The 72,089-nt window shown below is 38.2% G+C and overlaps 1 protein-coding gene, 6 non-coding genes and 1 pseudogene across 7 annotated transcripts; 5 read left to right on the forward strand and 3 right to left on the reverse strand.

Moving 5' to 3' along the window:
- Positions 1-3,417: 3,417 nt before the first annotated feature.
- Positions 3,418-3,525, forward strand: TRNAL-CAA (transfer RNA leucine (anticodon CAA)). Its single transcript has 2 exons — positions 3,418-3,455; positions 3,480-3,525. It is a non-coding gene; the product is annotated as a tRNA-Leu (tRNA).
- Positions 3,526-18,201: 14,676 nt separating this feature from the next.
- On the forward strand, positions 18,202-18,723 carry LOC128594291 (40S ribosomal protein S19-like). The gene has a single exon (XM_053602973.1). It carries the CDS (start codon positions 18,232-18,234, stop codon positions 18,667-18,669), a length of 438 nt encoding a protein of 145 aa, XP_053458948.1. The 5' UTR covers positions 18,202-18,231; the 3' UTR covers positions 18,670-18,723.
- A 6,291-nt stretch (positions 18,724-25,014) lies between these two features.
- On the reverse strand, positions 25,015-25,107 carry LOC128595105 (uncharacterized; annotated as a pseudogene).
- Positions 25,108-37,058: 11,951 nt separating this feature from the next.
- TRNAS-AGA (transfer RNA serine (anticodon AGA)) lies at positions 37,059-37,140 on the forward strand. Its single transcript has one exon. It is a non-coding gene; the product is annotated as a tRNA-Ser (tRNA).
- Positions 37,141-41,734: 4,594 nt separating this feature from the next.
- Positions 41,735-41,806, forward strand: TRNAQ-CUG (transfer RNA glutamine (anticodon CUG)). The gene has a single exon. It is a non-coding gene; the product is annotated as a tRNA-Gln (tRNA).
- Positions 41,807-44,121: 2,315 nt separating this feature from the next.
- On the reverse strand, positions 44,122-44,203 carry TRNAS-AGA (transfer RNA serine (anticodon AGA)). Its single transcript has one exon. It is a non-coding gene; the product is annotated as a tRNA-Ser (tRNA).
- Positions 44,204-54,060: 9,857 nt separating this feature from the next.
- Positions 54,061-54,132, reverse strand: TRNAQ-CUG (transfer RNA glutamine (anticodon CUG)). The gene has a single exon. It is a non-coding gene; the product is annotated as a tRNA-Gln (tRNA).
- Positions 54,133-71,247: 17,115 nt separating this feature from the next.
- Positions 71,248-71,329, forward strand: TRNAS-UGA (transfer RNA serine (anticodon UGA)). Its single transcript has one exon. It is a non-coding gene; the product is annotated as a tRNA-Ser (tRNA).
- The last annotated feature ends 760 nt before the right edge of the window (positions 71,330-72,089 follow it).

The following is a 72,089-nucleotide window of genomic DNA, read 5'->3' on the forward strand; positions in this document are numbered from 1 at the left end:
GATTCTTGTTGCCCTGCCCACTGCAGGATTTCTGAGGTCCAGTTAAAGGTGGGAAAAGTCCCACAACTTTTCAGGTACAGGGTTTCTCTGATAGAAATCTCTTTGTCCCTCTTCTCCTGGGGGCACATGACGTAGTAGAAATGAGAGAAACAGTGATAGAGTACATGCAATTTGGCTCTGCCGCCATTATTTGGTGGGTGAAAACCTTGTCTTTTTGTCCAGCTAAAGTCTTACAAAAAATCTATAGACCTCTATCTACAAAAAAAGCATAGAAGCCCATTTCAAGGTTTTTTATAGATTGTCTAAATCCCAGGTTAAGGAGAATAGCTTTGTTACAAAAGTGGATGACTAACACAATTTCAAAATGTATATGTATTTTTTTTCTTCAAGGTGGGCAAAAATTCTGTGTACTAAGATATCTAAGATCTGAAGAATTTAGAGATCAAAGAGTCAAATACCATTGATCTTAGAATTATATGCTACTAGGACCCTTTCAAACTGTACCCCATCCTCTAAAATGAGATAATTCTTCCACACTAGGCAAGAGAATTTAAAAATGGCATACTTCCAAATAACTTAATTGCAAGTTATTTGTGTCACTTTAATAGCTTCCCCTCCCCCCATTCCCTAGATTCTAAATTTCCTTATAGAGATCAAAAAGTGATGCAGTTAATCTTAGGAGGTTATAATTAAGTAAAGCTAGATTGGGCATTAAACTGGATAAAGACAATGAGTTCTTGGATAAAGTTCAGATCCACTTTCTGCATGTGGCCAAAGTTAAAACTAACCCTGCCATCTGAACAGGGACTTGAACCCTAGGTCCTCAGATTAAATGCCTGATGCTCTGCTGACTGAACTACCCAGGTTGTGGCCAGATACTCTCATTCATCTTACATTTAATTTAGATATATAATTTAGATCACCAAAAGAAGCCTGCTTCTTTTGGTGATCTAAATTATATAATCCCATGGCTTCAGGGATTACCAGGGTCTCTCCATAGTATTTTTTACCCAAGTTATTTAATCTCAAAGCAGATTGCTTAACCTCCACACTACTGCCATCAAACAGCCCACTAAGGTGCACAATTACAGACAGAAAGAAGATTAATCCTAGGGTCTATTATTGCTAAAGGCAATTAATTGGTCTGGGCAGAGTGACCCTCAGAGACAGCATTTGCAGACTCCTGTAATGAAAGCTATAACTTTGACACATGGAAGGGAAATAAAGTACTATTGTCCTCTTTGATGTTTTCCCCACACTTTCAGAAATGGAATGTCTAGGTTCTTCAGAGCTAGGGAGAAATAAAAGTACAGATCCTCCTCCAATTTTCTGCTTTATATTTTGTCTTGGAGTCCAACAATGAAATTTTTGTTTCACATCCCCCACAAGTCATTTGATTGGCTGCATTTGGGATCTGCTCCAGGCACCTCTAAGTCTTCATATGAGTGTCAACAAACCATATTATAGATTAGGGACATTCCTGGTTGAAATAAAAAAGTAGGTCATTTTCTAAACGGAACCATTTCTTTTAAATGAAGATTCATTGTAGAAATACTAAGCTTGCTGATAGTCCTACTCAAAACTAATCTGGATATCTCAAATTACATTCCATCATTTATACCTTGTGATAGTTCTTTTAAAGCCTGCCTCCAGTTGTGTTGTACTTAAAAAAAATGCTCTTCTATGAGCATATTAAATATTACTTTACTGGTAAGAATTTCCACTTTGATTTTATATTACTAATCTGTTCATTTTGGCTTGTGATATTGTTGAGTACACAGGTGACAAACTGTGAGCTGATGTTATATGATGGTCTTGAATAGTGTAGAAGCCAGTCTACTGATTCATAAATATGCTTCTTGCCCATGGATCACACATCTTCACTCTTCCCTTCGGAGAAAGCTATTGGCTCATCTTTCCCATGTGATGCTTCTTATGCCCTGCACTGTGGCCAAACCAGCATCATCTAGTCCAAACTATGATGCCTCTGCCTGGATTACCACAATGTTCTTCTGAGAATCGAGCCTGAATTCAGTTCCACTTAAACGTGACTCAAGGTTTTCATTCTTTCCACTTCTCTAAATGGTATCATAGTATGCGAGGTGCTATAGTGAGATTAAAAATATATACATATGCATCTGTGAGTGTATGTATATACATATCTTCTCAAGAGGCTGAGGCAGGAAGATTGCTTGATCCCAGCAGTTCCAGGTTGTAGTGGGAAATCATTGTGCCATTGAATAGCCACTGTGCCCTAGCCTGGGCAATATAGTGAGACCTCATGTCTTAAAAAAATTACAAACAAGTTAACAACAACAACAACAAAACCAACTCCCCACTGGCCATTATTCATTCACAAAGTAGCTTACACTCCTGCAATAGCTGACTTACAATTGGCCTCTATAATGCTGGAAGCCCTCCCTTAGAATATGGAAGCAAGGACAGCTGTAAACTGGCAGATAAAAGCCTCTCACTTTTACCACTGAGAGGAGTGAGGGAGAAAGAGGGTACTGTTTATTACTTGATAATGGCCACCAATCCTTTTTGCTTATATCTTTGTTATCATATATCACATCCCTTCGCGTGAGCTCCAGCGCTTTCATTTAGAATAGGTAGGATGAAACACAAGTTCTGAATTGATTGTGAAAACCGAAGAGCAGTAAAGTTGAATTTTAATGGAAGTTGGAGATTGCCACTAGGGCGCATAGTTAAGGCAGCCACAGAGCCGGGAGAACAGAGAGCCTGCTCCAATTCACAGCTCCCCTCCTCCCTCTGACCCGCCAGCCCCACCTAAGTCAGCATGAAGAAATGAGTGGGTGAAAGAGAATGACGGAGATAAAAACCAGTGGATGAAGAAAGTGCTGGAAGAAGATCGGCGTAGAAACACCCGTAAGAGTATGTAATCAACCCTACCCCGACACTTCGAAGGACAATTAGAACAGAGGTGATTAAGGTCTTTTCACTGGCTCTCTCCTTTCCTGTGTTACTTTTTCAAGTTTAACGGTGAGAAGGACACAGCTTAAGCACCGCAGGAAGCTAGCTGCAGTGCCTCTGCAGCCAGCGCTAACGAAACCTGAGTCCTTTTCAAAGATTTGCGAAATTCACACGCCACTGGGGCTGACTTGGACGTGGGGCTGGCAGGTCGGTGGGAGGAAGGAAGCTTGTTGCACCGGGTGAAGGGGAAGTGTGGACGCGAGCAGGCTCTCCGTACTTCGGGTTCTGGGGCAGTGGGGGGTCCCTTAGCTACGTGCCATGGTGCGCCTCAAGCTTCCATCAAAATTCAACTTTATTCCCCTTTGGTTTTCGCGGTCACTTCAGAACTTGTGTTTTGTTTCAGCCTGCATATTTTGAATGAAAGCGCGGGAACGTATTGGCTGTTTGTTACAGTAGGTGATTACAGCCCGTCCTATCTTGTGTGTCAGAATGGCCGAGTGGTCTAAGGCGCCAGACTCAAGCACTGTCCTTCCCTTCCTTGGGGTTTCTGGTCTCCTGATGGAGGCGTGGGTTCGAATCCCACTTCTGACATGCTTTGGTTTTGTGTTTTCCAGGTTCAAAATATGGAACTTCTCTAATTAGTCCAATCTTTTCTTTGGCAGCATCACGAAATCTTGTCCTTCTCCCCTTTCATCATTAGTATGTTACCCATCTTTCCGCTTTTCCTGAGACTAGTGTGGTTAAAAAGATCTTCCCCTTTTTCTTCCTTCTTCACGCTCCTCCTTTCAATAAAAATCACTCAAGTATGAATTTCTACATGGAATAATAGTAATGTCTAAGTCTTCAAATATAGTCGTTAAAATCTAGACAAGGAGGGGGCTATAAATTCCTGTTTTCAGTCTTTTAACTGTCCTGTGAGGTAAGTGGCTGGCCTTTGGCGTCTCCTTCCACATTTCTGCAGTTCCTTCTTTCTCCATTGCTCTCACCTGATCTTTTTCTTCACCTGCTGGCCTTCCTCTTTCCTTCCTCACATACTTCTCCCTATCACTTTTCTCTGCTGATCTAAGGCTTTATAGAGTAAAATGAAGAGATTGGATGTGATATATTCATTGGCATAAGATGACAGAGATGTGAGAGGCAGAAGGATCAGAGCAGTGGTTCTCAACCAGTTGTGATTTTGTCAATGTATGGAGACATTCGTGGTTGCTACAGGAGGGAAGGGTGTTACTTGCTTCTAGTGAGTAGTTGTCAGGGACGCTATTAAACATCCCTCAATGCATTGGACAGCCCCTGCAACTAAGAATTATCTGTCCTAAAATGTCAATAGACCTGGGATTGAAAAACGTGGTGGCTCACATCTGTAATCCTATCACTCTGGGAGATGGAGGCGGGTGGATTGCCTGAGCTCAGGAGTTGTCAAACCAGCCTGAGCATGAGGGAAACTCCATCTCTACTAAAAATAAATAAATAAAAAAAAAACTAGCTGCGTGTTGTGGCAGGCACCTGTAGTCCCTGCTACTCTGGAGGCTGACGCAAGAGCATTGCTCAAGTCCAAGAGTTTGAGGTTGCTGTGAGCTATGATGCCAAGGCACCTTACCAGGCGAACAGTGAGACTGTCTCAAAAAAAAAAAAAGAAAGAGAGAGAGAAAAGAAAAAGACAAAGCCTGGATTAGTAGGAATCTCTCTCCTTATTTTATAGTCATGTATTAATTTCCTTTTGCTCTTATAACGAACTTGCACAAACTTGGTGGTTACATTTATTTGTTTACCATCGGAAGTCTAAGATCAAGCCAGGTTTTGCTCCTTTAGAGCCTTCAGAAGAGAATCTGTTTTGTTTTTTTTTTTGCCTTTTCCAGCTTCTAGAGGCCACCTCCATTCCTTGATTCAAGGTTCAGTTCTACATTTTCAAAGCACATCACCCAAAGCTCTGGTTCCATCATCACATCATCTTTTTCTCTCTCGTTGACTATCTTGCTTCCCTATTATAAGGACTCTTGCAATTATATTTGGCCCAATAGGATAATCCAGGATAATAATCCTAGCTGAAGATCTCAAATTTAATTACTTTATAAAGTCTCTTTTGCCAAGTAAGGTAACATATACATAGCCTCCTGGAATTAGCATGTGGACATCTTTTGGGAGGCCACATGTGTTTTTTTGCCATGATTAGGTTGAAAGTTTTTTAATCATTGGTCACTCTTTATGCCAGCATTTTTTAACCCTCTTTATCAGCTTTCAGAGACTTTTCTATGGAAGACAATATAAATATTATAAGCAACAATTTGCAATCAAGTGTTTAAAGTGCCCATTTTGTTTGTGGGTAATGATCTGATACTATTGTTTAGTTTGCTTGAATTTGCCTGCTTAATTAAATTTATTTGTTCCTCAGGTAGAACACCCAAAATAGTACTTTAAAACGATTTAGAGAAGTAAAACCATGAAGTCTTTACTTCAAATATATGAGTTTGCATTCAGACCCCTGCAAATGAACTCCTAAAATAGGTGAGATTTTCTTGTTTTCAGTAGCTGAAAACTCCTCAAACTCCTGGGCTTAAGCGATTCTCTTGCCTCAGCTTCCCAAGTTGCTGGGACTACAGTTACCTGCCACAGTAGTTTTTGGTTGTAGTTGTCAATGTTGTATGGCAGGCCCAGACAGGGTTCCAACCTGCCAGCTCTGGTGTATGTGCCTGGCACCATAACCACTGTGCTATTGGGTGCAGAGCCAATATTTGCCATTCTTAAAGAATACTTTTTATCGGGTGGTGCCTGTGGCTCAAAGGAGTAGGGCCAGAGGTGGTGGGTTCAAACCCAGCCCCGGCCAAAAAAACTGCAAAAAAAAAGAATACTTTTTATTTTAGTTATTAAAGATCCTACCATATCACTCCATACTTTTTACAGTATTACTTCATATCCTCCAATTTTCAGTTATGTCATCTCTATATTATCATAGCATTTACCATTTCTATTTTCTCTGTTTACTTTTATCTTTCTCATTGTTGTGGTGATCTTCAGTTTATTAAATCCAGTGCCCTGTGCGAAATTCTTTTGTTGGAATGTCCCCAGTCATTTTGTTTGTTTGATTGCTTTCCTAGACTATTGAAACAACTGTAGTTGTTTCTTTAAGGAAGGTCTGTGTGTGAGCAATACATCCTGACCTCTTGCATTTTAAAGTGGTTTATCCAGAATATTTTACTTAAAATACAGCTTACCTGAATATGTACAGTTCCTTGCTCCTAATATTTCCTTCAGTGTGTTGCAGGTGTTTCTTTGCTGTCTCTGGCATTGAATGCTATTGTAGAGAAATAAGATGCCATGGTTTTCCTTCTCCTACTGTTGACTTGATCTTTTTATCTTGAAAGTTAAAAGACTTGACTAGAAATTATCCCAGTGCTGACCATTCTGTATCAATTTTCTCTGGTACACTTTGTGATCTTTCAATAGATATATTCAAGTCTTCTTTTGTATTATGACTATTTTCTCATATAATAATGAAGACTCTGTACTCTATTTAATGATTTGTGCTTTGGAGGGGAGAATTTCACTTATGCATATTTTTTTTACCACCCTTGCCTATATTCTATATCAGCAGTTGGCAAAAGTTTTGTTCTTTTTTTTACTTGAGACAAAGTCTTGCTCTGTCACCCTGGCTAGTGATCATAGCTCACTGCAACCTCAAACTCTTGGGCTCAAGTTACCCTCCTGGTTCACCCTCTTGGGAAGTTGGGACTACAAGTACACAGCACCATACCCAGCTAATTTTTCTTTCTTTCTTTCTTTTCGCAAGGAGGCTTCTACTCTGGCTCAGGCTGGTCCTGAACTCCTGACCTCCAGCAATCTTTCCACCTTGGCTTCGTAGACTGCCAGGATTATAAGCATGAGCAACTGCATCTAGTGGCAAATTTTTTGTGTAAAGATACAGATAATAAATCTTTTAAGCTTTGCAGACCATATGGTCTCTTAGCTCTGGTGTTGAGCAGGGTAGTATAAAAACATCCACATATAATAGTAAATGAATGAGCATGGCTGTGTTCTATTAAAACTTTATTTAAATAAAGCTTAATTTGAGTTTTGAACTGAAAATTTAATTTTATATAATTTTCATGTGTTACAAAATTTATTCTTAAAAAAATTTTTTTTTTTTGAGACTAAGTTGCCCTGGGTAGAGTGCCCTGGCGTCATAGCAAACAGCAACCTCTAACTCTTGGGCTCAAGCAATTCTCTTGCCTCATCTCCGAGTAGCTGGGACTATAGGCACCTGCCACAGCACTCGCTATTTTTACAGATGGGGTCTTGCTCTGGCTCAGGGTGGTCTCAAACTCATGAGCTCAGGTGATCTGCCCACCTCGGCCTCCCAAAGTGCTGGGATTATAGGCATGAGCCACCACACTGTGGCTAAAATTTATTCTTCTTCTGATTTTATTGACCATTTAAAAATGCAAAAACCGTTCTTAGCTGGAGATCACAGAAGAACAGGTGGTGGGCTGGACTTGGCCCAGAGCTGTGAATAAAAACCTCCTACCCTGTATCTATGATGATAATAATATGTTTATATATATTTTGAGACAGAGTCTCACTATGTCATCCTCGGTAGAGTGCTATGGCATCACAGCTCACAGCAACCTCAAATTCTTGAGCTTAAGTGATTCTCTTGCCTCAGCCTCCCTAGTAGCTGGGACTATAGGTGCCCGCCACAAAGTCCAGCTATTTTTTTTGTTGCAGTTGTCATTGTTGTTTAGCAGGCCCAGGCTGGGTGTATGTGGCTGGCACCCTACCCACTGAGCTACGGGCACTGCCCTATAATTATTTTTATAATTGATTTGATCACTTTCTTTTTTCCAATTTTCATCTCTGTTCTCACTATCCATTTATATGCTATCAATGATATCAATTTCCCCTTGTGCTTTTTGTAATTTTAACTTTCAGTTCTGAAATATCTTTGTCTTTTGGCACTACTTTATGAATTTTGTCATTTTCTGTTTCACAGCCTTCATTTTCCTTCCAATGAAATATTTATTTCTGGCAATATATTCCCCGAATCCTTGTATTTCTGTTTTGTGCTTTTTCTCCATAGCTATTATTGCTTCATTGTAATTTTTATAAATCCATGATGAAATGATAAATTGTTATTCTTTGTAGCTATATTTTTGGGGAAACCTGTATATAAGAATGTCAAGTTTCAATTTTTGTATTTGCATTTGTTGCAGCTATCTGTGGACACTAGCATACTTCATTTTCTGTTCAAATCTAAATGAGGTGATTTTCCTGAACTAGTAGAATAGATCCCTCTGGAAAGAGCAGAGGAGGGAGGTTAACTTTACAGGTTTCTGATGTTAGAATCCCTATTATGTCTCTGATTGGCACCTCTGCAGTCATGCTTCTCTTGGCTCTCAGAACTTAGTCCAGGTCTGCAGACATTTTACTCACAGCTCTGAAATACTCAAGATTTCTTTTCATGGACTAACGTGAAGAATGGTATTGCCTTGATGTTTCAAAACAAAGTATCACAGGTGGTGCCTGTGGGTCAGTGAGTAGGGCGCCGGCCCCATATGCTGAGGGTGGCGGGTAAACCCAGCCCCGGCCAAACTGCAAAAAAGCAAAGTATCAATCCAAACACTGAGCTTTTTAAATTTATTTATTTTTTATTATTAAATCATAGCTGTGTATATTAATGCAATCATGGGGCACCATACACTGGTTTTATACCATTTGACATATTTTCATCACACTGGTTAACATAGCCTTCCTGGCATTTTCTTAGTTATTGTGTTAAGACATTTATATTCTACATTTAGTTAGTTTCACATGTACCCTTGTAAGATGCACCTTAGGTGGGGTCCTACCAATTACCCTCCCTCCACCCATACTCTACCCTCCCCTCCACTTTCCCCTCCCCTCCCCCTTCCCCATATTCCAATATTCTTAGGTTATAATTGGGTTATAGCTTTCATATGAAAGCTATAAATTAGTTTCATAGTAGGGCTGAGTACATTGGATACTTTTTCTTCCATTCTTGAGATACTTTACTAAGAAGAATATGTTCCAGCTCCATCCATGTAAACATGAAAGAGGTAAAGTCTCCATGTTTCTTTAAGGCTGTATAATATTCCATGGTGTACATATACCACAATTTATTAATCCATTTGTGGATCGATGGGCACTTGGGCTTCTTCCATGACTTAGCAATTATGAATAGGGCTGCAATAAACATTCTGGTACAAATATCTTTGTTATAATGTGATTTTTGGTCTTCTGGGCATATACCTAGTAGAGGAATTGTAGGATCGAATGGCAGGTTGGTCTATTTTTAGATCTCTACGTGTTCTCCACGCATCTTTCCAAAAGGAACCTAATAGTTTGCATTCCCACCAACAGTGTAGAAGTGTTCCCCTTTCTCCACATCTACACCAACATCTCTGGTCTTGGGATTTTGTGAGATGGGCTAATCTTACTAGAGTTAGATGATATCTCAAAGTAGTTTTGATTTGCATTTCTCTGATGATTAAGGATGATGAGCATTTTTTCATATGTCTGTAGGCCGTGTGCCTGTCTTCTTCAGAGAAGTTTCTCTTCAAGTTCCTTGCCCACCCTGAGATGGGATCACTTGTTCTTTTCTTGCTAATATGTTTGAATTCTCTGTGGATTCTGGTTATTAAACCTTTGTCAGAGACATAACCTGCAAATATCTTCTCCCATTCTGAGGGCTCAAACACAGCACTTTTTAAGCTTTCCTACCCGCCTTGAGCCATGACATTGTCTTGTATAATCTCAGTTCCATTTGCAGAGATTTCAGCTCAGATTTGGGTCTCTCCTTCTAGAAGAGAGTAGCAACTGAATATTTCTGAGCCCTGCTCCCTTTGGGATTGCTCTCATTTCTTGTTCCCTTCTGGAGCCTGGTCCTAACTCTATTTTGAACTCTTGTTTGGCTTTTTCAGACAGTATTTTATATTTTTAGAGTTGCAGGGTTTTAATGTGTTGTAAATTCACTATTTTGTTGTTGTGAAAAAGTACTTTGTGCTCTTTAAGATATTCTGCTGAGGTATCTGAAAAAAATTCAAAGTAAGCCACTGACCTACACTTTCCAGCAATATCACCTTTGGGTTGGAACAAGCCAAGCTGGGCTCCTGCTCTGCCCCTGGTTTCAGGCAGCCCAGTGTTTTGGAGGACCTTTCTCGAAATTCCGAGTCTGAGACTCTCCAGCCTTTAGGATGGCCTTACAATGTGGTGACTGGATCCGAAAAAGTGGCCTGGTGAATGGGTCACTCCATTTGAACAGCATGGTATTTCTTACATAATATCGTGAGAAAACTGGCCATCAAAATGGTGCTGACTCTCTAATTTGGGGTGATTCACTCACATCGCACATGATTTGGGTCTCTGTGCTACGGGTAGGCTACTGCCAGTCCTTGGGCTTCAACCACAGTACGGATCCGGCAGCGGCTTTCACCCATCCGCGCTCTCATCTAGAGGCCCCTCCGGTCCGCCCCTGAAAGCAGCGCATGTGGTAGCAGGTGTGCTTTATCGTGTACGCTATCCGCACACCTGCCACTGTTCCCCAAAGTGGTCTCGCCGTCTTCTCGGCTTGGTCCACACCAAACGTCTGGGTGTCCCCAGAGGGGCAACACCTGTATCCTCCGAGGACTATCTTAACCGTTGTTTCATGTCAACCGGTCCTTATGGTTGGTGATCCCATCTTCCCTCCCATTAAAGTAGTGACCTTATTCTAGACAAGGCGTGACTGGGACAGCTTTTCTAACTCCAACTACAAGATCTCTGCCCTCTAGTGGTGATGTGTGGAATGCACCATGCACTGCAATCAATAACTGAAAGAAATATTTTAAGAATGTTAAAACATTGTTCTTCATTTCTGCATTCAAATTCTGACAAGAGATGAGTATAACTCAACCTGAAAATGAATTATTGTTCACATTTTCCTGCATATTCTAGGTAAGACTTGAATTAGCAGTTTTCATTACCAAAGCATGGTAATAATCTTTCAGAGAGTCAAGGTAAACTGGTATTTATTGGTGACGGATTGGTGCAGCAGGAGGTCACTTCTCTTATCAAGGCACCCCCTCTCTACAAAGTTCTCTCCTTCTGGGATGGAGTAATTGAACTCTCCCTGTGTCTCTGCTGATACATGTAATGCTCCTACTGTAACTTGTCCTGGAGAACTATCTCTGATGGTTTTTCTTTACCTTGTACGCATCTTTGTAAGTAGTCCTTATATTAAAAATAAAATGAGTACTTTCTGAATGTCCTACTAGAAGTTCCTCTAACGTGCATGTAGTAGTTTAAAAGGTTTGGTATCACTAGAAAACTTTCTGTGAAAAACATAAGCCTCACTGCCCCCTAATCTGTTGCATGACCGGGAAAGAACAGCAGCTTTGCCGTGGGTATAAACTCGCTCCTATAATTATTAAGGACAATCAAGAAACAGACTACACAGTATGGGATGGCATGTAGCGAAGTTCTTTATTCAGGGATTTGATTTTATACACTTCCGGTCATGTACACACTTAATCTATCATCTGTTAGTTTCACCATTACCTCATTTTACCTATCTGAAATTAACTTGTAAAGAAATATCCTGTTACCACATCAACACAATCATTTCTGCAGTAAACATTCTCTTCTAGACACTGACTAAACTCTGGGGCAGGTATCTAAATAAAGATCACAAAGAAGAAAGCAGTCACAGGGGAACAGAGTTAATGGAAGAGTACCTTCAAGCGTTCACTCAGTTTACTTAGTATGAAGTAACTATTGTGTCTTTCCTCAGGGCAGAGCACCTATAGACCTTTGACAATATGTTTTTAACATATGTCAACCCTCTGGCCTGTATCTCTGAGGAAGGGTGGTATGCCCTTTGGCCTCAGGCTTCACGGAGTGAACAACTTCAGAGAATTGGCTTGTGGAATTTTAACTCCAGGCAAGCTAACTCTGTGTGTGTCCCAGGGGGGTCCAGGTCCCTTAAGCCTCTGGAAGAATAGCAAGCCATTTTAAACTCACACTGAGTTCACTTTGTGTGCTTGATGTAGGATATGTTTATTTCTAAATATTATCCTACATTTCCCCTTTCTGTTTTCTGATGTATATTATTCATATCCATCATCATTAAAGCAAACACTTGCATGTAAGGTTCATTTTCTCTTTGGGCATGCTTCATTTTCTTACCAATTAAATACAAAATGAATCCAATAATTAAAAATAATGCTAATGATCCTACTGAACTTCCTATAAGTCCCTGTATTTTTGGAATAGGATTCATTTGTTCAATTCCATCAGCTATGCCTTGTAAAATCTGATCTCCATCTATTTTTTGTAACTTATTTTAAAAAGTGGAATATACCTCATATTGTAAATTTACAATTTCCTTAGTCAAATTATCATGGTTTAACAAATGCTTTTTAACATTCTTCCAAGGAAATTTACTCTCATTATATTTAACAGGGGTTATACAAAAAGTAGTTACATTTCAATCACATTTTAACTTCAATTGTTTCTTTAAGCTAACTCATCCTCCAACATAACAAGTTCTTATGCCAGCTACAAAATTATGTGTTCTGATTCCTTGAGTCAAAGCCACCCCAGAGGTGGCAGCAGAAGCTGTCACTGCAATAATTCCCAGAATGGCAGCAATCAAAAGTCCAATAAATCTCTTGGTTCTTTTCAAGACTCCATCAGCCAGAAGTTGAAGGAGTGTCAGGGCAGCAGATTCTTGCCACGGCCTGGTTAAATTCACTGGCATCCACACACCTGTCCTGGCTCTCAACAAATATAGCTGTTCCTTTTGAGGATCAAAATTTAGAGAACTATTAATACAAGTAAACAGTTGACACAGAGGACAAAACAATTCTCCTGTTTTTTCATTCCACTTTATGTTGCCCTTAAGCCACACAAAGGGTAATTGAACGCAAGCTTGAATGTATCTTTCATCATGGACAGTAAATTCCATACCATAAGTATGGGGTGTGGTGGTCTGATGATAAAACAATCCACCAGTCCAACCTTTCATAGGTTTTAGGGCTGCTGCTACTTTCCACAAATGATTTTGTTTAGGAAAGCCATAAATTCCAGTTGCGGGGGGTGCAAACCCAACATCTGTCCAACTCATAGGTGTCATCATATTAATATTAATTTTATTTTTATTTATAGGATAGGTAGCCTCATCTCTTGGTAACTCAATGTTAATAGGTCTTTTATTACTGTCAAGTAAAGTTGCCTTTGGACTCTAGTCCATTATAGCACCTTTAGAAGTATTAGTTAAGAAAAGTTTGATCTTCTTTACATCAAGTCCAATGCACCCATTCCTTTTGTAACGTAAAACTGTGCTCCTTACAAGAAGGAGCTTCCACATCTATAGGAGTAAAACTCGGGATAAAATGAGATAATTAGCACTTAGCATAAACATCTCACATTTGATGTCATTCCTAGAAGCTGGCTGGTCATAATGACTTAGCTAGTACTGTACAGTCATATGTGAACACTGATATTGTTGACCAAAATAAATAGGAGGGCCGGTGACCCCAGAAGTATAATTAACAAGCTTCATTCTCTCTTTTTCAGGTTTAAATAGTTATAAATTCTACCTTGGGCAGCAGGAGTTTGCTGTCTTTATCCTTAATAGATCTACATTCATTAGTACAATGTTTGTCTTTTCTGCAGCCGTGGCAGAGGCCAGGTGCTTGCAGCTTGGTATTCTGAGTTGCGGCAGCTGGAGCACTTTCAGTTTTAGCTTTGTAACATTCAGAATGCAGATGCCTCATTTTTCCACAATTAAAACATTTTGCTTTCTTTTTAGTCCCATTAAGTGCCTCTGCCAAGGCTGCAGCATTAAGCTTTGCCTGAAATGTTCCAGAGCCAATATCCCGACAAGTGCGGAGATATTGTTCAATGGAAACATTGTCCTGATTTTTGACAGGTGTCAGGGCCAACTTACAATCTGAATTGTCATTCTCAAATGCTAATTGTAATAAAAGCATCTGTCTGGCCTGTTCTCCAGGAACAGACCTTTCAATAGCTGTCTGAAGTCTAGCTACAAATTCAGAATATGGTTCATTGTTTGCTTGCATGATTCTTGTAAAAAACTGTTTAACCCCGTCTTTTTCCTCTAGTTCAGGCGTCCTCAAACTTTTTTAACAGGGGGCCAATTCACTGTGTCCCTCAGACCATTGGAGGGCCAGACTATAGTTAAAAAAAACAAACTATGAACAAATTCCTATGCACACTGCACATAGCTTATTTTGAAGTAAAAAACAAAATGGGAACAAATACAATTCACACCCCTGCATGTGGCCTGCAGGCCGTAGTTTGAGGACCCCTGGTCTTGTCTTTGCCAAGCTCTAATACAAACATCTTTAATCTGCATTAATAAGTCTTGTGTTAATTGCAGCTGTTGGTGAATGTCAGCCTCAGGGCCAGTACCCATTAAAGAGTTAACTGGAGTTCCCCGAGCTTGGTTTTGCAAAGTTGCCTCTTCCAGCCACCAAGCCTTGAATTGTAAAAATTGACCAGGGCTCAAGGTAGTATGAGCTAAAGTTTCCCAGTCAGCAGGAATAAAAATATGATTTGTGCAATATGAATTTAAAATGCCAATCACAAAAGGAGAAGTAGGTCCATAAGCATAAACGGCATCTTTCATTGTTCTTAAAAATTTTACTTCTATAGGAGCATGTTGAGTGGCTCCTAATTGACCATTCTCTTGAATTTCCCTGAAAACAGGATATGCTTATATAACAGGCTCTTTATTATTACCCAATTCTGAAATTTGAACTGAGTTCTCATTAGATATAGCCAATTCAGAAACATCTAAAGGAAAGTGATACTGTGCAATGAAGTGAGTATTTGGGGAATTAGGCCACACAGGATAGATTCCTGGTGGAGCATTTCGATGTAAGGGGCCTTCTCTCCAGACCATAGGACCTGCTGGTGCAGAAGGAGTTAAAGGCTTGTAAGGTGGAAGCACATCTTTACAAGAACCTGCTTTACAGCTTGCTCTACAGGAGAGTATTTCAGCCCCCTTCTTTACTAAGAAGGCAATTCTTTGATTCATTGTTTGAAATTTTTCAGCAATAACTTTTTTAAGATGTTCAAACTCAGACTCTTTTTGAGCTGATTCATCAGCCATTTCCACTAATTCTGGACAGCTCTCCGCATCACTCTCTATACTAATTAAGTCACCCACATATTCCTTAGTAGGCTTAATTGGCCTATTAGGCTCGGGTTCAGAATGGGATTCTGGCCTATCATATTCATGTTCTGGTTCTCTGGAAGTTTCTGAAGCCTGTTCTGGCTGGTCTAACTGACTCAGCTTGGGCAAAGGAGGCAGGGGTGGCAACTTGTCAGCGCCAATCTCCTCAGTCTCAGAGGTTTGCTCAGAACATGTCTGAAATGGTTCCAACGTGATGTGAACCAGCTGATACGTTGCCCATATTTCCCTGCTTATAAAATTACCTTTGTGGTGGGCACAATGCAGAGCCCAACCCACTTTTTTCCAGACTTTCAAATTAAGCTGGACTCTCTGGTCAGGTGTGAACCAGTGGCAATGCTTAACAACCACATGGAAAAGTTCCCACAGGTTACTGTTTTTTACCAGAATTTTAGTGGTAGAAATCAGAGTTTTTAAAATGGCAATATACTGGTCCTCCAAAGAGGAAGAGAACTGAAGACTCATTTATTTCCTCCCATGTTTCTTGCTATGCTGGAGATGTCCCAAATACTCTGTGTGGCAATTGCACCATCCCAGTTATAGGGTTCTCAAGCTTACCTCAAGCGGCTTCAGCGAAGATCTCTCTGAGGTGTCCTGGTGGAGGCGGCCATCCTCCAGCCCACCATCCAGAAAGGCTTTCTGTTCCTTCACGGTCCCCTCATCCTGCCAACTACACCAATATGTTGCGTGACGGGAAAGAGCAGCTTTGCCGTGGGCATAAACTCACTCCTGTAATTATTAACAGCAATCAAGAAACAGACTACACAGTATGGGATGGCATGTAGCGAAGTTCTTTATTCAGGGATTTGATTTTATACACTTCCGGTCATGTACACACTTAATCTATCATCTGTTAGTTTCACCATTACCTCATTTTACCTATCTGAAATTAACTTGTAAAGAAATATCCTGTTACCACATCAACACAATCATTTCTGCAGTAAACATTCTCTTCTAGACACTGACTAAACTCTGGGGCAGGTATCTAAATAAAGATCACAAAGAAGAAAGCAGTCACAGGGGAACAGAGTTAATGGAAGAGTACCTTCAAGCGTTCACTCAGTTTACTTAGTATGAAGTAACTATTGTGTCTTTCCTCAGGGCAGAGCACCTATAGACCTTTGACAATATGTTTTTAACATATGTCAACCCTCTGGCCTGTATCTCTGAGGAAGGGCGGCATGCCCATTGGCCTCAGGCTTCATGGGGTGCACAACTTCAGAGAATTGGCTTGTGGAATTTTAACTCCAGGCAAGCTAACTCTGTGTGTGTCCTAGTGGGGTCCAGGTCCCTTTAGCTTCTGGAAGAATAGCAAGTCATTTTAAACTCACACTGAGTTCACTTTATGTGCTTGATGTAGGATATGTTTATTTCTAAATATTATCCTACATAATCTCTCATGTTACCTTGTCTAAATGCCACCAAAATAAACATTCTGGGATTTACAGATCTCTATTTTCCTAAATAATATGTATAACTGTTATTATTAGTTAATTTAGGCATTATTTATCTACTTTTTACCTTGTTAAGTGATTAGTTATACCACTATCATCCACTACTCTTATTCTTCTAAAATAATTATTTTCAGCTTTGGTTTAATATTCATTGCTTGTTATTTTCCTATGGAAGTAGTAGAAACAGCTTAGCACTATTGTGAACTATGATTATATTCCCATTATTACTAATTTTTTTTGTTTGTATAGATTGAGGGGGGCCATCTTGCTATGTTCCGGCTGCTGGTCTCCAACTCCAGGCCTTAAGCAATCTTCCCATCTCAGCTTTCCAAAGTGCTGGGATTACAGGTATGAGCCACCATACCCTGCCCCACATTATTTCCTGGATGCCAATGTTTGCCAAAAAGAACAAACTTTCAAAGAAAATATGTAATGTGCCTAGGTTTCTTTGTTTCTATTGATAATTATTCTTTAACCTCCAAATAGCTTTTCAGTAGAGTTTCCCAACAAGATTAATCAAATCAGGTGAGCTGCCAGTTTCAAAGCTTTTTAGAGTTATTTTTCCAATTTTCCTCCATTTGTTTTCAATCTGGGCTGATTCCTGCTGTACAACTGTCATCTAAATTCTTTCTTTGCTCTCCTGTTCATAATTTGTTTTACCCCTCTCCTAAGCTGCACTTCCTACTTCTTAAATGTTGTCTTTTTTTGTTTGTTTGCACCACTGTTTTAGTAGAGATTATTCTAAAGCATTTTTTAGCTTATAAAATAATTCCTGAGGGAATCATAATAAGAACCCTCAATATACTTATCTGTTAAGTTACATTCTCCCAATTTACACTGGTTTCCCCATACATATATTCCTAGTATTTTTGCATCTTTATTTTTGAGGGATCATAATCCCCAGAGTTTGTTCATTCAGTCCTTCTGCTTGCATGGTAAATGCCTAACTGGCAGAAATCTGAAAGAGGGCAAGGGGTGGGGGTGGGGGAGCTGAATATTTTAGCCTTCACCATTTTCATAAGTTTGAGTGCTTAATTTCTCCTGTTCTCATATGGTACTTGTATCTTCAGTTGTACCAGTCTAACCCCATCCAACACCTCTACTTCACTTCCTTTGGAGAGTAAACCTTCCAATGAATGCAGTTAAATAAAATTCATTCATAGGGGATTCCGCCTGTGGCTCAGTGGGTAGTGCATTGGCCCCATATACAGAGGGTGGTGGGTTCAAACCCGGCCCCAGCCAAACTGCAACAAAAATATAGCAGGGCGTTGTGGTGGGCACCTGTAGTCCCAGCTACTCAGTAGGCTGAGGCAAGAGAATCGTCTGCATTCACTGCTTAACACCTATTAGTATATAGGTGCAGAAAGTTTACATATCTAACTGCTTCTCAAATTTCAGTCAATTTGCTTTATTTTATGTTTTCATTTAGCTTCCAGTACATAGTGCTCTCAGTTTCTAAGTCTTTTTTAAGATTCTTTGGTATAGAGGCAAGAGAATCGCTTCAGCCCAGGAGTTGGAGGTTGCTGTGAGCTGTGTGATGCCATGGTGCTCTACCGAGGGCGATAAAGTGAGACTCTGTCTCTACAAAAAAAAAAAAAAGCCCTTTCCCCTGGCTGGCAGTGCAGAGGCCACACGATGCCTGGAGTTACTGTAAAAGACGTTAACCAGCAGGAGTTCATCAGAGCTCTGGCAGCCTTCCTCAAAAAGTCCGGGAAGCTGAAAGTACCCAAATGGGTAGACACAGTCAACTTGGCTAAGCATAAGGAGCTTGCTCCCTACGATGAGAACTGGTTCTACACACGAGCTGCTTCCACAGCATGGCACCTGTACCTCCGGGGCAGTGCTGGGGTTGGCTCCATTACCAAGATCTATGGGGGGCGTCAGAGAAATGGCGTCATGCCCAGCCACTTCAGCTGCGGCTCCAAGAGTGTGGCCCACCGGGTCCTCCAAGCCCTGGTGGGGCTGAAAATGGTGGAAAAGGACCAAGATGGGGGCTGCAAATTGACACCTCAGGGACAGAGAGATCTGGACAGAATTGCCGGACAGGTGGTGGCTGCCAACAAGAAGCATTAGAACAAATGATGCTGGGTTAATAAATTGCCTCATTCGTAAAAAAAAAAAAAAAAAGATTCATTGGTATAAAGCAGGATGGTTCTGCAACATCCATTATTATTTGTTTACTGGTCTTCACTGTCCACTGCTCATATGTTCTTACTTACAGGGTAATCTTTATTACACCTTAGAAGATGTGTTATACCACAAGGGAGGATGCCACTGTCTTTCATTCTGCTAGTGCTGATTAACATAATGCATTAGTTGGAGCTATACTTAAGCCAGATTGACCAATCCTAAACCAGAAAATGTTCAAGTTAAAGCCAAAGATATTTTTAGTGCTTATCTGACCTTCGAACAAGATACTAACCTTCTTAAGATTATAAAGATTTTGGAGCCATAGTCTCAAGATCTCCTTATACCCTATAAATGAATTTTTTTTTCTTTTAGAGACAGAGTCTCACTTTATCGCCCTCGATAGAGTGTCGTGTCATCACAGTTCACAGCAACCTCCAACTCCTGGGCTTTGGCGATTCTCTTGCCTCAGCCTCCTGAGTAGCTGGGACTAAAGATGCCCGCCACAACGCCCTGCTATATTTTTGTTGCAGTTTGGCTGGGGCCGGATTTGAACCCGCCACCCTCTGTATATGGGGTCAGTGCACTACCCACTGAGCCACAGGTGGAATCCCCTACGAATGAATTTTATTTAACTGCATTCAAAAATAGAATATAAATATAGTTGGTCATCATGTGACAATTTTTAGAATGTATCAAAGCTTTCTTTTGTCAAAAAGTCACAGTTTTAACAATATCAAAAATTGTTGCTTGACTCATTTTTCCCAACTAGTGAAACTTGTATGTATTACCTCTCTGGTGATGTAAACTCAATAACCCAGAATTGTTAATAAGGAGATTTATAAGATATTATTGCTTACTCAAACTCTTCACCATCCATATGTATCATATTTGGTCTTCAGACAACATAGAATGGATAAATGAAAATCTCAAATTTAAGCCTACCAAACTTTCAGAAATTCTTGAACCATCTTAGCCTAAAGTGTTATTCTTGGTCTTAGAGGTGAGATCAACCTCTTTGGACAAGGAAAGGAGTTGAAGATTAGATCTGAAGATATTTAGAAGATTCTTCTTCTATCTACCTTGAACTAATACCTGAATACTTTACAAATCTGAAAATATTGCCTTTAGTCCCAGTCTCTACCTTATTACAGAAGAGCAAAGCTAAATATTGCAAGAGATATACACAGTTTAATATTCAATAGGTATAAGAAATGTTTCTAGAATATTGTTGCGTGACTGGAGATGCAAACGAACAGCAGCTTTGCCATGGGTGTAAACTCGCTCCCGTAATTATTAAATTAAGAAACAGACTACACAAAATGAGATGGCGTGTAGCAAAAATCTTTATTCCAGGTTTTGACTTTATACTTTTCTAGTCATATACACACTTAATCTATTATCTATTAGTTTCATCATTATCTTATTTTACCTATCTGAAATTAACTTGAAAGGAAATATTTTGTTATCATATGAATACAATCACCTTTGTAGTAAACCTCTTTTTCTAAACATTGACTAATTTCTGAGCAGATATCTAAAGAAAGATCACAAAGAAGAAAGTAGTCACAGGGGAACAGAGTTAATAGAAGAATATCTTCAAGCATTCACTCAGTTTACTCAGTATAAAGTAATGACTGTGTCCTTCCTTCAGGGCAGAGTACCTATAGACCTCTGACAATAGGTTTTAACATACGTCAACCCTCTGGCCCATATCTCTGAGAGGGGTGGCATGACCTTTGATCTCAGGCTTCACGGGGTGCACAGCTTCAGAGAATGGGCTTGTGGAATTTTTAACTCCAGGCAAGCCAACTCTGTGTGTGTTCCAGGGGGGCCCAGGTCCCTTAAGCCTCTGGAATAAAAGCAAGTCATTTTAACTCACATTGAATTTACTTTGTGTGCTTGATGTAGGATATGTTTATTTCTAAATATTATCCTACAAACATCCTCTAAAACACCATATAGAGTTTTAAATCCTATTGTTAAATCACTAGAATCATCCCAGCAACTGATCTGAAGCTGTGGAGACAGCTTTCCCTCAAATCTATTGAACCAAATTTATGACTATAAAGTAAGTAGCTTCTGTCTAAGATTTATGAAAGAAAGTAGTGAAGGCAACAGATTGACATGCTTACAGTGTGCACTATTATTATTTATTTTCTAAAGTATGTTATTTTCTTTTTGCTAGTTTCAGGTTTTGGATTTTTGACACTCTATCTCTCAACTATGAAACCTATGAGGTCTGCAGCTTGACTAATGTCTTGGTCTGAGTACAGTATTTGAATACAATTTGCCCATAATTTAGTTAAAATATGCAATGAAACAAAATCTTGAATTTGTACTCACTTTTCTTTGGATGCCATTCAACTTCTTTGGTACAATTCCTTGTAATAAAAAATTAGTTTTCCTAGGTAATCAGACTCAATCACTAAGTAACTTTTTAGCTATTAAGTACAAATTTCAAATCTCCCTGTCACGCTGTACCCAGAAAATGAAATTTCTATCTCCACTAAAATAATACTTGATGACTTTTCATGTGATTTAGATTTTGTAACCAAGTTCCTTTTTTTTTTGTAGAACCACTTTGGATATAACATTTATGATACATCTTAAAATAAAATATATGTTGCCCCAATGAAGGATGTTGTACTTGCATCATAAAAAATTTTTCTAGGGTCCTAAATATTTAAGAAAGTTCTAAAAATATAATCAAGTTTTAAAAATATTAATTTAATAATTCCATATATGATTTTGGGTACTTCTCAAGTTGCATTAAAGTCTATTTTCTTGATTACTTTGAATACACATGATTCATAGCTTTAAAAAGTACTACAAACACAGTTATATTTTTAAAAATAATTATCTATGATGCAATGCTTGGATGTTCAATGTCCAGAGGGTTAAGTATGAATATATAGCCATTATCATCTCAAATGTTTCAACAGCTCATCTTACAAAGAAAAATTAAAAACAAATTGTGAAAGATATATATATACATATATATATGTTTTTGGAGAAAATATAAACAAAATAAGTTGCTGAACTTGGCAAATGACATTTACTTTAACAGGGCACAAAATTTTCTAAGTATTATTAAAATAATATAGAAAACTACCTAATTTTTTTTTTATTTATTTTTGTCAAGATACTGTAAGAAGTTGCTGGAGAAAGGGAAAATATAACTACAATATAGACAACTGACAAAGGACTATGGATAATTATATTTTTAACTACTGAGTATTAGTAAGAAAAACAGAACAACCAAATAGAAAAATATACAAAATATTATACAAGTACTTCAAAGAAAATGAAATCCAAATAGAAAATTAACAGATGAATTAAAAATCACAACATATAATTGTATACCAATTATATGAGAAAAATTTCTGTCAAAACAAATTGCTACCAAAAATTTAGAACAACAGATCACACACCTTGTAGTACAAATATAAATGAAGACAACTGCTTTGGAAAGCAACAGAGTGCTATTATTTAAAATACTTGAAGATTAAAATGAATTCAAGTGCTCACCAATATCCATACAAGCTTCCACAGTTTTCAGATTCCTTTGTGGTCATTTTGGGTTATAAAATTGGTTCTGGCCAATAGCACATGCATGACAGTGATATGGAAAACTTGGAAGGCAAGAAACTTCTGCATATAGTATGTTTTTCCCAAGCTTTTGAAAAATTATGCATAACAGTAAAGCACTATGAGATAAAGGATATAGGAAATAGAAAAAGCCTGGATGCGTGTGTCACTATATGAAGGACTCTCGAACAAAGCCATATTGTCTGAATTGGCCTTTGTGTGAAGAAGAAATTATTCTTATTTTGCTTTGTGCCAAGCCATTGAGATTTTGGAAACATTTATTTCAATAACTAGTAACTAATACACATCCTCTATGTCCCCACCATATATACTGAATATATAGAGTGAATAAATAATGGGATAGAATATAAACTATCAAACTACGGTAGTGCAACATATAAACAAATAATGTAACTATAATATTGACCAAAATGAAGACTATCATAAGCACAGGCAAGATTATTTATAATGGTTTGAATACATACTGAATTATCAAAATCATAAAGATAATAAGGGTATAATTAACATGTGAGTCAAAACAGTTATTATATCAGTTCATGAGTAGATTAATAAAATGTGATATATGTATACCATTAAGTACTACTCAGCTATAAAACATGAATCAATATCTTTTGCAACAAACTGGATGGAACAGGAGACCATTCTTCCAAATAAGATATCACAAGAATGGAAAAACAGACACCACATGTACTCACTGTTAAATTGGAACTAAGAGATCAACACTCACATGTACAAATGGAAATAAAATTTAATAGAAATCAAGCAGATTTAGAAGTGGGGGAGGAAGGAATGGATGAAATCATACCTAAATGATATAATGTACACTATCTGGGTAGTGGGCACTTTTGTAACTTCGACTTAAGTAGTACAAAAGCAATCCATGCAACCAAAATATTCTGAAATTAAAAAAAAAAACTAAAAAAATAGTTATTGCTTCTATGGGAGGGAGAATTGTATTGGGAAAAGACACAGGATTCAAGTATTTCAAGGATCAAGGATGTGTATTCATTGGAATTCTCCAGAGAAACAGCACTAATAAAAATATACATATATATGTATCACATGTTTATACATATATATGTGTGTATATATATATGTATATATGTACACATATCAAAATCCCCAAGCATGGGAGAAGATTGGTGTCCCAGTTCAAATAGGCAAAGAAGCTAATTCAATCTACCTCTGTCTTTTTGTTCCCTTTAGGCCTCACCAGCTTGGATGATAGCTGTCCACATTAGGAGAGTCATCTGCTTCACTCAGTCCCCCAGTTCAAATGCTAATCTCTCTGGAAACACCCTCACAGATATACTCTGAAATAATGTTTAACCAGATATCTGGGCATCCCATGGCGCAATTTGTCATATAAAATTAGAGTCACACATAGTGGCACATACCTATTGTTCCAGCTTCTCGTGAGGCTGAGGCAGGAGGTTCCCTTGAGCCCAGGAGTTTCAGGTTAGGTTATTATTAATCTTTTAGCCACTAGAGTTCAAACTTATAATCCTTCATCAAAGTCTTTGTTCACATAACAACACCAGAGCCAATTTTGATCTTCTGTAGTGAACTAAGATTCCTCCTTTGAATAGCCACTGCAATCCAGCCTGGGCAACATAAAAAACATCTCTAAAGGGTGGCACCTGTGGCTCAAAGGAGTAGGGCGCTGGCCCCATAGGCAGGAGGTGGTGGGTCAAACCCAGCCCCGGCCAAAAACTGCAAAAAAAAAAAAAAAAATCTCTAAAAAAAAATGTCATTACAGGGTGTAATAATGTTCTATATTACCCAACCTGGGGATCATATGGATGTTCACATTTTAATCAGTAATAAAAATCTATTTATAGGACTTACAATTTTTAGCAATGATAGAATCACTTGTATTGAACTAAGCTTCCTGTTGAAAATAATTATAAATGCTGAAAATTTTTAAACTATTTAAAAACTTCTAGAGGGTAACAAAAACTGGAAGAAAATAGAAGGAGCCACACTTTGTTATGCCCACATTATACAACTTTTCTCCCTGGGACCACTTGTCATTTCATTTAGTTTGTAGATTAAACTCAAGTAGGAGAAAATATTACCTACCTCATAAGAGGCTGGATATCACAGAAGCCAGAGTAACCAGAAGTTGAGGGAATTGACCAAAAAAAAAAAAAAAAGATAGGAAAGGAAAAATAAGGGGGCAAGGATCAAAAGTCACAAATGGAAAACAATAGCAAGATGGCACAATTTAATTCAATCCTATTAACAAGTACATTAGCTGTAAAAATAAAAAAAAAATCAAAGCTAAAAGAGAAAAATTATCAGATTGATTAAGGAAAAAAATCATAATTTGTTTACAAAACACACTGAACTTTGGAGACAAAATCAATAATATATGGAAGGAAATATATAAAGTGATTTATTTCATTAATTTCCATTTACAATAAAGTTTTATTTTACTGTTTGTTTTGTTTGTTTAGGTATTTTAAAGACACTGAAGTGTCCACTTTATTTGATACAGGAAACTTAAAAAAACATTTCGTAGTGTTTTGACCACTTAGTCTATGAGTGGTATCATCTATGGATGATAGAGCCCAAGGTAGCCACTTTATAGTTCTGTATGAATTTTTTTTTTTTTGCTCCTGATTTATTTAAAGTCCCTAACAGGACTTTAGTTTTTCTTTTTCAACATCCTGTCCTAAAAATACGGAAGGCTTCACAAATTTGTATGTCATCCTTGCACAGGAGCGTGCTAATCTTCTCTGTATCATTCTATTTTTGTTTTTATTTTATTTCCTTGCTTTTTCTTTTTCTTTGTTGTTATTGTTGTTGAGACAGAGTCCCACCCTGTGGCCTGAGCAGAGTACAAAGGCATCTTAGCTCACTGCAACCTCACACCCGGGCTGTGGGCGTCCCGCTGCCTCAGCCTCCGGAAGCTGATGGTATTACAGGCACTCAAAGCAGCGTTCAGCTGGGTTTTTCATTTTTTTAGGATTCGGGGTCTCACTCTTGCTCAGGTAAGTCTTGAACCCCTGAGCTCAAGCAGTTATCCCTCCTCAGCCTTCCACAGTGCTGGGATGTATCATTCCACTTTTAGAACGTGTGTGGCCAAAGAAAGCACTCCGTGATTTTTTTTTTTTTTTTAAGTCAGTGGTAGTCCATTGTTCCAAAGTGGGAATAGTGAAATGGAGAAATTGGGCAAAGCCATTTAAAAACTTTTCACAGGATCTTTTTCAGGCAGAGCCAGTTACCTCAGTTTTAGTTTTTGTGCTCACAGATGAACTTTCTCATTTCTCCACTCTTCCAGAGAAACTCCTCCCCTGACAAGCAATAGTGGTCACTAAAATTTGTTCAGACATTTTTGGTGCCTTCCTGGAGTCTGTGAAGATGTTATATTCCCTTGATCTTCTGGATTATTCCTAATCTTTTAGCTACCAGATTCCAAACTTACTATTCTTTCATCAAAGTCTTTGTATACTGTCAATACCAGAGCCAATTTTGGTCTCCTTCCCTTGTGACTAGGTGTCAGGCCAGCTATATTCAGCTCTTGATTTTCAAATGCATAATTTTAATCTGTTTCATTTTTAATGAATTTGCCTTGTTCTGAAGTAAAAATTCTTAGAGACAAAATGCTATAAAGATGAGAGAGGGTAAAGTTTTAAATGGTAGTCCATTATTCCAAAATAGGAATAGTGAAACGGAGAAATTGGGCAAAGCCATTTAAAAACAAATACAAGGCACCGATTCCTCAAGTATGTGAAGGAAAAAATAATTTGGAGTGGTGAGGGCTTTTGGTGAAACTAGACTAAAATTTCAGAGCTTTGAGAAGCTTTGTCTTTTCCAAACTCAGTCTGACTAGACTCTTCCTGGAGTCATCCTTAACTTGATTTTGCAGGGCTTCTGCCCTTCTCAGTAGATTCCTGGCATTCTGCTGTTCTCCTATTTTCAGCCACAGAAGTGTAGACTTTGTTATCATCCTAGTCCAGAAACCAAGGTCACACTTTCACAGCTGGGCTCACATCCAGTTACCTTACACTGCACAGTGACCTTCTTCTAGGAAGAAAGCCTCTTCTATAAATCTGTCACTTTTACTCAGAATTTTGGTTCCTAAGGAATACATGAAATCAGTATGCCCAGAACCTTGAAATTATTACTATCATCTCCTAGAAACTGAACAAAAGCTCTGAATATATATATATTTTATTATATATATATTTTTTACATTGTAACATACCAGATTCCTTGTGGATGCCTTCTGTGACTATTTACCTTTGTAACCCAGGGAATGTGCCATGCACATTTCCATTTCTATTTAGGCCTTATTGAATTCTCATTAGTATCAACACAATCTGTCTATCCACTGACTCATTTTCACCTACTTAAAAAAGTTGTTATTCATAAGCCCTGGGCTCCAGTGACAGCTCTAAGTACTGCATGTAGTCACTTAAAGATATGAAAATGACACCCTTGACTTTGAGAGTGGCAGAATCTACTTTTCCACCCATAGGATTTCAAGTGTAACTTGATCCTTGGTTTCTGGACTAGGATGATAACAAAGTCTACAGAGACAGAATTGTTTTTTTTTTTTTTTTTTTTTTTTTGTAGAGACAGAGTCTCACTTTATGGCCCTTGGTAGAGTGCCGTGGCATCACACAGCTCACAGCAACCTCCAGCTCCTGGGCTTAAGCGATTCTCTTGCCTCAGCCTCCCGAGCAGCTGGGACTACAGGCACCCGCCGCAACGCCTGGCTATTTTTTTTGGTTGCAGTTTGGCCGGGGCTGGGTTTGAACCCGCCACCCTCGGCATATGGGGCCGGCGCCTTACTCGCTGAGCCACAGGAGCCGCCCCGAGACAGAATTGTTTATCAGAGACAATTCTCTCTGATATTGGGATTTCTGATTCTTGCTCTCCTAGTATCATATTTTCTTGTTTCTTGCTATCATATCTAAAGATTTAGGTCCAGCATCCAACAGAGAGACCCTAAGCCTTCTTATATGAATCTATTTGGCAAAACGATATGCCATATTTACTCAACAAATATGGCATATAAGCAACATAGTTTGTTGAACAGAGCTCATCTGAATATATTAAACTAAACTGGTCAAATTGAATTTTATTCCAGTGAGATAGGTGAAAATTAGCCCAAAAGCAGCTTAAAGAAAGATAATTTTTATCTCCTGGATTTTTTTCTTCACCCTTTTATACATGTGCATCTGAAGGAATTCTTCCCATGCTTCTGTGTGAAGAGTTTACACATCATGAGCCACCAGGAGGAAGAGCACATTCAGGAACTGTACCAACTCTGAGCTGGAGAAGTGAGTCTCATGTACTAATTTGTAATTATGAATGGCTGAATGTTCTAGCATATAAAAGGCAAAATAGGCAGTGATGATACAGAAGACTGAGAGAGAGAGAGATAGAAAAAAGAATATAGATTTCCCAGCTTCACACGTAGGCAATGTCTTTGGTTTCCGTCATGTCACATATCTGTGCTTAACTTTTTTTTGAGACAGAGTCTCACTCTATTGCCCTCAGTAGAGTGCTGTGGTGTCACAGCTCATGGCAACCTCCAGCTCTTGGGCTTAGGCGATTCTCTTGCCTCAGCCTGCCGAGTAGCTGGGACTACAGAAGATGTTTAATCTTCAGGTTAATAGTTTATCATTCGCACAGTAGGCTTTGGGATTCTCATGGATCTGAAAATTAAAATAATGTTATTAGATCACAAAAGGTTATTTGAGATTGACAAGGAATTAATACACAAACACTTTCTGTGAACTTTTGATAAAAAGTGGTAGATTCAATTAGGAAGCAAGCAAAAGAGATGAACAGTTTACAGTTTACAAGAGTTTATACAAAAAATTAACCATAACAATCATGAAGTCCTCAAAGTTATCAGTGATATGGAGATGCAAATGCAATGTGATGCCACCTTAGATTAGATTGCTAATCTTGATAATGGCAGAAATAGTCAAGTTTCTGTGGATACTCAATTTTGTTGAAAATGCTGTGTTGATTTTGGATAGCAATCTGGTACTAATCTACCCAATTACTAAATCTGCATAACATATTATCTAACTATTATGTTGTTTGGAATATATATCCAGGAAAAAATGCACACATGTTCCTGAAGGGATGTGTTTTAATATGTTTGTCAGAGGTACCTGCTTGGCAAGTACTAAGATGGCATTTTGTTGGGATCATAGAAATGCAATATATGAGGGAGTTTTGCATGAGTCAATCTTTTTCTAAGAAACAGAGCCAATTTCCTTCGTGGTGTTAAAATCCAAACCTTGATCTCGATTTCACTCTTAATGTGGTACTATTCTTTTCAATAAATCGATTTATGAATAACAAAAATGACAAAATGATTAGATGTCCCAGCTCAAGCAGTGAATCAGGGAAAAAAAGGGAAAACTCTTCCCTTCTCCTCCTTTTGGTCTACCCCAGGCATTTAATAGAATGGATGGTGCCCAGCCACATTGGGAAGGGCTATCTACTTAGCCCACCAATTCAAGTGCTAATCTCATCTAGAAACACCCACTAATAATAGTCTGAGTACCTTGTAGCCCACTCAAAGTGGCACATAAAATTAACTACCACAGATGTATACCATGAGGTATTGCTCAACATTTAAAGAACATCTAAATAAAATAATAATGATTATGAAAAAAATCAGAAATGGAATGACAGTTATACAACATATAATTTATATAATATAAAATAAGACATGCATAAGGCTCAGGGCCTGTAGCTCAGCAGCTAGGGCGCCGGCCACATACACTGGAACTGGTGGGTTCAAACCCAGCTCGGGCCTGCCAAACAGCAATGACAACTATGACCAAAAAATAGCTGGGCCTCGTGGCGGATACCTGAAGTCCCAGCTACTTGGGAGGTTGAGGCAAGAGAATCGCTTAAGCCCAAGAGTTTGAGGTTGCTGTGAGCAGTGTTGCCATAGCACTCTAACAAGGGCAACATAGTGAGACTCTGTCTCAAAAAAAAAAAAAGACATGCACAAAATACTATCTTTTAGAAAACACAATTATAAAAAGTATAAGCATTTAACATATTAGAATGGTTTCCTATGAAGAATGATAGAGAATAGACTATATAGATTTAAAAATTAGTCAATTAAGATAGTACTTATGTAGACTCATTTCTAGATGAAGCAATCTAAAAATTTAACAAAAATACTAACGGATGTTCAAAATATTTTACAATCTCTTCATCCTTTTTTTTTGGCTGGGGCTGGGTTTGAACCCGCCACCTCTGGCATATGGGGCTGGTGCCCTACTCCGTTGAGCCACAGGCACCGCCCTCTCTTCATCCTTTTTAATGAAAATTTTCCTTCCACCCATAAAAGATAAATTGCCAGGGGAATTGTCCTTTGGCTATTAAAAAATTAGAAACCAGAAAAAAAATATATAAACCAATATATGAATCAATATATGAACCAAAAAAATATATGAACCAATATATGAACCAAAAAAATGAACCAATATATGAACCAAAAAAAATATATGAACCAAAAAAATATATGAACCAATATATGAGCCAAAAAAATATGAACCAATATGAAAACAGACATCTAAAAACAGGCAATGCAAGAATGTGATCCCTGAGAGAAGGAACACAGAAAAGGTGAGCTCTGACATTATTCAGTCAAGAGAATTTTGAAAAAGGAAAAGATAACAGCACTTACCAAAGTATCACGACATTATAAAGATGTCTTACGATATTCAGAGCAAGCATTGTCAGTGCAAGGATAGATGAATAAAACCTATGGAATAGAGAGTTCAGAAATCATCTACACGTATATATAAATTTAATACATGACAAAGATGGCATTGCAGCTAGAATAAGACAGTGGAATTTACTAAGAAGTCTATTCAGGAATAAACAGGGGTCAGAGGCTGTAAATTTATCACACCCCAATTCATTAACTGACCTGACTAGACATGTGGTTTATATTCTAAAAGGAGTTCACAGTGGACAATAAATATTCTATATATGGTTAATCATTACACCAGCTAATCATAATGAAAGGGTAAATCATTGTCAAATTGTTGTGTAAGCTGAAGAGGGGAAAAATCTACTTGTTAAATGGCATGGTTTCAGAAATAAGCTTTATTGGAGGATTTATTTTTCTCAGCAAGCAAATGCAGAGGTTGACCAGTCCTCTCCTTATGTCACATGTCAGCATGCCAGGAATACAGTGGGTCTATGATCCATCCATCTTACCCCTGTTTCTCTCCCTTGTCAAGCAAAAAAGATTTTCAGGGGCCTCCAATGAAGGTGGGCTAGATCTCTTGATGCCAGACAATCTGGATTTAAGATGTGAAGTGGCACAACTCATGCTATGGACTATCACACAATTTATATAAAGAATAAAATTGCAATACATATGTTAAGTGATATCACCACACAGAAAAGAAGAGTGGAGATATATATCTATGTGTATCTATGTGTATATATACAAACATATTATATATGTATGTAGCTTCCAGAAAATATGTCATAATAATTATGTACTAATGTATAATATATGTATAATATTTCTGGGAAGAGCAGAGGATGAGAGGACTTGAGTTTCACTGGTTAGAAAACTGGGGAGTTTTCAAGTTAATCGTGCCAAGTTCTTACAGGCACAGTTTAGAATGCCTACCAGCAAACCTCATGCAAAGGCAGGAAAAACTGTAAGTTAATCCATCTGAGAAAGTTGTTATTCATAACGAAGGAAAAGTTACTGGCATTCATTTAATTTAATTTTTTTTCCTTTTGAGACAGAGTCTCACTTTATCACCCTGGGTAGAGTGTCATGGCATCATAGCTCACAGCAACCTCAACTCTTGGGCTCTAGCGATCCTCTTACCTCAGCTTCCCCGGTAGTTGGGACTACAGGTGCCTGCTACAATGCTCCACTAGTTTTTTCTATCTTTAGTAGAAATGGGGTCTTGCTCTTGCCCAATCTGGTCTCCAACTCCTGAGCTTAAGCAATCCACCACCCCTCGGCCTCCCAGAGGGCTAGGATTACAGGCATGAGCTACCGTGCTTGGCCATGGCATTCATTTTAAGTATTCAACTTTACCGAGTTCATTCTCTTTCTCTTTCAGTTGGCCATCTAGCTATTCTAGATGCACATGGGAACATTTCTGAAGAAGTTTCTCAGACATTAAGACCAGAAATCAGAAATCAATGGCAGTGAAAATCATAGGACCATGGGATTTGAAGTCTGGAGAAAATGTCCAGTCCAATTAATATATTATAAGAACAGAGAAATTTACTGGTGAGGGGTGTCCACTCACATGGCAAAAGCACCTGCATCTCTGATGGGACTCAAACCCACAACCTTTGAATCTCTTTCCATCTGCACTAGAAGTCCAATGCGCTATCCATTGCACCACAGAGCCAGCTCATGACATGGTTTTCATCCTAAGATTGTTGATTATTTACTTGGGTTATGTTTCCTGAGAACCTAATCTGCTCCAGTCACAAATTTTAAGACCCACAAAATAAGACAATATAAGGGATACAAAGTCCCCGATAGGGGGAGTTTCTGAGCCTTCCAATGACTATTTTCACTCCTCTCCTTGAGATAAAGAATAGTTTGACCAAGGATCAAAATTCACATGTAATCTGGCCTCTCCAATTCCACGCTCAGGACTGTTGATTTCAAAAAATGGAATTTGAGAAACTTCTAAACATGTGACGTTCTAAGATGTTTGTTAGCACATGACCAAGCCTTTTAAATCCCTTTCCTCTGGCTCCAGTCCAGTTATCTCTTCCGAAGAGCCCTTCTTGTTTCCATCTGCGATGTTTTTAAAGAAAGTTCCTTGTTTGTTTTGCCAAAGGGTTCACCGAGCAAAGGATGACCTTTTGTGACGCAAATCCACTGTTGCCTTCTCTCTCGGAGGAGAAGGCTGAGGTTTTAAAATGCATCCACGTAGCTTTGGAACTTCCCGTGTTTCTAACTCGGGAGTTGTCGTTTGGCGATTGTTTGGGCTGACATGTAGAAATGCCTTTTCCTTTGTTTTCCTGCTTTATGTGAAAAAGTGTGATCCGGCTGCACTCGCTCCAGTGTTGAAGGTAGGTTAAGTGGGTTTTGTCTTTACGGACAGGAAGAGATGAAGTTGTTGAAGGTGAAGCTCCAACGCGGGAGAGTCCAAGTCTGACCACGCGGAACAGGAGAGCAAGTTGTGATCTGAGCAACAGGAGAAGAGTTGTGGACTGGAGAGAAGAAATCTCAGGGGATCACAACCAAAAGATGGTTTGGTGCAATATGACAGAAACAGACATGACCGTGACAGAAAGTAGCGTTAAAACCGACGCCTCCCGCGGAGAACAGAATCGCATCGTCGGGAACCTTAAGGTCATGCAACGGTCCTCAGACACTTGCTTAAATAAGCAGTAAGAGAAAGGGACTTCTGTGGCCAGAAGACCTCTCAACTTCATGTAGCATCCAGAATAAAGTAATTTATTCTAAACTTTGCACGGGAACGAAGAAAGAAAAGCAAATCCGCCAACTCTAAACTCTGCACAATAACTAAGAAAATGCCAGGAAGGCTATGTTAACCAGAGTGATGAAAATGTGCCAAACGGTCTATGAAACCAGTGTATGGTGCCCCATGATCGCATTAATGTACACAGCTGATTTAACAATAAAAATAAATAAATAAATAAATAAACTGCAAAAACGAAAAGCAAAATAGCGAGTTTCAAGTGGAGTTGGAGGTTGAGCTGCGTGAAAAAGTTTCTGCAGCTCTGGAGCCTGGAAGAACAGTATTGAGAGCTGGTTTCGGTTCACGCCGGTCTCCCACTCCTCGACCTCCCTCCTCCCAGTCTTGGGCGCCTTCCCAGCGCTGGCTTTGTCCACTGACCACTGACCACATTGGCTTGGTTCCTTGGAGGAACTTCTGGGAACCTAGGGAACGAGAAGATGGTAGATAGATCTTGCTGGCTACTGGCTGCTGTCACCGTTTGCAGCAAGTTTACTGGGGTGTTACGTCTTCTTTCCCTGTAAAGTTAATTTAAGAATAAAGTTAAATGGAAAGGGCGCCCTTGAGAAAGGCTTGCGGCTCCTCCTACAATCCCCCCCGGCAGCGTTTTACCTGGCCCCAGATGGCAGGCATACTGAGCGTTAATTCACACTCCTTTGGAAACGCTCTTCCCTCCTCCTCGCCCCCAAAGCTGGTTCTCCACCTTCTGGACTTCCCTCTTATACTTTCTCTTCTTTAATTTTCTTGCTGGTGGAAGGAAAAAGATGGGAAGTAAATGGAAAGTGATATAGTATATTGTGTGACATACAATATGAGGTATACAGGAGAAAGAATTAGGAGACATCTGTTTGCCCAAGTAACCACCTGGTAAACACTCCTGAGTAGTGATTTCTTTTTTTACTTCATACCTTGGTGAAAAAGCGATTTTCATTTACTATTCACTTTCCATTCCGGAACATAGAACTCTCCCTACTTAATGGCTTCCAATACTTTTATTTTTTATTGGTGAGAACCCAAGCATTTAAACACTAATTGTAAATCATTTAGTACAGACTATCAGTTTTCTATGTGGACAACAATCAAAGAGTAGCATTTTGTTTGTTTTGTTTTGTCTGTAATATTTGATTCTGTAGATCACATAAAATATCATTAGAATGCAGGAGAGAGTCGAAGCATGGTGATTGGAGATGGCTGTTGGCTGATGGAAAGCAGTAAACGTGTATTTGTCATTAATTTTATCTTGGCAGTCAGAAAATATAAGTTGCAAGGACTCCTTAACAAAGGATAAGATGCCTTAGGCTACAGAGTAGTTTGTTACCTCAAGCAACTTGACAAGATAGATATCTGTAACAAGCTCAAAAACTAGTGATAAAATGAAATATTCTTTTGTAATATTTATTCCTTCTTATTTTAGTTGTAGGGGAAATTGTGCCTTGATCCCCCATATGAAGTTGTTTTTGCTTAAGCTGTTTTCTACATATCCTGACCTTTAACATAAACTTGTTTTCTGTCTAAGAGACCTAAAGAGTCATGAGAATGGTATGTGAGCTGTGTACAGTACAGGAAGCCAGAAGGCTGGCCTCCAGGAAGAGTGAATTTGTGATGTGAGACAATACCAGGCCAAAAGGATATAGTAAAGATTCTCCAGATTCCAAAAGGTTTCTTGACGTCAGAAGTGAGGACTTGCTTAAAGTTTGTGGTTTTGCCAAAACAAGTTGAAGACATTGTCTGCTGTTTTCTCCATTTTCCTTTTTATTACTGATTCTTGATAAGTAATTTTTAACCCCTTCTTCCTGCTTTATGATACTAACTACGGACCTGCATTTGGTTGGCAGGACTCCCTGAGAGCTCCTCAGTCCTCTAACACAGATTCTGTGTCAAGTCTCTTTGTTACTTATGCAAAACCCCTTTGCTTAGTGATATCAAAATTTCATCTGAAAACATGTTTATAAATTTGATGCAAAGATGCTATCTGTTCTTTGATCCACTTGGTGTCAGTAGCCCACACATTGACCTAAACATTATTTTTATTGTAAAGTCCTCTAGGCCATTTCTGTCATTGACATTCTGATTATGATTATGTACGCACATTCTCAAAATTATTTGGTGATTTTCCCAAAGTATATTATGTGAAATTCAAACAATTTGATGCATCATCCAAGATCCAGTGTTAACTATCATTTATTTATCTGCAAAAATAAGATAATCTTCCACTATTTCAAATTTTGCTGTCCATCCTGGATGAACTAATTTGGTTTCCAAAAAACCCAGTTGTCTCATACCCTAGACAGGTGAGAAAAGGGGTGTGAAACAGTAATTCTTTATTCTTTATTCCTGGGCCTATAAACTGTGCTATTGGTCCACTTCTGTCTTATTGGTAGTACCTTCCACATGGAGGATGCACTTAATAGGACCCCACTAGTAGTAAATTCTCAGCCATCCTTGTTCAAAGGAAAGGATGTTATTTGTAGGTAGGCTCAGAAAATTGACTTGCTTCCTACAGACTGCTGTGATAATTAACTGAGAGACACTGAGTGTTTTTGAGAACCAAGTTTGTTTTTCCCAATAGACTTGGCACACATAGACATTAGAGTCACCTTTGTTCATGAAAACATCATCAATGATCAGTGATCCTTGTCTTCCCTTTGAGCACGGGAAGCATTTTGAGAGGATATCCATAGTCACATGGATACCACTTCTACACCTTTATTCTCAAACTCTCCTGGCAGTAGATCCATGTTCTCTCACTTGAATAAAAAATTCTTCACTCTAAATTCAAACTTTGGTATTATTTAAAACTTACCAACCAGTCCAATATCCTAAAATTTTATGCTGTTGTTGGAAAATTAAATGTTCGAAGATGCAAAACGTTTAAATTTCCAGATATCCCTTCCTCATGTTGTTATTTAGTGAAACTATTCCTTGTTTCCATGTCCCTCCTTGGCAAAAGTTCACTCTTTAAGGCCAATTTTCTGAGCCTACCCAAATATAAATGCATAATCCTGGAGAAAGGATGGTGTATGTGTGTCTAAAGAGCTCAGTTTTGGTAAGTAAACTGGGAGGAACCATCCGGGAGAAACTAAGAAGCTGGCACGGTTAGCAATAAAATTGTAGCTAGAAGGGTTCAGGCCTCCACAAAGAAAGCTCAAAGGATTTCACATGCTCTACTCTTCAGGTCCCTTCCACAATAGCTGAACTCTTATGAAAATGTGTGATAAGCGCGCCACTGTCCACTTGTGCTAAAGTGAGATAATAGTGGGTGTGAGATGTCTGATGTGTGGAACGTCTGCAAACATTAGGTTTGGCAATGCCCTGGCTCATCCAAGCCCTTTCGCTAGTTAAGAACTCATTGCTTGCAAATCAAGAACCTATCAGGATAGTGAGATTTGAGCTTCCTTAAGGAGAGTTTATTCTCCAGCTACTCGTATCCGTTCACGTTTATGTATACGGAGGCTGCGGAAAGTTGAGCTGGAGCCGCAAGTCGCCTCCAAGCAGCCTCAGACATGCAAATACAAGTGGGGGAGGGAATAGGAATTAATTGGGCTCCTCTGCGTTTACTCAAGCAATTGTTTAAGGACCCAGTGAGTTGTTTCGTGGCATTAAACTGGCAGCCCAAACCTCAAAGGACAGGTAGAAACATGTAAGTAATAGACTAAATTCAGCTACATCAATAGGGTTGATTCTGGTTTTAGAGATTTTGTGGTTTATGAGAGAAAGATGATGAGCCAGCTTCTTCCGAACGGGTATGACGGAGACATTTGCAAAGCACTTTCCCAAACACCTTGAAATGAATAATAGGTGTAAATTTAGGAGCCTGGGTACACAAAGTGGGGAGAGGTTTTCAGCATCGTTTTATTTTTCTCCCTCCAACTTAAACACAAATCGGCGGGAACATATCCTTCCCTGAAATCCATTAAGCGCAGTCTCATTCAGCGAGGAGACTGAACTCCTGGGAGTTGTGGCAGAAGGTGCCATCCAGCTGTGACACTAGGATTAAGGTCTGACTCAACCTCCGAGGTAAATTTGGTTACACTTTTGAGAACTTCAGCACCCAGCAGAGGCAAATTTGTCCCCGAGGGAAGCAGGAGCTAGTTGATGAATTGATCCACATTTCGTTGAAAATAAAGATACATATAGGGTAAATAGCTTCGTCTTAGTGTTTTTATGTATCGAGGATTACCAACTTCTACATTGGACAGCCCAGCAGTGGAAACGATTTCCCTTTATTAGTAAACAACGACAACAGCTGCTGTAGTCGTGGCCGAGTGGTTAAGGCGATGGACTAGAAATCCATTGGGGTTTCCCCGCGCAGGTTCGAATCCTGCCGACTACGTCCGAAGTTTTATGACAGCGTTTACCATTCTCCCTTCCCTAACCCGACTGTCCTGTACCTGTTTCTTCTATAAATTCTACAGCCCTCCTGGGTTGCCCAAATAAAACAATGTGAAATGCCTCAGGAACTTAGGAAGTTGTTTTAACTAGAACCGTAATCATCTTCCTTCCTCAGTAATATGCAATGCCCAAGGAAAGATCTTTGGTTTACTTTCCTCCAAACCTTGCCCAAAGTAAGTTGTTAACAGCAGCAACAACAAACATTTGGCATTGAGCATATTTAGTGTATACTAGAGAAGGAAAACTATTTTTAGTTTATTTTTAAAATGTACTATGAAGTAAATTTGACTTTTTAAAAACATTCGTGTAACCACTACCACATCAGGATACGACAAGTTCCATCAAACTGTAAATCTCTTTAGCGCTGTTCTTTTATAATCAACCATAGTTTGGCCTTTTTGAGAGTGTCATAGAGGTTGCTTCATAGAGTATGTAACCTTTTGAGATTAGCTTCTTTCACTTACCATAATGCCTTGAAATTTGCCGAAGTTGTTGCACATAACAAAGTTTCAGGAGTTTTTACTATTGAACATAATTCTATTATATGAATGTACCACAGTTTATTCCCCCACTCAGCAAAAGGCATTTGTGTTGTTTCCAGTTTTTGCCAATTATGAAAATAAAAACAGCTACAAACATGAGTGTACAGGTTTTTTTTTTTTAAATAAACATACGTTTTAATTTTTCTTGGATAGATTCCTAGGAGTGGGATTGCTGGGTCACATAGAAGGTGTACCTTTATAAGAAACTATCAATCCATCTTCTACAATGTTCACATTATTTTTCATTCTCACTAGCAATGAATGAAAATTCTAATTGGTCCTACTCACCTGCCATTGATATTGTTGGTAATTTTAATCTTAACTATTTTAACAAGTTTACACTGATATCTCCTGATTTTAATTTGCATCTCATATTGATTGGTGATGTCAAACATCTTTTTATGTGTTTGCTTTCTTATATGTTCTTTGTTAAAGTGTCTATGCCTTTTGCCCATTTTTAATTGGGTTGTTTTCTTGTTGATGAGTTTTGAGGATTTCATATATATTCTAGATACAAATCCTTTGTCAGGTATATGATTTGCAAATATTTTCTTCAAGTTTTTAGTTTCTTCTTTTCATTGTTTTAACAGTATTTTTTGCAGAGCAAATGTATTTTGCAGTTGATAAAGTCCAAACTGATTTTTTTCTTTTATGAAAAGTGCCATATCTAAGAACTCAACCCAAGGTCATGTTGATTTTCTGCTATGTTTTCTTCTAAAAGTTTTATAGTTTTATGCTTACATTTATATCGCTCATTAATTTTTAGCTAATTTTGGTATAAATTATAAGCTTTATGTCAGGACTTATTTTCTTCCTTGCTTCCATTTTTTATTCCTTTCTTTTTTCCTTCTTTTACTCATCCTACCTACCTTCCTCTTTTTTTCCCTTCCCCTTTCTCTTCTTACCATCCTTTGCATAGCGATATCCCATTGTCCCAATGTCATTTGTTGAAAGATCAACAATTTCTTCATTGATTTTTTTGCACTTTTATTAAAAACCAATTAGCCATGTTTATGTAAGTTCATTTCTGGACTCTCCATTCTGATAAATGGATCTATATGTTTATCTTTCAGCCACTACCACCCTATCCTGATTACTGAAGTTCATAATACGTTTTAAAATCAAGTAGTGTGATTTTTCAATTTATCTTTCTTTTTCAGCATTGATTTAGTCATTCCAGTTCCTTTGCCTCATCCATATAGATTTTAGGATCAGATTGTAACTCTCTTCAAAAAATCTTCCTGGGATTTTGATAGCGGTTACATTAAATCTATCGATTTATGTGTAGTAGAGAAAATAAGAGTAATGCTGGTGTTCTCTTCCCATATTCCTGTTGCTCTTTTGTGTTGAGTCTTCAAATAGGTGCCTCACACATTCTGTCCATACTTTCTAGCTGTATTGAATGGGAGAAAAAAAGTAAAACATACTTATTCTATCTCTCCTGGAAATAGGGCGTTAGATACTTTTTTAAAAATGATAAGAGACCAAGATCTCTTGGAAATAAAGAATATTATAGCAGAAAAAAATATTTAACAGAAGATTTGGAACATAACTTTATGACCAGGATGACTTCAAAAAATGTTTTAAAACATCAAAGATGATAAATAGTAATGAAAAGAAAATTGACCAATTCAAAAGATTCGATATCATCTGATTACCGTGAATTCCAAAAAAAGAAAAATTGGAGGAGAATTTTATCAAGAAATATAAGAAAAATTCTCATAACAGAAGGAGTTCAAGAACTAGATAAAATGGATTGCTGTTTATAGCTAATGCTTTTAATGTCAAGTTTAAATACTATTTCTCTGGGTTAAAGTCATGAAGACTTTCCTCTATGTTGTATTCTAGAACTTTATTTTGTTTGCTTGCTTACTTTTACAGTCAGATCTACAGAAGAGCTGGACTCGGCTTTGCGGATAATGTAAGATAGGTAAATTTATTGTTTTTCCTCGTGAATAGTCATGTTATCATTGTTCCCTTATATATACCCACAATATATGCAAAGACTTTCTTCACAATATTTCTGCAGTGCTCCCATTCTCATAAAGCAAGGATATTAAGTGTGGAGATCTAAGTCTAGATTCTATTTAGTGATACTGTCTTTCCTTGTACATTTTCATATTTTCTTGACATATTACCTTTATGTCTTTATTTTCAATAAAGTCAGTCTTCTAAATTTACTCTCCATCTTTAAGATGATTTGGGCTGCTTTGTCCTTTTTCACTTTTATGATATTTTTAATCAATCTCCATACAAAAACCTGAGAGTATTTTTACTAAAGATGCAAGGGAAATGGGAACTTATTGGTTAATAATGGGTACAGAGTTTCAGTTTGGGAGGAAGTAAAAACTTCTGGTAATAGGCAGTACTGATGGTTGCACAATGATGCAATGTATTTAATGCCATTGAATTGTATGGTTAAAATGATAACTTTTATGTTTTGTATATTGTATCATAATTAAAAAATAAAAAAAGATGGAGATTGTCATTTAGTCAGCTTTGTGGGTAGTCTCTAATTTGTATTTAGTTTCAATTTCCTTAATATCTGCTCTGATTCATTATTTCTTTCCTTAAAGTTTCTGTAGGAGTAAATTAGTGGCTAATTGCTAATTGCATATAATGGCAGCTTCGCATGTTATGTGAATTGCATTATTTTGTGTTATGTTTATTTTTCATTTATGTTTTTTATTACTTTTCAAAGAGATATGTTGTGATAAAATATTCCCTATAATTGTGAAATAATAAGTTTCTCCTTTATTTCCTTCAAATCCAAAGGTTTTTTTTCCTCCATCTTTTGATGTTCTAGAAGCAAGAAATTCTGGTTAGAGCCTGGTTAGTATAGTAGCTATGACTTGGAAATACTATGTACCAAGTACTGCCTCCAAGTGAACAACTGTAACTTCTGGAACTGTAAATTCTGAGTTTAATTTATAGAGGCTTTAGACTATCCATTGGGAATTAAGAGAAATACTGTCACTTTGACATACTTTAACAAGTTTCCTTCCTCAAAAGAAATGAGAAAAATATAATTCAAATATATACATACATATTTTTTTTTCACATGAGAAACTCTGGGTAAGGGTTGAGGAAAAGATACAGCAGAGGTTCTAATCACTGTTTGCTTAAGAACGAGCCTAGTTCCATGCCCTCAGTCTGAGTGAGAGATGGCTGACTCCATAGCCTCCAAAAACTGCATCTTCAAAAACCCACATCTCATAACCACTCTGATAGAGATATTGGGAACTGGTTTTACTAGAATTTCAGCTTCATGTGTGGGAGCACCTGTGCCTCCTAATTTACAACATTGAGGTTAATGAATCATGTAGCTTCAATTTAAAGAAGTTTTTTTTTCTTTTTTAGCATCTTTTTCACTTTACTGATTTGTTTCCTAATTCTTACTACTGGGTTATATGATACAAAAGAGAAGTCTAAATGCAGAAGATTTTTAGACTGGGGCAAAAAGTCTTCAATAATTTTGTGAATTCCCTGGAATCAACATATTAAAGGTTGTTTTCTTTAGTTATCTTTAGGCCTGATAACTAAATAATCAATGTGGAGAAACCAATCACTTGACTAAAATCCAGCAGAGTTGAAGATAAAGGAAATGAGTTCTCCAAACCTCAGTTTTTCCAGGTACTGGGGATGAAAAACATCCACTTCACGTAGTTTTTAAGCCTTAAATCACAGAGTATAAGATGTTCAGTCTAGTTCTGACATACACCTGTATAAACATGTAACAATTACTCACTCTTTTTAATAAAGAAAGCAAAGCCCAGGACTACCAAGTTTCTGAGTTAATTGATGGGGAGAAAAAGACTTTATAGGTTAATGTATTGGTGAAGTAAATAAATAGACCTCCCCTCCCCCCCGCCCCAGGTTTGTACACCGAGAACAGTTGACTTGGACAAACTAAACTAAATGCTTTCAATAGAATTTCTATAACCTAGCATTAGGTCATCATTAAGTAATTGTGGGAAACACTCCTTCACAAGTGGTTCCATGGTGTAATGGTTAGCACTCTGGACTCTGAATCCAGCGATCCGAGTTCAAATCTCGGTGGAACCTTTTCTTCTCTCTTTTTCTATCCTTTCTCTATCCTTTCCCCAGGGAAAACACTTCCGTGAAAACGACAGAAATCAATTTTGTCCCTGATATCTCCTATGAGTTCCTACAAGTACTAAGACACTTACATCTAGGTGAAAAGAGGAGATAGAACTTCACTTTGTGCTCCCCCGTGACTTGAAAAGAATCTGATGAAAAGGAATCATCAACCCATATGATGCTTATTTTTCTGTGCACATCAAAAAGATTTTTGAAATTGTTAACTATTTCAAACATGGGAAGTAAATAATCTTAATGGCTTAGGAGTTGCCAGTTAATAGTAATTATTAACAAATTTTCTTTTCTATTTATGACCTCTGTTCCTTTTAAATGCTGCACAATACACTCTGGTTTGAATATACTTTGAGACAAAACATCTCTTAACTGAATATAAAATTATTGACTCTCATTATGTTTCCTTAAGTATCTTGTAGGAGTTTCTCCACTCTCACAACATTGAATATTTTTCTAGAAAAGGGTACTGCCTATCTTTCTGTCTTCGTGACAAGAACTTATAAGACTCTGAAACTATTATTTCTTTCTTCCAATCACTTGTGAAACCCACAGCAACACTTTTGTGCTGTGAACATCATGGAGGAAGTAGGAAGCCCTGATAAAAGAATCTGCTCTGGGGTCTCTATGCAGAAGTAATGTAATGATCAACCCTGGCTGAGGATCTCTGCACCAGCCCTAGAGCCTGAGCTTGGGTCTCTCCAGGCTCATCCAGTATGAGAGGAACTCCCTCTTAATGCTCCCAACACTCTTCTTTAGTATATCTTTATGAACAGATTTGTATTTCAGATTCTGTGCATAGATATCAGGTGAGACACTTCCCTCAACTCTAATATTAGGAATTGTCTCCACAAAAGGGCCTTAACATTTCAGTAGTTTTCACATTCTGGAATTCTATTAGATTGTTTTTCTCAATCAAAACAACCGGCATGCGGGATGTGGAAGAGAGAGGGAGAAGTGATGGTGAGTTTTGCCAAGAAAGATCGGGCTTCTCCTCCAGAAACCCAGCTCTCAGTGCCCAGAGTCCTGTTCATACCGTGGTGCTGCTCAGCAGAGGATGCGCCTCAGCTTATAGTCATAGCCCCATACGATTTTGAAACGCAATGCTTTTTATTTGATTTCATACCCCTAAAGAGACTCATAAAGAAGGGATCTGATATTTGATCAATGAAGAGAGCTAACGCCGTGTTTACGAAAAATTATTAAAATCATCCTTGTATGAGGTAAAATAAAGTACCACAGATTTTTTTGAGACAGCCTCACTCAGTCAACTTGGGGTTGAGTGCTGTGGCGTCAGAGCTCACAGCAACCTGAAGATATCCCCTTGTCTCAGCTTCCTGAGTAGTTGAGACTACAGGCGACCCTCACAACGGTGGGCTGTTTTTTTCTATTTTTAGAAAAATAGAGAAATAGAGACAGGTTCTCGCTTTGCTCAGGCTGGTCTCTAACTCCTGAGCCAAGCGATTCCCCCCGCCCCCCGCCTCGGCCTCCCAGAGTGCTAGGATTACGGGTATGAGCCACTTCCCAGCCTAGCTCTTTGAATTGTGCACAGAGTTGAGAACAAGATCTACTAAAATGCCAAGGCAGTAATAGTTGAATTCCCGTAGGAATTCCTAGGAAGGTTCTCCATTGTAGTTAACGTTCCTTTAGTTGATACATTAATCCATCGTTGTTAATGACACAATGTGATTCTGCCTAGAACGAGTAACAATTACTTTACCACGGTCAGTCTGCAGTGACTTCGGTGGGGCGGGAGAGGCGGAAGGCAAGCTTTACCTAATATTTTCAATTGTGAAGTGGTTGGCTTATTGATGCCCAGTTTCCTATTTAGAGTCGCGTCTTCGCGACCGGATATCCTTAGGAGTCTTTGCTTTCACTTATATTTAATCCTAGATTTCGTGGAATTTCCTTTTCTCCGTGAATGAGGATGTACTTGACTGGAGAAGATCCCCATAAGGAACAATTCTGTGGAGATGCAAACACTCCCTCCAACTTTTTCTTTCGGAAAGGCTGCTTTCAAAACCGGGCTTTGCACGAAGCACAGAAGCTTCGCCTGTACTCTTCTTAGGGAAAAAGAAAGCATCAACAAAACTATCGTCACATTACTTCGAAAAACAAACAAAAAAACCTTTTTCTAGTTTCCGGGAACATGCGCAATATTTTTAGCGGGTCCCCTTAACAGAATGCCGAGAGAAACAATCTAGTACCTTCCTGGGAGATGATACCAGGCTCTCAACCTGACAAAGTGTCAAACTGGGGAAAGTCACCGTAGTCGGCAGGATTCGAACCTGCGCGGGGAAACCCCAATGGATTTCTAGTCCATCGCCTTAACCGCTCGGCCACAACTACGTGGAAAATGTGAAGCTTATTAGCATAAATAGCTTCGTCGAACTTTAGCACTTTGCAAATGGCCAAATTTTCTTCCAGAAAGTGTAATCGCTGTCAGTGCTTTTTACTCTTTGGCATAAGTTAGATGAATGTCATACTGTTGCGGCAAATTGACAGGTAACACTTTATGCTTAAAATTGGAGGACCCTTATTCTGATGGCCTCGTGGAAACAGGCTAAGCCAAATACACTATAGAGACCAAGCTTCCTGCTCTGTCAGCTTCTGATGGGTATCCAGGAGATAACACTCTACAACTGGGACAGGATTCATACCCATGATTTGAAAAACCCGAAATGACCATCAATTTTTGACTTTTAAAATAAATTTTGGAAGATTCATGAGACATACTTATGTTTACTGATAGAAAATTCACTGGTATTTCAGTTGTGGCCCCGTGATTTGAGGATAGACTAAAAATTCATTTATTACCAGTTTGAGAATCTGGTATTGCCAGAAGAAACCTGATCCTTTCCCACTTGATAACCTTCTCCCCTTGGCCTCCAGGAAACAGCTCCCTCAGCTTTTCAACTCTGAGATTTTTTTTTTTTTTTAACATTTAAAAAAATAAAGTTCTCACTTAGGAGTATTTCAAAAATAAGTGAGAATTTTTAAAATTCAACAAAGCAAAACCATTTTGCTGGTGTGTGGGAAAGGTGGCTGTGGATTGGGAAAAAGAAATTTTCTGTTTGTAACGATTGTGCTAAATGCCTCTATCTTGCACCATAAAACCCCACTTTCTACCTGGACTCTTTCCTCCAGCAGTCCCAGCCCCTTGAATGCTTATTTGAGCTTCACAAACAAATAATACCTTTACTGACTTACTTTGGTTTCCAATCAGAAGAAACAAAGATGAGAAGAAAATTCCTGTTAAGAGAGTGGGAAAGGTGAAAGAGAAGATGTAGAGGAGACCTACAGTATTGTTAAATACAGGATCATCTCATGGTGGCTCTAAATCACAGAAGTACCCCGTGTGTGTGCTGTAGTTCTGCTGGTGTCACTCTCCCATCTCTGTTTGATAAAATTTACACCAGTTTTCAAGGTATTTCCCCAAACTCACGTCCTTCATCTCTCTTCTGAGTGTCCTTCCACCCTTCTAGTTTTCTGGGTAAATTTTCTTATCCCATGTTACACTTACCATATTTGAATTGATCTTTCTTCAACTTCATTATCATTTTCAGCCTCAGGTTTACATTGTGGGAGAAAGTAATGCTTTAGAGAAACAGAATGCTTAGAGAACAATCTAGCATCTTCTGAGAGATAATACTAGCCCCTGTATTGTGGAGGAAGCTCTATTTTTCCCTTCAGTAGAGATTACAAATGACATGGTCCAGACTCTAATGCCATTCTCTTCTGGTTCGTTGGCAGATTCCAAGACAATTCTGCCGCTTAGTACACGGGTGATTTTGAGTGAGTTACTTACTATCTTTGTGTCGGTTTCTTATTCTTTTAAATGACTCTACAATGGATTAATATGTTGCAAAAGGCTTAGAAAGATACTTGTCATAGAGCAACCTCCACATTAAAGGCTAGATTTTATTATTTCTCTTGCTAGACAAATTATCTTAATCAAGGTAAACAGTGATTATTTTGGTTTTGTTAAATACAATAAACATAAAAATATTTATAACCTTTTCTTTTTGAGACAGTTTCAAGCTGTCACCCTGGGTAGAGCGCTGTGGCATCACAGCTCACAGCAACCTTAAACTCTTCGGCTTACGCAATTCTCTTGCTTCAGCCTTCCAAGTAGCTGGGACTACAGGCACCCACCACAACACCAGCTATTTTTTGGTTGTAGTTGGCCAGGGCTGGATTTGAACCTGCCAGCTCCAGTATATGTGGCTGGCACCCTAGCCACTGAGTTATAAGCACCAAGCCAAAATATTTACAACTTTAAAGCATATGGATCTATGACTTTTGCAATGTCTGTACACCAGTCTGATACAGACAGAAGTATTAATCGATCACAACCAGCACTCCAGAAACTTCCACATGATCCCAGGCACTTCTGGCCCAGATAACCACTATTAAATTTGTGAGTATTGTTTTTACCAAAAAGCCTCAGGAAGAAACAGTTGCCAACAACTTAGGTATAAAGGCGTTGATTTTAAAAGAAAAATTGACAAAGATGGGATAAAATCAACATTTTAAGGGCACAGTAGTTTAGACAGCCCTTGTTTGCTTACTACAAATGCATAGGTGTAAAGGTCTTCATTCTAAGACACACAAAGTGATAATGGTGATAGGTTGCTGAGGACTCAAATGACAGATTTAGTAATTTAGAGGTTAAGCCTGGAAAGAAGTAAGAACTAAGAATGAAAGAGTTTAGTAGAAAAATAGAAACTGGTCATAATAATCTAGGCTGATATGTCTATTTGAAGGTAGAGTTCAATCAAACCAAAGTTACTTTCCTTCCAAATTTAGACCTTGAAATTTTAATCTTCAAGGTATTTGGAAAAATAGTAATAGAAATACTAAGAATTAAGATTGAATAGGAATTGCTCTTTTAACCTGATTTCTCTCCTTACTTTTTTCTGTACTCTTGCTCCAAAGTTACTGTTAAAAAGAATTCTCAAAGTAAAGTTCAGCACCACAAGTAATTAGTGGTGATTTTTTTTGGGGGGGGGGAGGAAGCAAGTAAAAGGAAAGACCCTTTTGCTCTCTGGAATTGCAGATAAGTCTGATTTCATTCTGTTCTTTCCTGGTCCAAGGACAAGTGTGCACCCCGACAAAGAATTCTTTCTCAAGTCTTCTGGGAAATATTGCCTTATGATGAATCCAGAAAAACTGTATATAAGTTTGCCAGAATTGCTATAACAAAACACCACACACTGGTAGCTTAAACAGAAGTTTGTTTTCTCACAGTTCTGGACCCTAGATGTCCAAGATCAAGGTTTTGGCACATTTGGTTTCTTCAAAGACTTTATCTACAAGTATAGTCATATTCTGATGTACTGGGAGTTGAGGGTTTAACATGTGAATTTAAGGGAGGGATACAATTCAGCCTTTAACAGAATGCAAATCAGTTTGTTTGAGAACCAATAAATTAACCCTGTCTATACTAACTCCATATATAGTTCATAACATGAACTATGTATATAAATAAAATAAAACCCCCTTAGAATAAAATGATTGATAAAAACATCATGAACCAATCTAGGCAGAACAGAAAAGTGGAATCAATTTGAGTACAGTCTCTTTAAAAATGATCAGAGCTGTTTGTTGTACCATGTTTTGGCAACAGTGACTACTCTGAAAAAAGTATGCAGCAGGAAACAAACACATGGGCTATGAAAGACTTATATCTATAAATTCCTACCCTCAGCCTTCAAACTCCTTTGTTTCTACTAGCATATCTACACATATTAGGTTAAATTCAGCCACAAGAAAAAATAACCCACCAAAGAACTGTGCCCGGAACAAAATAAAGTTTGTTTCTCTCTCACAGATAACAATAAAGTAACATTTTGCAAAATGTCAAATAGATGACATTCAGCACAGTACCAGGTAAAATATAGCAGATCTCTGGGCCTTCATTTCTTCATCTCTAAAATAGGGATAATAAAATCTACAACAGTAATGTTATAAAAGTTTAATGAGATAAGGCTTCTGATAGTGCTTTGTACATGATACTATTCACTTACCCAGTATACCGCATGAGGAAATTCAGTCCAGGGGACCCAAATGCAAAGATGACTAGAGAAGAACTACATTCAAGAGGGATCATTTATGCCTTTGGAAGTTCATTTTTTTGGGAAAAAAGTTATGTGATACTTGAGTTATTCTCTTATATGTTTTAAGCAATTACCCCATGAACCAATTTTGCATGATGTTTACTTTGACAAAATGTTCTTAATTATTGTTTCAATTTCTTAATACATATAAAACTCAGAATTTTAATTTCTTATCCTTTCAATTTTGGAAAATCACCTCTTTAAAGGAATCTGTCCTAAATTGGTAAATCTATTTACCAAACACTGTTCGTAACATTTTCTTTCTTTCTTTTTGCAGTTTTTGTCCGGGGCCGGGTTTGAACCCACCACCCTCAATATATGGGGCCAGTGCCCTACTCCTTGAGCCACAGGCACTGCCTGTAGTATTTTCTTAGTATATTATTAATTCCCTATAATTAATATGTAATGTTATCCTATGCTTATTCCTGCTATTAGTATTTTCTGTTTTCTTTCCTATTTATTGATCAGTCCCAATTTAGGACAAAAATTTTGCCAATCTTCTCTAAATGCTTATTTCTGTCTTTGTGATGTTCTCTGTAATTTTCTTCAGTGTTTTAATCTTATCTTTTTATAACTTTTCTTCTAATATTTTAGTTTAAGTCACTGTTTTTTTCCTGAATTCTTTGGGGAAAACCCCTTTTAACATCAAATATTAAACTTCTTTGTTCTAATATGTGCATTTGGAACTATACATTAGACTTCAGGTACAATTTAGCTGCATTATATAAATTTGGATAGATTTGATTTTGATTATCATTCATTTCAGGTGACTGTGATTTCTTTGACTATGGTATTAAAATAGTGTTGCTTCCTCTAGTATTTGATGTGTTTTAGCATATAAGATGCTACAATCAAGTTCACAAACTAATTCTAGAAAAAGTGCTTTGAAGGGTAGGCTAGATGTTGGCATTGGTGCATAGCTTCCCCAGGGGAGTACTTCAAAAGTGAGCATACTGATATTCAGCAATGAGGTGTATAGTGTTTTTTTTAGAAGTTCATGCACTTCATTGCCTGAACTTGTATGACAGTTATTTGCAAAACTTGTCTGATTAAGGAGTTGTATACAGATTGAATGAAGAATTCTTTTTAACAATTTCAACCAGGAAAACAACCCTATTTAAAGAAATATGTAATATATTAGAACAAACACTTCATCAAAGAAGTTAGGTAAATAAATTTAAATAATCCCATAAAAAATAGTGTTGCTTCTCCAAGTCATATTATTTGGGAATTTTCCATTTTATTTCTGGTATTGGTTTTATTTTATTTTATTTTTTTACAGTTTTTGGCCTGGGACAGGTTTGAACCCACCACCTCTGGTATATTGGGCCAGCACCCTACTCCTTGAGCCACAGGCACTGCCCCCTAGTATTGATTTTATTTTCATTATATATATTCTGTGTCATTTCAATTCTTTTAATTTTTTAGAATTTGCAGTAGGCCCACCAATATCTAAAAATATGCAGATCAACACCTAAAAATCAGTAGCATTTCTAAACAAAAGTAATGATCTAACTGAAAAAGAAATAAAGAATATTCCATTTATAATAACATTATTAAAAAATTAAAATACTTAGGAATGAATGTAATCAAGGGGGTAAAAGATTTGTACACTGGAAGTTACAATACTTTATCATTTGTACACTGAAAGTTATAATACATTGATGATAGAAATTAAAGAAGACATAAGTCAATGAAAAGATATATTCATGAATTGAAAGAATTAATATTGTTAAAAGTCCATACAAACTAAAGCAAAATACAGACTTAACATAATTCCTATAGAAATTTACTGGCATACTTCACAGAAACAGAAAAAATAATCCTAAAATGTTTTTGGAACCACAGGAAAAACAAATCCAAATAGCCATAGCAATACTGAGAAAGAAAAACAAAGTTGGAGGCAGTATACTTCCTGATGTAAAACTATATTACAAAGCTGTAGTAACCAAAACATACTATTCTGATTACTGCATAAACGTATTGACATAAAAACAAAAATATAGACCAATGGAAAAGAATAGACAGCCCAGAAATAAATACCAAGATATATTGTCAACTAACTTTTGACAAGGACATCAAAAGGACACAATGAATAAAGAATAGTCTCTTTAATAAATAGTGCTTAAAAAACAGAATTTCTGTATGCAAAAGAATGAAATTAGACCCTTATTTACATCATATACTAAAAGCAACTCAAAATGAGTAAAAGACCTACATATAGGACCTGAAACCATAAAATTTCAGGAAAAGAACACAGGTGAAAATCTTTTGTTGACATTGGCCTTGGCAATAATTTTTTGGATATCACATGAAAAGCTCAGACTACAAAAGCAAAAATAAATGAATGGGACTACATCAAACTAAAAGCATATGCCAAAGAAAACATCCAATGAAATTAATAGGCAACCTATAAATTGTGAAAAAATATTTGCAAACTACATATCTTATAAGGGATTAATATCCACACTTGATCTTAACCAAAAGGCTGAGAAGTGATGGGGAGTTAATATGCAAAATTTATTAAAAGCTCTTACAACTCAACAGAAGGAGGGAAGGAGGGAGGGAGGGAGAGAGGGAGGAAGGAAGGAAAGGAGGAAGGAAGGAAGGAAGGGCTCAGCACCGGTAGCTCAGTGGTTAGGGTGCTGGCCACATGCATTGGCTGGCTATGGCGTGCTAAACAAAAAAATAGGTGGGTGTTGTGGTGGGTGCCTGTAGTCCCAGCTACTCAGGAGGCTGAGGCAAGAGAATCGCTTGAGCCCTAGAGTTTGAGATTGCTGTGAGCTATGACACAGCGAGACTCTGTCTCTAAAAAAAAGAAAGAAAGAAAAAGAGAAAATCTTTTGCCATGAAGATGTGCTTCTCAGATCTTCCTTCGAGAAAAACCTTGTCTTCAGTTACAAGAAATGCTGATAGCCTCTAGTGTAACATTTTTACCATCTTCCAGGGTTAAACTGAAGTCATTTTCTTCCTACTAAGCACAGCTTGCATGCCCTAAAGTATGTCCATTTCTGCTTGACACAGGTCTCATCTATGGGACATTTTTATACCAGAGTTTCTCATTGAAATGGATCAGACTTTCTCACAATTGTGCCAAAACTTGAGGCTTTTTCTAGTAAACTCTCCTTTCGCATGACCCAGACACACATCATGGTCTGAAAGCTTTTCCCTGCATCTTTGGTTCCTCTCCTCTTTATTTCTTGTTATAGGCATTACTACCAATAACTCTGTTGCACTGCTAGCACCATGTTAGTGTTTGCTTTCCAGAGACACCACATTTTCATAGTTGATATCAGAAGGTCTGTGAAAGCAGATGGTAAAATGTGATTTAACAACTATATCACTCACTACCAAGCTGGCAAGGAAGGCCCCATTCTTGAGTGGTATGGGGGCTCAAAGAATCTCTGGTACAAAGTGGCATATGATGGCTGAAGATTTCTGTATTTTTATGAGTTCTTGAGATAGATGTGTTAAAAATGTCTGTGGTAGAGATTACTTTGTAAAATGTCTATGTAATAATTCATGTGTCTGTAAGCTGAAAGCATGGGAGCCAAGCCATATAATAATTAGCTAGCTGGTTATTTAAGCCAGTGGGGCTTAACTCACAGAGCTGTGAAGATAGTTAGTAGACCATATTGTCCCTAATAGTCAAATAGGCAGTTAATGCTTGTGCTACATATTATACAACAGATAATCAAAATAAGCAAGGTTAGACAAACAAGAGGCTGAGAACACTCTCTCTAGTATGTGAGGATGCAGCAGGAAGGCAGCAGTTTGCAAACCAGGAGGAAGGCCCTCACCAGACATTGAACTTGGTAGCACCTTGATCTTGGAACTCCCAGGCTCCAGGACTGTAAGAAATAAATGTTTGCTGTTTAAGCTACTCCACCTATGGTATTTGTTATAGCAGCCCAAATTGGCTAAGACAGTTCTCTAGGCTTCTGTGCAACTAGCATGGAAGTCATATGCCTTACACTTTACCAATCAGATGTACTAAGATGCCTTCTTTCAGAAGAACAAGTAAAATAGGTGTTATGCGGAACAGGTCCCTGGTAAAGGTGAAAAAATAAATAGCCACTAAATGTAGGTAGATATTTGAGCTTTTAGTGGCAGTAGCCCAGGATATTCCACATGGGGGAACATAATTGTGCTAGCAGTTAACACTAGAAAATACATAAGCAATTACAAAGATTTGGTAGTACAATATGAAAAGGCAAATAAACATTATGTGCTGAAGTGTTTGGCAGGAGAAAACAACAACTTAACAGTTATAAATGTGCAGCCAAATGTAGGTTATAAGATCATGCATTTCTTCTGCCCTAAAACAATTTTTAATTTCTTGTGGCCCAAGAGCTGGCATAATTCCAAATCAAATTCATATTATATACAACTTTGTATATAATACAGAGTGTTTCCCACTAACAGGTGAATGAATTAACTATGGTATATTCATATCATACTATAGCAGCTAACATGAAATGAATGGTAGCTACATACAACAAGAGAAATGACTAATTTTAGCAATATATTAAGTAAAGAAAGTAAGATCCACTAGATAATATGTAGTCCAATACCATGTATTTAAAATAAAAATATAAAGCTTTTAGAAATACTAATGGATAACATCAAACAAAGGATAGCACTTGGGCTTACTTCTTGAGAGACCCAGTAACTTCTTTGTCTTACCTTAAGTTATGAAAAAGCCAGACATTTACCAGAAGATAAACTAACTTGCAATAGGAGACAGTTTTATGAAGATAAAATGATTGCAGTGATATCTTAGAATACAATTTTAAAGTTTTATCTAAGATTTCTATGGGATGTATTCAGCATAAACAACAATTCTGGGTTAATGTCATAAAACAAGACCAACAGAACACCACGTTGTTCTAACACAAGTTGGAAGATGTATCTGTATATTTACTTATTTTGTAGACAGTAAGTTTTTATGTGAGGGATCCAGCAGTGTTCAAATACTGAGAGTTCTAGCAATTCTTTAATTTAAAGTATGAATGCATTTTCACAAATCTTTATTTTTCTTTTTTTTTCTTTTTCTTTTTTTTTATTAAATCATAACTGTATACAATGATATGATTATGGGGCATCATACACTCACTTCATAAGCCATTTGACACATTTTTATCACAGTGGTTAACATAGCCTTTCCGGCGTTATCTCAGTTACTGTGCCAAAACATTTACATTCTACATTTACCAAGTTTTGCAAATACCCCTGTAATATGCACCACAGGTGTGATCCCTCCGATTCCCCTCCCTCTACCCACCCCCCCCTTTCCCAGATATATGGAGAACACTCAGAGATCTAAAAATAGATCTGCCATTCAATCCTGTAATCCCTCTGCTGGGCATATACCCAGAAGACCAAAAATCACAACATAACAAAGATATTTGTACCAGAATGTTTATTGCAACCCAATTCATAATAGCTAAGTCATGGAAAAAGCCCAAGTGCCCATCGATCCACGAATGGATTAATAAATTGTGGTATATGTATACCATGGAATACTATGCAGCCTTAAAGAAAGATGGAGACTTTACCTCTTTCATGTTTACATGGATGGAGCTGGAACATATTCTTCTTAGTAAAGTATCCCAAGAATGGAAGAAAAAATACCCAATGTACACAGCCCTACTATGAAACTAATTTGGGACTCTCACATGAAAGCTATAACCCAGCTACAACTTAAATCTTTATTTTTCATTGGAAGACCTGATTGTAACAAATAGGCATTACCACAGTACAAAGACTTGTTCTCTCTGAGCAAAAAGTTACATATATCCATAAGGATTTTTCATCTCTTTCAAATCCGTCGGGTCGTTTCTCTCCAACATGAAGTGAGTTCACCACATTTTATAAAGCAAAAATTAGTAAAAAAAAGTTCACCTTAACTCAAAATTATCTGTATCAGAATATCTGTTAGGGGTAGGGTGGAGAAGGTAAAAATAATGATACAGCAGGGAGTTAGTGAGACCCACGCTGAAGCTGTGCCACATTGGATTCATGCGAACTGGAGATTCCATACCAATTATTAAAAAAATGAAGTTTATGAATAGTGAAAACAAACACAGGCTCCACCGAGATTTGAACTCGGATCGCTGGATTCAGAGTCCAGAGTGCTAACCATTACACCATGGAACCTCACAGTATAGCACCTTCTTACTGCTCCTTCCTGATGGGATATATCTCCATGTGTAAACTCATGTTGTCTTTTCTAGAGCCTAAGTTTGTATTTTGATTTTCGTCACCTGCTACCACGGCACACTTTCCTCTTTTCCCGCGCACAGGGCTGTTTAATGCAAACCCCAAGAGTAAATCACTTTCTAAGGTAGGTCCGTGCCTCCCCAGCCTGTGAGTGCCCCTCTGCCTTCTGCAGCCCTGGGGACCTTCAGCCTCAGCCAGGCTGCCCCTACGCAGGGGCCAGGAGGCTCCAACATGGCATTAGTCGAGCTGCACTAACAGATTGCGTTATTGGAAAAACGACAAGGCTCTCTGCCTCCAGAGCGTTTGTTTCGCATTCTCTCCTTCTAACACTAGGGACACTTTTGGAAGTTTAATTCTGTGACATGTAAATTGTGGATGACTTGTTTTGAGGCAGCAAGGCAACCAGTACTGACTATGGCGTAACCTGGGCGGGGGAGGGACACCAAGAGATGCTTTTTGCATCCCGGAAAGGCTCCACCTTGTGGACACCAAGGGGTAAAATACTACAAAAAGCTAGAATGCAAAGCAGGGTTTTGCGCCTAGCTTCACAATATAGCTAGCGTTCGTTGCTTTGGTCTCTCTTACTGGCAATAACTGAGCCCCTCCCAAATTCTTCAGCAGTAAGGATTTCCTGGTTTCAGAACGGGACACGACTTGTCCAGAACTGTTCTTTGCCACTCCAGCAATGATAGGGAAACCACAGTAGACAAAAGTGATTGTCAAAGTGAAGGACTGGGGAGGGAAGCACAAAGTTTTTAACAAGAATAAACAATTGTGGGAGGCCGAGGCGAGTGTATCGCCTGAGCTAAGGAGAGCAGCCTCAGCAAGAGCGAGACCAGTAAAAATAGAGAAATTCACCAGGCATTGTCGTAGGTGCCTGTAGTCCAGCTACTCGGGAGGCTGAGGCAAGAGGATCACCTGAGTACAAGAATTTGAGGTTCCTGGGAGGTATGACACCGTGGCACTCGATCCAGGACAACAGAGTGAGATTCTGCCTTAAAAAAAAATGAATAAGTAAATAAAATAAAATAAATACATAATTGTAGGAGGGAGGGGGAAAAAGAGTAAATAATCTCAGGGTTTGAACCTTCTCAATATGATCTCAGAAGAGGTATTTGCATTCTGCCCAAACTTTTAATTGCACAAACACGTCTGATGCCAGAACTTAAATTTTTCCAGCTTGAATGAAGCAGCATTGTCACTACCAGCTTAAAATTGGTTTCTGCTGGACTGTGTGCTCTGTGACATGAGGGACAGTGGCCACAGGAGTGGCAAAAAGAACATCTGCATGTATATCATCTGCTCCATCTTCCTCTAACCCCCATGACTACCCTGATCCACTCACGAGAAAACAAGACAGAATCAAACCCTCTGGCCAACTGGGATAAATAAAGGTGATTTCCAGGAGCCTCGGAAACAGGAAATACGAATATTGTAAGCATTTTCTTTTCCTTTCTTTTCTTTTTTTTTTTTAATAGAGACAGAGTTTCACTTTATCACCCTCGGTAGAGTGCCGTGGCCTCACACAGCTCACAGCAACCTCCAACTCCTGGGTTTAAGCGATTCTCTTGCCTCAGTCTCCCGAGTAGCTGGGACTACAGGCGCCCGCCACAACGCCCGGCTATTTTTTGGTTGCAGTTTGGCCGAGGCCGGGCTTGAACCCGCCACCCTCGGTATATGGGGCCGGCGCCTTACCGACTGAGCCACAGGCGCCGCCCTTGTAAGCATTTTCAAAATAGCCATGGCCCACCGGAGGCTTTTGAAAAACTTCACGTCCATATACCAAATGTAATAACAAGCATTTCTAAGAGCTAGGGTTTGTTCTGGGCTCTCTGAATAAATAAAATGTAAAAACAAATGCCTACAGTGGCCAAAGCAGAAACAATTTTAGCAACAATAAATAAAATAATGTTGAATTATAACTCAAAATGGAAAGTAAATATTTATGGTTCCTTGCTGATTTTATGAAGCATTGAGGATAGAAGAGACATTTGTAAAACAAATAAAATGCCTATAAGTGAACATGGAGACTTCAAATCAATTCCTAAGTCCTGGTACCAAAAGCTTTGTACATGTGGAAACAACCTCAGTATTTCAAGGAATCTCCTGGGTAGAACAATTCCAAATAACATAACTTCCTAATTCTTAGCTATGGGCTCTGTATGGTGATTGCCTTTCAAAGAGTACTGTACAGAAGGTGGGGGAGGGGAGGAGCAAGCAAAGAGGAAATCTGACAAACACTACCTCAGTTAGGTGACCAAGGTCAGCATCAGTGTGATGAATCATGTTGATAGTGGATAGCCTTCATATAATGTGATAAAAGTAGTGCTTTACCTCTGTGGTCTTCCTTCCTAAAACTAACAACCTCAATCTAATTATGAGAAAAATATCAGATAAGTTCCAATTGAGGGACATTCTATAAAATACCTGACCAGTACTCTTCAAAACTGTCAAGATCATCAAAATCAAGACAAGTCTGAGAAACTGCCACAGCCAAGAGATGACTAAATGTAATGTGGAATTCTGAATTCCGAATAGAATTCTGGAATAGAAAAAGAAAATTGGTTTATTTTGTTTTAGTTTCTGGGGTCCCCGTGCTTGTGGAAGGTGAAGCCGGAGGGAGTGACCCCCGTACCCCTCAGTCTCCCTACTACGTCTCCTCCATAGCCTGCGGAGAAGTGGAGACCGTGCGCATCGCCTCGCCTCACAGAGGAATGCTGTGCACTTGGAGCTGGTACGGCTCGGTGGGTTTTGGTTTTTTGCACTGAATGTAACCTAGACTCATCTTCACGGGCTAGTGTTGCCCCAGGATACTGTCAAAGGCAGTATTCGTGAGTTTCTGCAGAGTTTTGCACAGTATGTTCCCATGCAAACCAATGAGGGAGAAGTATCGGATGAAAGCAGTTCCAAGAATGAAGATTCCAGCTGGGCAATGTGACTCACTCACACCTATAATCCTAGCACTCTGGGAGGCCAAGACAGGTAGATTGCTTGAGCTCAGGAGTTGGGAGACCATTCAGAACAAGAACTAGACCCTGAACCAGAGGAGGCCAGGCATCTACTCAGGTGGCAACCACCATGGAACAGATATGGGACGGAAACGCAGGCCCCAGCACTGGAGCAAGCCATATCAGAGTAGTCACCAGACCCCTGTGATCCAGTTGCCAGAGACCTTTAAAACTCTCCCATCTGAGACAGGTGCTGACTGAGACAATTGATTTGGACCTTTTGAAGTGAGCCAATCGCCGGAAGACTGTTCAGGTGGTCCCACGGGTGTGTGGTTGTAGGAAGGTTTGATTTTCCTTTTCCAATTGTTGCCTGTGGGGGGCGGGGTGACTTAATTGCTGGTATTTCTCCACAGCTGAGACTTCAACCCAGAGTAACTGTTTCACTAGGGTCGAACAGAGACCAGCTGAAAACAAGACAGAACCACTTAGTCCCACCACACCAAACAGGTCCCCAGTTTCTCAGGCCATAGCACTGTACAGGTCCTTGACAAAGCTCCAGGGGAAAAATCAAACTGTGTAAAACAATCATGGGGTGGAATCAGCAGAAAAACTCTGGTAACATGAATAACCAGAATAGATCAACACCCCTAAGGAAAGATATGGCAGATGTAACTGAAGATCCCATTCATAAACAGCTGGCAAAGATGTCAGAAATCAAATTCAGAGTTTGGATTGCAAACAAGGTTAATAAAATGGAGGAAAATTTGGAATTAGAAATTCGAGGAGAAATTCAAAAGTTGTCTCAAGAATTTAACGAATTTAAAGACAAAACCACCAAAGATTTTGGCACACTGAAGCAAGAATTTGCAGCCCTCAAAGATCTGAAAAATATAGTAGAATCCCTCAGTAACAGAGTGGAGCAAGCAGAAGAAAGGATTTCCGATAATGAAGACAAAGTCTTTGAACGCTCCCAAACTCTCAAAGAGGAAGAGAAATGGAGAGCAAAAACAGATCATTCTCTCAGAGAGCTCTGGGATAATTCGAAGAAGGTTAATATCCACCTCATTGGAATCCCTAAAAGTGATGAAGTGGCCTCCTTAGGCCACAGAGGCCCTTCTCCATGAAAATATGAAAGAGAATTTTCCAGACATGCCAAGAGATTCTGAAATTCAGATAGCAGACAGTTTCAGAACCCCAGCACAACTCAATCCCAATAAGACATCCCCCAGGCATATCATAATTAACTTCACTAAAGTTAATATGAAGGAGAAAATTCTGAAAGGAGCCAGAAGTAAGAAATCCATTACCTGCAAAGGGAAGAATCTTAGAATGACTGCAGATCTCTCTGCTGAAACTTTTCAAGCCAGAAGAGGATGGTCATTGATTTTTAATCTCCTAAAGCAAAATAACTTTCAACCCCGGATCCTGTATCCAGCTAAACTGAGTTTCATTTCTGATGGAGAAATTGAATACTTTAATGACATTCATATGTTGAAGAAATTTGCCATAACCAAACCAGCTCTTCAGGATATTCTCAGACCTATCCTCCATAATGACCAGCCCAATCCTATACCACAAAAGTAAACTCACTTAGAAACTTTTGATCAAACTACAACTTCCACAGTGGCAAAAGGATTAAAAATGTCTACTGAACTTTCGAAAAACTCAATACCCAAAATTTTACCAGACTTATCAATATTCTCCATTAATGTGAATGGCTTAAACTGTCCTCTAAAGAGGCATAGGTTAGCTGACTCTATACAAAAACTCTGACTAGATATTTGCTGCATACAGGAGTCACATCTTACCTTAAAAGACAAACATAGACTCAGGTTGAAAGGATGGTCATCCATATTTCAAGCAAATGGTAATCAGAAAAAAGCAGGTGTTACCATTTTAATTGCAGATACAATAGGCTTTAAACCAACAAAAGTAAGGAAGGATAAGAATGGTCACTTCATATTTGTTAAGGGTAATACTCAATATGATGAGTTTTCAATTATTAATATATATGCACCCAACCAGATTGCACCTCAATTTATAAGAGAAACTCTAACAGACATGGGCAACTTGATTTCCCCCAGCTCCATAACAGTTGGAGATTTCAACACTCCTTTGGCAGTGTTGGATCTATCCTTCAATAAGAAGCTGAGCAAAGAAATTTTAGATTTAAACCTAACCATCCAACATTTGGATTTAGCAGACATCTACAGAACATTTCATCCCAACAAAACTGAATACACATACTTCTCATCAGTGCATGGAACATACTCCAAAATTGATCACATTTTAGGTCACAAGTCTAACCTCAGTAAATTAAAAGGAATAGAAATTATTCCTTGCATCTTCTCAGACCACCATGGACTAAAAATTGGGCTCAGTAAGAACAGGAATCTGCATACTCATACAAAAACATGGAAGTTAAATAACCTTATGCTGAATGATAGCTGGGTCAGAGATGAGATTAAGAAAGAAATTGCCAAATTTTTGGAACAAAACGACAATGAAGACACGAATTATCAGAACCTCTGGGATACCGCAAAGGCAGTTCTAAGAAGGAAATGTATAGCACGGTAAGCCTTCCTCAAGAGAATGTAAAGAGAGGAAGTTAACAACTTAATGGGGCATCTCAAGCAACTGGAAAAGGAAGAACATTCCAACCCCACACCCAGTAGAAGAAAAGGAATAACCAAAATCAGAGCAGAATTAAATGAAATTGAAAACAAAAGATCAATAAATCAAAAAGTTGGTTTTTTGAAAAGGTCAATAAAATAGATAAACCTTTGGCTAACCTAACCAGGAAAAAAAGAGTAAAATCTCTAATCTCATCAATAAGAAATGACAAAGACGAAATAACAACAGACTCCTCAGAAATTCAAAAAATCCTTAATGAATATTATGAGAAACTTTATTCTCAGAAGTATGAAAATCTGAAGGAAATTGACCAATACTTGGAAGCACATCTCCTTCCAAGACTCAGCCAGAATCAAGTGGAAATGTTGAACAGGCCCATATCAAGTTCTGAAATAGCATCAACCATACAAAACCTCCCTAAAATGAAAAGTCCAGGACCAGATGGCTTCACGTCAGAATTCTACCAAACCTTTAAAGAGGAATTAGTACCTATATTACTCAACCTGTTCCAAAAGGTAGAAAAAGAAGGAAGACTACCCAACACGTTCTATGAAGCAAACATCACCCTGATCCCCAAACCAGGAAAAGGACCCAACAAGAAAAGAAAATTATAGACCAATATCACTAATGAATATAGATGCAAAAACATTCAACAAGATCCTAACAAACAGAATCCAGCAACACATCAAACAAATTATACATCACGACCAAGTCGATTATATCCCAGGGTCTCAAGGCTGGTTCAATAGACTTAAATCTATAAGTATAATTCAGCACATAAACAAATTAAAAAACAAAGACCATATGATTCTCTCAATTGATGCAGAAAAAGCTTTTGATAATATCCAGCATCCCTTCATGATCAGAACACTTAAGAAAATGGGTATAGAAGGAACATTTCTTTTTTTTTTTTATTGTTGGGGATTCATTGAGGGTACAATAATAGAAGGAACATTTCTTAAACTGATAGAGGCCATCTACAGCAAACCCACAGCCAATATCATATTGAATGAAGTTAAATTGAAATCATTTCCACTCAGATCAGGAGCCAGACAAGGCTGCCCATTGTCTCCACTGCTCTTTAACATTGTAATGGAAGTTTTAGCCACCACAATTAGGGAAGAAAAAGTGATCAAGGGTATCCATATAGGGTCAGAAGAGATCAAACTTTCGCTCTTCGCAGATGATATGATTGTATATCTATTCTGTTCCAGACATCTACTTCTGGAATTCTACTACAAAACTCTTAGAAGTGATCAAGGAATACAGCAGCGTCTCAGGTTACAAAATCAACATTCATAAATCGGTAGCCTTTATATATACCAACAATAGTCAAGTTGAAAAAACAGTTAAGGACTCTATCCCATTCACAGTAGTGCCAAAGAAGATGAAATATTTGGGAGTTTGTCTAACAAAGGACGTGAAAGATCTCTATAAAGAGAACTATGAAACTCTAAGAAAAGAAATAGCTGAAAATGTTAACAAATGGAAAAACATACCATGCTCATGGCTGGGAAGAATCAACATTGTTAAAATGTCCATACTACCCAAAGCAATATACAATTTTAATGCAATCCCTATTAAAGCTCCGCTGTCGTACTTTAAAGATTTTGAAAAAATAATACTTCGTTTTATATGGAATCAGAAAAAAAACCTCGAATAGCCAAGACATTACTCAGAAATGAAAACAAAGCAGGAGGAATCATGCTACCAGGTCTCAGACTATACTATAATTCGATAGTGATCAAAACAGCATGGTACTGGCACAAAAACAGAGAAGTAGATGTCTGGAACAGAATAGAGAACCAAGAGATGAATCCAGCTACTTACCGTTATTTGATCTTTGACAAGCCAATTAAAAACATTCAGTGGGGAAAAGATTCCCTATTTAACAAATGGTGCTGGGTGAACTGGCTGGCAACCTGTAGAAGACTGAAACTGGACCCACACCTTTCACCATTAACTAAGATAGACTCTCACTGGATTAAAGATTTAAACTTAAGACAAGAAACTATAAAAATAACTAGAAGAGAGTGCATGGAAAACCCTTGAAGAAGTAGGTCTGGGTGAGTATTTTATGAAGAGGACCCCCTCCCCACCACCCCCCTCCAGGGGCAATTGAAGCAGCTTCAAAAATACACTACTGGGACCTGATCAAACTAAAAAGCTTCTGCACAGCCAAGAACACAGTAAGTAAAGCAAGCAGACAGCCCTCAGAATGGGAGAAGATATTTGCAGGTTATGTCTCCGACAAAGGTTTAATAACCAGAATCCACAGAGAACTCAAACGTATAAGCAAGAAAAAAACAAGTGATCCCATCACAGGCTGAGCAAGGGACTTGAAGAGAAACTTCTCTGAAGAAGACAGGCGCATGGCCTACAGACACATGAAAAAATGCTCATCATCTTTAATCATCAGAGAAATGCAAATCAAAACTACTTTGAGATATCATCTAATTCCAGTAAGATTAGCCTATATCACAAAATACCAAGACCAGAGATGTTGGCGTGGATGTGGAGAAAAGGGAACACTTCTACACTGCTGGTAGGAATGCAAATTAATACATTCCTCTTGGAAAGATGTTTGGAGAACACTTACAGATCTAAAAATAGATCTGCCATTCAATCCTATAATTCCTCTACTAAGCATATACCCAGAAGACCAAAAATCACATCATAACAAAGATATTTGTACCAGAATGTTTATTGCAGCCCTATTCATAATTGCTAAATCATGGAAAAAGCCCAAGTGCCCATCGATCCATGAATGGATTAATAAATTGTGGTATATGTACACCATGGAATATTATGCAGCCTTAAAAAAGAAAGATGGAGACTTTACCTCTTTCATGTTTACATGGATGGAGCTGGAACATATTCTTCTTAGTAAAGTATCTCAAGAATGGAAGAAAAAGTATCCAATGTACTCAGCCCTACTATGAAACTAATTTATGGCTTTCACATGAAAGCTATAACCCAGGTATAACCTAAGAATAGGAGGAAGGGGGAAAGGGAGGGGAGGGTGGGGGGAAGTGGGCGGAGGGAGGGTGATTGGTGGGGTTACGCCTGCCATGCATCTTACAAGGGTATATGTGAAACTTAGTAAATGTAGAATGTAATTGTCTTAACACAATAACTAAGAAAATGCCAGGAAGGCTATGTTAACCAGTGTAATGAAAATGTGTCCAACGGTCTATAAAACCAGTGTATGGTGCCCCATGATCGCATTAATGTACACAGCTATGATTTAATAAAAAAAAAAAAAGAAAATTATGCAAAAACTAAAACTAAAAAAAAAATCTAAATAACACCTTCACTTTAGTTGATAATAATGCATAAATATTTTCCCTTATTTATAACAAATTTATTGTACTAATGTAATATTTTAATAATAAGAGAAACTGAGTGTGGAGGGGGGTATACGGAACTCTTTCTAATTAAACGAAATTATTTCTTTAAAGTGAATTCAGAACTCTGTCTCACGCTGTGCACTGGTAAAATCCCCTCCTCTTTTTGCTAACAAGCCATGTTATCAGACTCAGTGACTAACTTGCACAGCCTACAATTGTACTAGTAGTATACAGACTTAAATATAGGAAGGAGAAATTTTTGTACCATGTCAAGACCTGTACTCAGTTATATGGACACAGAATTGAACAGGACATCAAGCACTGGCCCTGGTGGTGGAGATTTTGGTTTACAGTGATGGGATGCTGACCAAAAACTGTGAATGAAATAACACCCACAGAAGAAGAGTTGGGGAAAACTGCAGATGTCTGGAAGCTAACAATCTAGATAAGCTGAGAAGCTAAAATAGGAATAAAAACTAGATGTTTGAGTTTGGGCAGGAATTGAAGATGATATTTAGAAAGGAGCCTTGGCCCAAACTTTTTCACATACTATGCAAGAGATAGGGATGGAGTCTGTGGACCTGTTGTCTGGTCAACAATATCCTGGTGATAGTAAAAGAAATGCTGAGAAAAAGTTAGATGACAGAATATGGTTTAGGACAGCTTCAAGATTGTTGCTTTGAAATGTAAACGTAAGGGAGCAACATGGATGATGTTAGGGAACATAGGAAATTCCAACTGTGCTTGCACCCATCTGGAAGTATAACAGCATTGCTGTGCTGGCTAAAAGACTGAAGTTGGTTCCACATCAGGAGCTACTGGTACTAGCTTGTGGAAATTGATTTGGAGTCTTCATATTTACTCAACAGAATTTCATTTACCCCAAAACAAAGCACTGATGGAAAACCCTTCTCCCTCTAATTTCCAATATTAGCACGCCGTTAGACCTAGTATATACACCATACTTATTTTACTCTGGATTACAGGTCATATTGAATAAAATCCATGAAACCCCTTTCCTAGACAGATATCCTAAATATATACATACAACATTTTGAAAATTATCTTAGGATGCTCATGAACACCTGAAGTCTATGGATCTCAGGGAAGTCTAAGAATCTTCTATATTTGATACTCTTCTCTGTATTACGTAACCTTATTTTTAACTAATAAGAAACAAATTTTGTAAGTAGAAATTAAGCATAATACTACTAAAGTAAAATCATCTTTTAATTGTGGCTGAACACTTCATTAATCTTGGTCTGGTAAATTAGGTCAGTTGCACCCACAACTGAAACTGAGATACTGACTAAACCAGTTCTCACAGGGCTCTTAAGGCGCGGTTTAGGGAAACTTGACTCAAGCCATAATTAAGTCAAACAGAACAGAGAGGAACAATCACATTTTTATCACAGGGTAATTGGACCTCTACTGAGACAATTGTTTCTGTTCTTTTAATGGTTTCTGTTTAGCGCTGATTCTGTACTGTTCAAATAAGAAAAGAATACTCCTCAAAAAAAAAATTCAGTGTATACATTTATTCATTAAGAACTGATTTTCAAAATCTGAATATCAGAAAGGAAGTCTTTTCTAGCCACAACTCTCATCTTTATAGTTGGTTTTGAACTAATTATATAATTTAGTCCCCCAAATTATTTCTTGTACCATTATTAGGATAATAATAAATTTGTACAACACACGGTTTTAAAAGCCAAATGGATTGACAAGGACTATTTTTCAAAAAACAACCAAGACAACCAAAAAAGGCATAGCATTTTCCTGCCCCAAATTCTACCTAAATAGAATTCAGGTTTCCAGTGGATTTCACCTCCTTGTTCTGAGTCCTTTGACAAGGAACTTAATCTCCCTGTGTTTTAGTTTCTTCACCGGTAAAACTGTCCTCTGGCTTCTGGTTGAGTTTGGGCAAGGGAATACCATGAGATGTAGAGGGAGGGTGAAGAGTGAGATTGGTATATTTATGCTCAGATTCTGTTGGCTGTGGTCTGAATCTTCCAGGATATGTACCCACACAAGTCAGGAATCCCCTCTAAACAGCTCTCTCCAAAGAGCTGCAAGTCATCAGGTTCAAACTACACTCTTCATGTTAAAGGGTAGTGTAACCACACGAGACCAAACTGGTTCAACTTTTATGTAAAAAAGCTGTGAGTTGTTTTTCAGTTGCTATAGATTACCAGGTTGAAGGTCACATAACCTATGCATACACAGATGAACCAAGTGTGCATCTATAGGTGAAAGGCGCTTGCTCAGACCCAGAAATGGGGGAACTGAAGTCAGTCACCAACATCAAAGGCAGGATCCAGGATCCAATCAGATCAAGCTCTGACATCACACCATGACAGGGTCAAGTCAGAGCAGACCTCCTACGGAGGGGTGGGGCAGGGTGGGGGTGGGGATGGGGGTGAGGGGTGGGCAGGGGGTGTCATAACCTATGACAATATCCAATCATATCACTCTTCATTACCCTATGTTTGTAAAACCCAACTCAGCCCCAGCTTGGGGAAATAGATTGAAGCATTTCCTCCTCTCTTCTTGCTAGTCAAATTGCAATAAAGTTACTTTTCTCCAAGACATGTTCCATGGTATTGTGCATTGGGCAGCCAACCCGCTGATGCTTGGTAACAGTAGTGCAGTATTATTATGTGACCATACTACTCTTGTTTCCTTGCATGCTGCCCATTTATTTTTAAGTAATCATTCAAATAAATTATCCTTAAATATTCTAGTTTGAGTATCACCCCATTTCCTCCTATTGTCTTAGCAGATACAGACATAATCTAAAGACTTCCCTCTCTGAAAGAAAAAAATATTTAGCTCTTCTACATAGCCTAACACACACTCTTCTCTATCCTTATATTTTCAATATATTTGTACCCACAGTATTATGTCCAATTAGTGTTTCTTACTATGTCCACGAAATACTGTTCACAGCTGAATCACTCTGTATTCTACAATTATATTTTCCTTCTCGTTTATCCTGATTTGAATTTTGCCTCTTGTGTTTATTTGCTTCCTTTTTATGTTTCTAACACAAATTCATCCCCAAACTCTCCTCCAGGGCTGTGTAATTCAGAATTTGGTCAAATACATTTTAGTTCCTTTTTTCTAACTTGTTCAGTCTAGACTGGTTATTCTCCATGAATAAACAGGGTGCTCATGAATACCTGCTTGAAGTCTATGGAGACCATGGAAGTCTAAGAATGTTCTGTATTTGATATTCTTCTCTGTATTACATAACCTTATTTTTAACTAATAAGAATCAAATTTTATAAGTAGAAATTAAGCATAATACTACACAGCTATCATGCTGACACTTCTCCATCTGCTGAAGAATCTCTTTACCTCTCTACTGTGTAGAATCCTCTTTACGTGGAGTCACAAATTTCTTGATTTACTTCCTAATTTTGGTGCAGAATATTCCCCAATAACTTTCTGAGAAAAGAGAGAAAATGTTTTGAGACTTTGCATTTGGCAATGTGGAGCTTGTTTGCACTCAGATACATCCCTGGGCCTTTCCTTGATCATCTCTGTAGTGCAAGTGTTTGGCCTCTGCCGCTGCATTTCCCAGATTCCTCTGATGACAGCTGACATCCTCCTGAGTTCTGCCAATACTACACAGAAGGAAACAAAGGAATATTAGGGGTAAATCAGGGTCTTTCTTGCTTTCCCTCCCTTTTCCAAGCATCCCTGGCAGCAGTTGTTGCTTCTCCGTGGTTCCAGATCCTGCCAGACATGGTTGCTCAAGAGGGAAATGTCACCGTTGGGTTCTGATTTCTACATTGCCTTGTTTTCTTCAGTTGGTTTCTTTGATCTTCCACCACCTCTGTAGCCAATTCCCTGCATAAAAGACTCTCAGATTTAAGCCCTCAGGAGTTTCCATTTCCTGCATAGTCCCTAAAAAAATAAATCATTTCTGAAAATATGTATATTTATTCTAACTTTATAAATGATTTAATTTGGATAGGCAGGGATTTCCAGTGTGGAAATAATTTTATTTTAGAATTTGCTGAGCTCAGGGTGGCGCTTGAGGCTCAGTGGGCAGGGTGGTACACAGAAGGTGGCCAGTTCGAACCTGGCCCCAGCCAAACTGCAACAAAAAAATAGCTGAGCACTGTGGCGGGTGCCTGTAGTCCCAGCTACTCAGGAGGCTGAGGCAAGAGAATTGCCTAAGCCCAAGAGCTGGAGGTTGCTGTGAGCTGTGATATCACAGCACTCTACTGAGGGCGACATAGTGAGACTCTGTCTCTTACAAAAAAAAAAGCATTTGGCGAGCTATGGTAATGAATTTAAATGCTATTCATAAATAGGCACTCTCTGGGTAATTCTTGGTCTTTTTGTTGTTGTTCACTATACTGGGCAGTAAATAGATATTGTAGGTTTGAGAAGTTTTTTGTGTTCCTTAATAATTCTCCCTGTCCCCTATTTTTCCTCTGTTGTCTTTTCATGGAACTCTTTCAATTAGATGTTGGACCTTTTAGACTGGTGTTCTAATTTTCTTATCTTATATTCTCCTATTTTCTATTTTTCTTGTCTCTCTTTTTTATGGGAAATTTTGTCAACTTTATCTTCCAACCCATCTATTAAATTTTTTTCTATTACCATATTTGCTTTTTCCAAGGGTTCTTGTTCTTTTAATTCTCTTTTGAAAATAAGAACATCTTATTATTCTCATCCATACAAAATGTTTTATTTTTCTGAGAACATTAAAAATGGGGCTTTTTTCTGTTTTTTGTTTGTTTGTTTCTTCTGTTACCTATTTATCTATATGTCCACCAAATTCTCTTGCTTTCATTTGTTTGGTTTGATATCTATTTTTACTCCGATTTCTCATGGCATTTTGTAGTCTAATTATACTTAGGAGGTAGACACCAAAACTTAACTGGTACTATGGGCATGTTATGTCAATCAGTGGGCCCATTCTAAAATGATTATGCATGATAGGCCATTTCTATCAGGGCCCCTGATAATTCTATATATATGAGTTGGTTTTCTTATGACAGTCAATTTTCTTGGAAAGAGGAAGCTTTCATACTTCTGTACATTTAGGGCCAGAGGTACTGTAAGTTTAGCTGCTCAAGATTTCTGAAACAAGTTCAGAAAAGAAGCTGGGTGGGGGTGGGTTTCCTAAACAGCCTTTCATTCAACCTCCTAATATTTAATTCGCCCTTTACTCCCCATCTTCCACTATACCTGGTGTCCCTAAGTCAAGAGCATCTTTGGAGCAGTTTAGTCCCAAAATAAACCTCCTATCTTCCACCTCTATGAAGGAAGGGCAGTCCAGACTAATGAGCCTGTGTTTACATGGTACTTCCAATTCCTAAGCTGTGATTTCAACTTTAATGTTGTTTGCCTCCCACCTTGCAAATAGGTTTCAGCTTTATCCACTTCACTGGTTATTATTTATCCAACTCCTTTCTATCTCCCAAATTTTGTTGATAAATGTGGTATCTACCTAAATTCATTTTCCCTCTTCCATAATACAGTGCTATCTGTAGTATAATAATCTACACAGTCAGTGTTTGTATTTACCAAGACTCCTTACATCTCAGAGTGACCATATGATTAGCTATATGTGTAATCATTAGATTATGAATACATGTACCATGTTTTTCTCTGGGTCTTTAAGAAATGTGCATTTTACCAGGCTTTAGCGGATAGCAAACCCATAAGATAGAAGGGCCCTGGGCCCCTGGATTATCACAGAAACGAAAACAGTTTTCCATTTTTTTTGACACAAAAATCTATGATGGATTCTTGCACCATAAAGATAAATCCCCATTGCATGAAGTTACTCTAATTTGGGAAGCAAACAATATTTCTTACTATCAGATAATAAGAAATAGAAATTTGAAAAAGAAATTTACTTTTATTTTCTCTTCATACTATTAGTTTACTCATTTAAAAATTGCTTTTATTGTCAACATATGAGCATCTTAAGAAAGTAAAAATAAAATCCTAGGCCTCCTTACCATCTTTAACCAGAAGTCCCTTTGTACAATATGACCACTTGGGCCAAATTGTCTGACTACTGAATAACATCAAAGTGCTTATATATAGACATTACTTTTTTCTTGTTCCAGCAATAAAATGTATTTCTACTTTTTAATTTTTAAGATGTCTGCTTCACATGATAGAAAAACAAAGAAAAAATGACACACAATCCCACAACCCAGAAACCACACTAGTGATACATTGTTGTATTCTCTCTCACCTCCCAATATTTATAATGCAAACATTTACATATTTGAACTTATATAGTACATACATTTTTTACTCTCTTTTCATTTAACATTACACATGCTTCCTCCCTGAGCTACTCACAAATTTTTCCAAGGGATTGTTTTAAATGACTTCATACATTTCTTTCTAAATTATATAATCACCCCCCCCATTGTAGCAAATGTTTGTTATTTTAGTTATTCTGTTTGCACATACATGACATTTTAAAATTTGGATTATTTCCTTAAGAGAATTTTCTCCAAAATGAAGGATGAGCTTCCATGATGGAATGTAGAAGTGCTAAGGAGGCAAGGATCTTGTCCCAAGGATATGGGAAAGGGAGCTGATTATCATCCTAGGGCTGCACTAACAAATTATCATAAATCGAGGGGCTTAAAACAACAGAAATTTATTCTCTCACAACACTAGAGGCCAGAAATCCAAAATCAAGATATTGGCCAGGTTGGTTCCTTCTGGAGGTTTTGAGGGAGAATCTATTTATTTTTGTGTAAATAGGATTTTATTTTTGAGGAAAATCCTTGCCATTCCTTGTTCATAACGACATCACTCCACTGTCTGCCTCCCTCACACATGATCTTCATTCTGGTAACTATCTGTCTCCAAGTCTTCCCCTTCTCTTGAGGACACTAGTTGTTGGATACAGGATTTTTCCTAATTCAGTATGACTTCATTTTATCTTGATTACTGGGCAAAGACTATTTTCAAATAGCCTGCACTTATAGGTACTGCGCATTAGGATTTAAATATGTTTTTGGGTAATACAATGCAACTCACTACAGTAGCAATAGTATTGAAAAGGAGAATTTTAACTGCAGGAGAGTTCCAGGGCTTCAGACATGAAAGAGATTCTCCTGTTTGTATCTGAAAGCTTGTCTGATGATGGTGCTTTGTGGAAAAACTTCAATTCCCAGAACTTCGATGCTATAATCCCTGATATTCCTTTTAAACAAACAAACAATAAAAACCCGAGTCTATAGCATTTCCCTGAATCAATATTCTTTAAACCCAGAAAATTATAATAATACGTATTAATAATTGGATTATTTAAGGAAATAATCCAAATTTTAAAAGGTCATGTATGTGCAAACAGAATAGTAGATTTAGTCTGCCATACACAGGCTCTTGAGTGTTAGGAGGGACAAAGAATGTCCTCCAGCTGGAAAACTGGAAAACCTGTTATCTAAATCTCTCCATATTCCGCCGTCTCTTGGGATTGCCGGCTTCCCTCTTGGGAGAAGGCTAAAAGGGGTGAGCTTTGCCTAAGGGGGAGACCTTCCCCAGGTCTTTCTCCTAGGAGGGTGTAGGAAGACTGGGTTCTCTCCACCTCCTCCCATCCCACGCCCCTCCTCTAATCCGAGTGCTTTAAGTCAGGGAAAGGGCAAAGCCATCGAAAATATTTCTGGTTTAGTATTCAACACTGAAAGCAAGCGCGAATTACTCCAAGGTTTCTGATTTTCTAACTTTTCTTCCAGCCAGTTTCTTGTGCCATTGGCACTTGTAGATCTGAAGCTATTAGGGCCACCCTCAGCTCCAAACTCCGTTTCTGCCAATCTGTCGCAAATAGCTGTGAACCGCGCGTTGACAGTGAATTAGCAAGTGGAAGAGGGAGGGCAGAGAAAATTCAAATCTTTTTTCTCGTAATGCTCCTTTGAATACCACTCTCCTCGACTTAATTTCAATCCGCTATGGATGACTTCTTCCATTTAAGATCTAGAAGTTCTTAAAGCACTTAGGAAATTCTCTGTTAACGAACTTGTTATCCATACACCAAAACATCTTTCATTACATTATCAACTCCACCACCCAAACTTAGCACACTGCTCATATCTTCAAAGGCTTTAAGAAAGAAGGTTATCAATCAAGTAGTCGTGGCCGAGTGGTTAAGGCGATGGACTTGAAATCCATTGGGGTTTCCCCGCGCAGGTTCGAATCCTGCCGACTACGGTTTTATCCTCTACCTGTAAGTCTCATTTCCCTCTGAAGAGCTGTACGTTTGCCCCTCAACGACAACTGAAACTCCCACATTCTAGTTGGTATGTTGGTTGGTAACTGTAGTTCTCCTGCGTGGTGTTACCTTTGTTGGCAGATCACTTTAGAGTTACAGAGTCAGATATCTTCCTTCTAGAGAGGTAGTGTCTCAAAACTGACATCAGTCTCAAGTTGGGGAGAGGAATCTATTGTGGCTAGAATTTCACTGAATCTTGATTTGGGGAAGGCAATTCTCTTTTCCTCAATTACAACCTGTGGACAACTTGAATTTGCTCTACGCATTTAAGTCAGACTCCATTCTCTTGTGGTAGAGGTAACTTTTACCACCCATTAGTGTGGAAATTTGTACTGGACTGAGTTTAGTCAGGAACTTCACACAATGTGACTTGCTTCGATTTCTTCTTTCTGCCAATTCTCGCTTGGTTATTGTCTAAATTTTAGGCGTCCATAGACGGCAGCATTCGAACTTGTGAGGAGGACCCAAAGGATTTCTAGTCCATTGTTTTATAATGAGCTTTAAAAAAGTATTTATTTTTTGCAAGTTATAGACATGAAAGAGCACGAATCGGGATAAACATTGTCTATGTGCAAGAAAATCGGCCTTGTAAGTTGAAAGAGGGTTTGGTTTAAAAAAAGAAAAGTTAACTTCTTGTGATGCCTAGACAGTCAAGAGCCCTGGGATGAGAGTCCTCACTGCATGAGCATCAGTCTGAGT

Source organism: Nycticebus coucang, chromosome 9, assembly GCF_027406575.1.
Source record: "Nycticebus coucang isolate mNycCou1 chromosome 9, mNycCou1.pri, whole genome shotgun sequence".
Lineage (NCBI taxonomy): Eukaryota > Metazoa > Chordata > Mammalia > Primates > Lorisidae > Nycticebus > Nycticebus coucang.

Coding starts and splice junctions, on each gene's coding strand:
- LOC128594291 (XM_053602973.1), top strand. CDS start 18,232: ATGCCTGGAGTTACTGTAAAAGACGTTAACCAGCAGGAGTTCATCAGA.